Below are 71,686 nucleotides of genomic sequence, written 5' to 3'. Positions count from 1 at the left end.
CATTGCTTCCTGCAAGGTGGAACTGCAGCATGTTTTCCCAGATTCACCGAGGAGATGACTCTCTCATTAGGAAAATGCAGCTTGGTTTCCCTCCTGTCCTCAGAGAAAGGTTTGCTTTAAACTGTCACTCTGAATGACAGCACAGCTGAGAGGTTTGTGAAGAGAAGACTTGGACTAATTCTGCTCCTTTAACAGCTCAGTTTGCCCCTGTATTTTCCTGACAGCCATCTGAAAATCTTTGCTGCACGTGCATTATCCTGCCATCAGCTGCCTAAAACCAGGAGTGTCTCTGGGATGCCAAAGGCACCGGCTCCATCTCCTGGAATCACAGCTTGGGATTGAGTTGGCTCATGAGGAAAGGCTGATATCTCCCACGAATAAGAATCCCACCTCTGTTACTCACCAGCTGGCTGTGGACAGCATCATCTCATATCCCTAACAATTTCATATGTGGGCACCAGCCAAACTAGGAAATGGGTGAGACTCAAAACCTCGTGCAGTGAGGCCTCTCTGGATTGGAAAAGAGAAAGATCTGAGTGGGTCCCAAATATTTTAAGATCTTGAGCAAACCAGAGACGTCCTGGCATGTTGACTGTGCATGGGACATGACCTTGTGTCGTGCCACTCTCCCCTCCTGCACCCTTAAACTTGCAGTACAATACTGGACTTATTCACAGTTTCTCTAACCCTCTTACTATTTATTGCCTGACCCTGTGGAAACTGTTCCAGCATCCCTTCATTCCCATTTCCCTGCCAACTCTGTAGCTACATTCAGGATTTATTTCTTCTTGAAAGTACAGGCTAAGTCCTAGACATAATCACACTCCATCACTGCCCCGTGCCCTCACATTCTGCTACACTCCCTGCAAATTTCTCTATTATCTTAATACTGAATTTTTGTTTAATTACATTAATTCTTCTTTTATAGCTGAAAGCTTCTCTGATAACCAAAGTACAGTCATTGGGGTTGTACATTTAAATGTTTTAATATAGTTCCATGTCTCTTGTATGCCTTCTGGAGAAATAGATGTAGCCCAGCTAATGCTGTCTGGATAATGGGAGTCCAGGAGCCAGGGAGAATGGGCTACTCCAACATGTTTTACACAATCCAGAGCACTGACAAATAGCAATATAAAGCAAAATAGCAATATAAAGCAAAATAAGAAATGCCTCGTGTGACACACAGTAAGTACTGCCTAATGAGAAAATACAGGTCTCCTGAACACCTAAAGCTACATGACCCAGGAGCAGGAGCTCCTGCACAGAAACAACAGCCCTTTAACAAAAAACCCCACGAGTTTCCAAGAAGCCAAAGGTGATGATCCTCTATAATCCTCTTCCACAGCCGTTTCTCCACCTTACACTCCTCCCTCCTTATTCCCTCTGACTGGCAGAAGTCGGCAAAGCTGTGATAACAATAAAACAAGATAACAATAAAACACCATAACAATAAAGCACTCACTGTCTGCTTTGTCTTGGGCCTGAGGTGATGGCAGGGATCTCTGCACCAAACAAAGCCTCACTGCTGATGAAGTCATTTCAAAACCATCTGTCGTAATTCAGTGACTAATGAAGTGAAGGTTTGCTCTCCCCAGCCCCCCTGCAATTTGCCATTTTTTTGGCACATCTATAAAACAACACTGGCCTCTCCTCGCAGTGTCTGTGACAGTCCAAACAGTCCTCAACCCTGGCAAATGTAAAATCCCCAAACTTTGTTTGACCCTCACTGAAAAACATTACAATAGAGCCAGTTTTGCAATACTCTAGCAGCAATTTTTCTCCCAGTGGCTGATATGCTGGCAGTAAAGGACAAGATCACACAGAACACACAGCAAATCCAAATAAATCCAGAGTTCATTGCAGACTGAGGTTCAGATGCAACTTAAAACGAGAAATCCTGTGTTACTTCACCATCCCTTCTTTTATCTTGTACAGCAAATCACCGTCCTTGACTTTGAATTCCTTCCCTCTCCTCTTTTTTTTTTTTTTATGCCTGTTCATTTCTTTTGATGTCTGAAATAAAAACCATTGTGCTGGAAATATTGCAGTTAGTATGTGGGAATCCAAGCAGCACATTGCTCGTGGGATCCCATCTGATTTCAGGTGCAGCCCATTGACCTCATACCCCATACCTTGGCAGCGAGATTTTGTTTAGAAACTGAAGAAAAAAGAAATAATACAGAATCATAGAACGGTTTAGGTTGGAAGAGACCACTAAGATCATCGAGTCCAACAGAAATATGAGAAAAGTTTTTTTAATTAAAAAAGAAATAGCCTGATCTTGGCAGAATTTTCCACTTATATTTGAGGGAGGTTTATAGCTTGCCAGTAGCTCAGCCTTCATCCTTTGCATATTTTTCTTCCCTTATGTCTGTAACTCCCTTCCAAACTGGCAGGTATAATGATGCTGGGACTGCAAACACCCAAGCACACAAGTACACTGCCATCAGGCATGAAGCATTGCACCATGAAAAGGCAGTTTATAGCATACCCGGGGTGGAATGCCATATATTTTCTTTGCTTTCTGCAGCTTTTCTTCGAGAAGCCTTTGTGCAGCGAGCTGCTGACTCAGCATCGGCTCCCGGGGGAGCCACGAGAGGGTGATGGTGTAAAACTGCAGCGCCAGACCCAGCGCTGGAACTGAGCCTTAGCTCAGCAAAGTCACTCTTGTGCTGTGGCAGAAAGCACAGCAGGCAGGCCTTTGGATTGCTGAGGTTTGCTGAGGGGGGCCAGCAAAACGCCGGTAATTTTGGGAGACGGCAGGAATAGAGCAGGGCTGTCTGTCTGAGCCCACCCAGGCAGGGATGACCTGACTCCTGGAACGCTTCCTGGAGTTATTTATGACACCCTCTGTGGCCACAGCAGCCCTCCTGCTCCAGCTGCAGTTGCCAAATTTCCTTTCTTTGGCATTTACTATGGAGAAAATTCTCCTTTCTGCCAGGTGAAACGCACTCACTGCACTGAGGGTATTTGGTAGCAAATTGAGTCAGGCTGTATTTAATGTTACTTGGGTGTGGTGCAGTTTGTCCATCTGCTCCCAAGTGCTGCATCCCTTAATGGGTGCTGACATACTCATTTAACAGCTTCCATTATTCCCTTCTCTCTCCTAGGGCATTCTGCTCACTGATTTGAGCATATGAGCGTGTTTTCAGATGAAAAATATTTCAATGCTTCCAAACACACGGGCATTTTCCAGCAGTTTTTCTCCAGCCTGTGTCATCTGCTTTGAACATGATTTTTGTGGTGCTTTGCACCTCTCCTTTGAGTCCTTTGTCACAGGTTTAGTGTCACCAGGGCAGGACTGACCTGGTTTAGATTAAAGCTGTAGTTTTTCTGTAGCCTCTACCACTGAAATTTCCATCTGTATAATTTTCTGCGGTGTTTTGCCTGTAATCCACATTGTCTCTGCAGCAATAGAGTTGTGTCATCATGTGCTTTCAGTGGCTGCCAATTCCCTTTCTTCTCCTGCATAGCTCAGAGGAAGGCAGGGTAACCTGGCAGGCCCTGATCTGCCCGTCTGCTTTGCTTTCCCTTTCCTCTCTGCGTGTTCCTGCCTGGGTTTGTGTCCAGCAGGACTCTAGATTTTTTAGACTCCAGTTCTGCAAACCATTCCTGGCCAAAAGACTGCAAGAATTCCACCCTTCAAATCACCACAGCATAGTGTAACATTTTCTTTTTCTTTTTTTTTCCCCCTGAAAACTGTGCCATAAGGACTTCCCTGGATGCCAGTACCGCTTACAACTCTATCAGCCAAAGCAAACCCCATCATTGTTTTTCTTCCCACTCTTACACACTTCTTACACTGATTTCTGAATAAGAGCAGAAGTTGCCTCCAGAGCAGAACAACTTATTATAGTAGCATTTGTCAATCAGTTCCTGTCTGATTGTCCAGAACTCAGAGTGGAAGATAAAGTGGTGCCAGACCACACAGTTCATCTCTGAGCTGGAGGTACCAGCCCTGGAGCCTGGCTCCATTCCCAGACACATGCCAGCCATAGCCAGATCCTGCTCAGAAGGGCTGGCCAGCTCCAGTTTCTCTCACTTTGGCTGTTGTTCAGCAGAAGGTTCATAATAAAGCTCAGTGACAGATGCAATAAACCCTTCTCTCATCTACCTCCCATTGCTACCAGCGCAGCATTATGGTTTTTGTCAGAGATTTCTTGACCCTTTCATCTCTTTTGGTGCTTAATGCAGCTTCCAGCGAAGCACTGCCATCAAATCCTACCCTAATCCTACCCTAATCCTATTTTTTGCCATCGAGGCAAAAAATAAAAAAGTTTAAATTGGGAATTGGGTTCATCTGAGTGCTCCTTCTCTCTTCATGTCTTTTCAGGTAGATATAAAAACGACAGATGACTTTTTTTTTTTTAATTTACACATAATGGCAATTATTTAGCACTCCTCCACATTACTCCAAAGTCGAGGCAAGCAAGTTAATGAACTGTACGTGGCACCTTTGCACTTGCAATGTGCTCTGTGTACGAACAGTCTGACAGCTGACAGAAGCTTTAACAACCCAATGCTCTCCCAGAAGTGTCTCTAAGAGGCATTTCCAGTAGCACAGCTCCAGATAAGCCTTAACCAAAGCCTAAAACTGCTGTTTAAATGCAATTTAAACTCCACCTGCTGGCTGAGCTCCTTAATGGCATCATGTCTGCACACACAGATGGTAAAGGGGCTTAAGGACGCTCCCCTTCCAGTGGTAAGGGGTTTAAGAAAGATCTATGATTCATCCCATTAAGAAAAATACCAGACAAGAGTTTCTAAAGTGATTAATGATCTCTGTAGCTCTGTTTAATTGAAACATGTCTAAGAGATCTGATTTGCAAAATCACTAATCACATTTGAGCGCTGGCCACAACAGCCCAGAAATATTCTGAAAAGCAAATGGGTCTAAGGAGAAGCAAAAAAAACGTTAAAAAAGTTTAAAGAAAGGGAATATATTTCATGAAGAAGGCTTGAAATAGGGGTTTGAGCGACCAGATGTTGTATTTTGTTTCCCAAATCCAGTTTCCAGAGATATATTTCAAGTAATTGCAGAGGAGTGGACTTTAATAACTGTACATACACACACAGAACACAATGCACACATGTGACAATGAGGGTGATGGGATTGGGGCAGAGCTGACATTTACTTCTCTTGAGATTCCTTTTCACAAAACCATACATTGAAAGAAAACTAGGATTTTGTGGTTTGGTTTTTTTTTTTTTTTTTTTTAATTTTAGTACCTGAAAAGCAACTTCAGTGGAAAAACAATCTATAGAGCAGTTTAAGAATATGAGGTGCATTCAGGAGAAATCTTGGGCTATAGTAAATGCTTCCATGTGTGATAAGGGTAATTTAGCATAAAACTACACATCTTTTATTTTCTCAAAACTGGCCAGACTTTAGAAAAACGTTATGATATTAATGAGACAGAAACCTCTGAGAATTAAGTGCATGGCATACAGGGAAATCAAAAATTAATTTAAGAGGGCATATTCCCAAGCTATGAGGGTTATTGACAACAATCTGTACATTCAGGAAGTCATCAAACACTATTTTCTTTTCAAAAGAGTACATAGAAAGACGTAGGTTTTCATTTTGCTTCATATTCATATTTCATATTCATTTATTACCCAATATACAGTTATTGTGACCATATTTCTATTACACGAAGTCTTTGGAAAGTATTCACCACAACTGATACCCAGAGAATGCTTTACTTTCCGTGGCTCAATTTGTGGGGCAGGTCAACTGACACTTGAGACTAATTCTGCTTGCCTGGTTAATCCACAAGCTTCAGAATAACCCTCTAAGCACTTCCAAACAAATATCCTGGCCCATTTCTCACTGATATTCACCCCAGTGCTTTCAATAAGCCATTTTTTTATGGACAAAAACGTCATCAGAGGAATTAGTAAGAGCAGTGCAGTCCAGGTGATTCCCATAGAGGGAGATGTTGCTTTGTTTTTTCCTTATTTTAAAGTTTTCCTGCCCATGTCATGGGAAAAACTTCACGTGCTCCAGTCACTGCACAGGCACTTCCTGACATGTAGATTTTTAAGATGAGCAAATCATGCACCAGAACCTGTCAGCCCTGTCTATTACTGAATTCAGTGTTTCCATTGAATTCCAGAGCACCAGCAGTGACATGGCAGTTGTTGAGCCAGCATTACTGAATTTATAATTTATCACTCTTTTCTTAACCTTTCCAGAGGAGACCATGAGGATGCTCAGGGGGCTGGAGCACCTCTGCTATGGAGACAGGCTGAGAGAGCTGGGGGTGTTCAACCTGGAGAAGAGAAGGCTCCAGGGAGACCTTATTGTGGACTCTCAGTACTTAAAGGGAGCTTATAAAAAGATGGAGAGAAACTTGTTACATGGGCAGATAGCCCAAGGACAAGGGAGAGTGGTTTTAAACTGAAAGAGGGGACATTAAGAATGGATGTTAGGAGGAAATTCTTCCCTATGAGGGTGGGGAGGCTTTGGCACAGGTTGCTTGGAGAAGCTGTGGATGCCCCATCCCTGGAAGTGTTCATCTAGCCTGGATGAGACCTGGGCTAGTGGAAGGTGTTGGAGCAAGATGAGCTTTAAGGTCACTTCCAACCCAAACTATCCCATGATTCCACAGTTCCCAAAGAGGGATGGAGATGGAAACTGTTCTTACAAAGCAATTGGGCAGCTACTGCATTCCCAGAACTCCTCGGGTGCTTCAGCACACCCCAGGCTGACCACGTCAGCTGGCACCACTTGTGACATGAACACACTTCTGTGTCCATCACAAACATGCAGCACCATCACTTCCTCATTCTATCCTCTCTCCACACACCTCCAAACGAACAGAAGGAATGCTGGGCTGCCTCTGATAGGAATAAATTTATGAAGCTCAGGTTGCACTGAGGACATGACCCTCCAGGAAGCTTTTGTTTGCTATGACAGCCCATGATCTTCATATCTGCCAGAGAAGTTTTGTTTAATTTGAAGAGAAGGGTTTGTCTCATGAGATGGATGTGAAGGCCTCGGATTTTATTGCTGCCTGGTATTGTGGTGGACTCTAATTCTCTTGACTCCTTCATGAACCATAATCTATATAATGTCTGCTGTCCAGCACAGAAGCTTTTTTAATTAATATTCCCCAGAGAGGTGATCTGATTTTGCTTTTGCAGGCAAAGAAATGGGTCTGCTTTAAAAATAACCTCTTATATGAAATGATGCATCATAGCACTCCCATGCAGAACAGCAGTTAGGAAAGTATTCCATAGCAACGGCCACATCTTAATAGAAGATCATCTCCTGGACATCTCCCTCTGCATTTCTGCAATTACCAACTATGTCTCCTACCATCTGCAATTACATAAAATCCCTCTGGCAACTACAGCTATTGCTTACATGGAAAATTAATGTTGGGGAGCAACGGGATTTAATAACTAAATATAAGAAATGTAAGTTATTACTACATGACTATCTGCCAAGCTTTACTCCAGCTACCAGGAGCCATTGAACTGATCAGCACGGGATGTAATTTTGAGTTCCTGGACTTAATAACATAAATCATAGCTCTTGGATTTAATATTTTCTTTGCACTATAATGTAGAACTTTCCCCAGCCACTTTGACATTAAAAATGCAGCAATGCAAGAGGCCATTTGGAATATCAGAAAGGAATGGCCTGATTTGCTTAATGGACAACCTGGAAGCAGGTTGTGCTGGGAGCAGCTGTGGCCACACAGGTCTGCCTGTTCCCTGGTGCTCCAGGGTGTGTCCAGGACTATTTTATATCACGTTTCTTCCGTATTGCTGGGAAACAAGCAGTTATGTTTCCTGATGTCACTGTGTCATACTGCTGCTGGGCTACTGGTTTTATAAATCAAAACAGCACTTAGATTTTATTTAGAAGAAGCAAGTTTTGAAATGCATTGTATTGGAGGTTAATATTATCCCTTATCTACAGATTAATAATGATTTTGCAGACTTTGGCTTTTTTTTTTTTGTCACAGCATCCATTATGAATGTATAAACGATGTCACAACTTGGTTAAAAAGGTGCAGTTATCACAGTGGCTCTTGTTTTCCAGTTTTAAAATAAAAAGGTTTCATTTTTTTAAAAAAAAAGTGACACTTTATTTAAAATATTTTCAAAGCAATTGAACATTTTCTGATAGGGGGTATAAGTACTGATAAAAATTTCCATAGTTGGCATTTCTCTAGAAGAAAGCAGTGACTAAAATGGCACACATGTTTGAAAAAGCTGGTTGGCAGAAATATAATTTAGGGGAAGAAAACAAGAGGTCGCCTGACTAGAAAGATTTGGAACAAAGTAAATTCTTAGTAGTAAATTATCTCTGTCTACCAGTTTGGGAACTGAATCTCAGACATCCACTTCTTATGCCCTGGAAGAATTAATCTCACCCATAACATATTAGCACCAGCTGGCACCTCTGCTACAGAACAACATGCCTGGCAAAGAATATGGAGTCACCAGTGCCTTGGGAATGTCAAGGCAGGAAGAAATGTTCAAAAGAGGGGGAATATCCCAGTTGTCATGACTTGGATGTCAAAGCAAAGAGTGACTGTTTGAAAATGGAATTAATCCTGTTCACCTGTGGGAGATAAAGGCTGAGTGTAAAACAGCAGCTCGGTTCAACCAAGTCAGGTTTTGAATTGTGCTGAAACCAAACTGCAGGTCTCTGGTGGTCGAGATAAGGAGATAAAGGGGGATCAGTAAGATCAATGCATAAAACAGGTATCAAACACACCATGGTTCCAGGTTCCAGCAGCAGCTTGTGGTCAATCTCAGAAGTTCCTGATCTTGATGGGCTAATTTTGAATTACAGGGAAGCTGAGTGTCTTTGTGGTGGCTGGAAACCAGAGCAAGTGAAAGCACAGACCTGGCCCAAACCCCCCTCAGTGCTGCAGTGAGTCATCTCTCAGATGGGAATGGTGACATGGATTACAGCAATGCCTGAGGGCCAGGTCAGCCCTCTGGAATCACAGCTAATACTCTGCTGGGACTACTCAGCTAATACTCTACCAGGGTTGTGGTTGCATTAAAAGTGAGATGAGCTCTGAGTGCATTTGGTAGGAGGTCACTGCCCATCTGAGGGGGAAGGCAAGAATGCCAACAGCATGACCCACAGCACAGGTATGTGTGTGTGACTGTACCCTGAGGGCAGGGAGTTCAGAAGCATGGATTGGTCATATAGTCTGCAAAGAGAGAGGAGGCCGAGCAGCTGAAGGAGGCTCAGATAGACCCTTCAGAGAAATAACTCCGTGTCTGAGGAATCTGTGCTTTCTTTTGACCAGGTGAAGGTGGAAGGAAAAGAGCAGGGACCTGCTGGCAGGGCACAAGACGTCCTACAGGGATATTTCAGAAGGCTGCAGTAACCAAGGACATGCATTCTCAGTATCCAATAAACACACAACAACAAATAAACACCAGTGACAAATGGGGTGACGCATTCAGAATTAAGATAGCTGTCCCAAAGTGAAAACACTTATCAAAGTTTAAGAGGATTATCACCAGCCACAACCCTTCCCACACAGCTCTGCCCCCTCCCAGGCAATATTTCCTTCTCCATCATCTCTGCTGCATAAACAAGTTAAGTGTTTATATTCTCAATCACTCAGAAATATCTTCTGCAAATAGTCTCTTGAGGTTGCTAAAATTGATTACAGAGTCAGAGTGTCAAACTGAAGTAAGAGTACAAAAATGTAAGAATATGAACTGTTTACATTAATCACAAAGACAGAGGAGCTCTGAAAAGGTGCTTTTTATTATACTACATATAAATAAATAAATCACAAAGCAGGCAAAGGGAATAAAATCTAAGCCAAGGCTTGTTTCAGTGAGGTAGTTCATGTAGTGCAGTTTCTCAGGCTTTTGTAGCAACTTCTAGACAGTCGTGACACACTGTGTGCTTTAAAAATGGGTGTTCTTTGTAGACCCAGCAGATGTGCAATATGACAAATCTGTGTTTTGGTGGGAGGTGAGCCAGTCAATGTCAACAATAAAAATGATCAACAGCAGTCTCCTGTTCCATGGACAAATTGTTCAGGCCCTTTGCAAATTCAGGCAGCTCCCACTCCAGAAATTCTCACCACTGGTGTTTCGAAGGCTTTCTTCAAAAGCACAAAATATGGAGATTCCCTTCAAACCAGACAAAGTGAGCAATGACAGTAGGAGAGCATAGAAAGTTACCTACACTGCTCTCCCAGATGGCTCCTTCTATCTGCCCTTGGAGAATCATAGAATCACAGAATGTTTTGAGTTGGAAGCGACCTTAAAGATCATCTTGTCCAACCCCCAGCTCCCTACACCTTGTAACCTTCCATCAGCCCCAGGGGCCTTTGTTGCTCATATCAACAGAGATATTGGGGGGGTATTTATATAAAACTTGTGTGTGTGACAGTAAAAGAGAGTGGGAAGAGTCAAGGACTGGAGGACCAGTTCTGTTGAGTGCTCTGCAGAGCACATGGGAAGGGGTTTTGTGTGGGTAGCACCACCAGCAAGGCAAAAGGGAGCAGAGCTCCACTGTGATGTGAAGGCAGAGGAGGAGGTGGGAGGGAGATGATGTGTGTGGGTGAGAACACAAGGAAAGCAGAGCGTGTCAGCTGTGAAAGAGGAACCACGGCAGATGGCCTAGTAAGGACTGTATCCATATCCCTGGGTTAAGGGCAATCAGGGACTATGGGGTACTTACCCAGCAGGGAGTCTTTGTTAAGCAAAACTGCCCCACTGAACGGCATTCAGGGTGTAATTAGCACTCAGGGAGCACAGTCAGGACAAGGCTGCATTTGACCGTGTGCTGCACTGACAGGTAATGAGAGATGTCTTGGGAGACACCGAGTTTGGCTGCGTTAAAACACTGACCAGGTCTGGCCGTTTAGAGAGATGAGAGCACAATTATAATGCCTGAAACACTTTTCGAAGGGATGCTTCTCAGACCAGCCACACATCTTTTACATAGGCTGTCCCCCCACCCCTGTTTTTCATTCTTCCTTTAAACCATCTTCTTCCTGCTATTTTGTATGACAAAGGCATTGTGATGATGTGCTGATACTGAGCAAAATAAGGAGAGCTGGAGGGCAGGGTGGTTGATGAGAAGAGCAGGAGAGAAGCTCCTTGACCTCCAGTAGCTGTTTGTAGCTGCAATGATATTATGTCACTGTCAGCTGTTACAGCTCTACCCGTGAAAGAACAGCAAGGGACGCTGGGGAGGAGGTTATGGGCTGGCATCCGCTTTGGGCACTGAAGAAAGAGGATGCTCCATTCGGGTGGGAGCAGTGGAAGACTCTGGGAACATTGGCAAGCCAGGAACCTTTCAGGACATTCAAAACTCCAGCTGCCCCTACTCCCACCATTGTACAGGCAGTGGCAGTTTGCTGTGAACTGTCTGTCCTGCAGCCAAGATCCGCTGTGGCAGCTCCTCTTTCCCACTGGCAGCCGGCGGGCGAGGCACCTGGAGAAGGCAGAGGGGAGGGTGGTGAGGGACCGAACCCTGGTCGGGGCAGCAGCAACGCGGGGCTCCCACCCCCGCAAGGTGAACTCAAGGACATCCCACGCACAGACCCCTCCAAAGGCTCCATCTGGGGCCTCCGGAAAATGGCACCGAGCCATTTTTGTACAGCACGATGCACAAAGTGCCTGCGCCTCGCGTGACGACCCGGCCGCCTGTTCTCTCCCCTCCACGAACCACACACTTCACGCCGGGAGGAACGCGGCTCGCACCCCTCGCTCCGTCCTCCCGGGCCCTGAAGGCTGAGGGGCGAACGCCTTTGTACACAATGGCCCGGGCGGGAGCAGCTGCGGAGGCCGCGGGCCGAGGGCTCAGCCCCGCGCAGGCACCGGGCCGGCAGCGCGCCGGCGGCCGCCCGAGCGGGGGAGCCCGGGAGCCCCGGAGAGATGGCCGTGAGGGATCGTGAGGGATCACGAGAGATCGCAGGAAGACCGTGAGGACCGCAGGCGGACGACCGTGCATGGGCGCAAGACGTCCCCGCCGCGCAGGGGGGCGGTGGATGTGAGCGCGCGGGCGCGCGCGCATTTGTGGGAGCTCCGCCAGCCCGTCCAGCCGATCCCGGTGGCCCGCGGCGGCGGAGCGGCGGGAGCGGCAGCGGAACGGGAGCAGGAGCGGGGCCGCCGCCGGCCCGCGCGAACATCTTGCGCGCGCCGTATGCCCGCGCGCTCCCGCCGCCGATCGGGGGAGGGGCGGGGGCCGGGGCTCTGTCGCGGCGCGATCACGGCCACGGCGGGTGGGGCGCGGGTGGCCGGTCCCCTCCCCGGGGGAACGCGGGGTCGCTCATGCGCCTTCGTTCGTTGTCTCGGGAATGCCGGAGAGCCACCCGCGCCCAGCGAAAAAATGTGCAGCGGCGGCCGTATATATCCATGGAATCCGCTGGAATAATGACGGTGGGGGGGGGCCCGGCGGGGTGCGGGCGCGGTCCCCCCGTCCCTGCTGCCTCAGCACCGTCGGGCTCCTTCCCGGCGTTCCCGCCGGGCAGCGCGGGGTGATCGAGGGACACTGCGAAAAGCGCCAAGGGAAAAGCAGCAGGACGCGTTGGTTCGTTGTTTTGTTGTGTTTTTTTTTCCCCCGTGCGTTTCACTTCGGGATGAGGAACCCGCGGCGCAAAAGTTACCTGCGGCGTGTGAACGACTTAATGAAAAACAAAAGCCAAATGGCGCTTCTTAAAACCCCACCGGAGAGCGGTAAAAAAAAAAAAAATAAAATAAAAAAAAATAAAATAAATAAACGTTCGGCTGGAAGAAGAATAGGGGCTCGCTATTCTTTTGGAAGTGTCACTTGCCGAGGAGCCCGCAATATGTCTGCCTGCAGGCTCGGAGCAGCCCGTGGTGACCGCCCGGGTGTGGGTGTTCCGAGGGGACCGCCAGCACTGCAGGTGGATGCGGTTCCCGGGGCTCCGCACCGGGCACGGCACAGGAGCGCTGCCATCGGCCCGGGGGGGACAGCGAGGGCGGCAAACTCCTCCTGCGACTTGCACCTTCCCCCAGTCCTTTTGTTTTCCCTGTAATCTTTAAAAAAGTAAGTTGCGGAAGGCCCGTGAAATCGCGTCTGAAGCCGGCAGTGGGAGCCAGCTCGTGTGCGAGCAGGGTGGTGGGAAAACTGGGGATGGAAGGAGGCTTGTTGTTGAAATATATTTGGATGAGGCTCGTTATTTGTCTCTTGACCGTACAAATGAACAACCATTTTTTTCCCCCCCCAGGACCGTGTGTAGCTGTCACTTAGCAACAGGTCTGTAGGGAACTTTGCAGATCCACTGCCTCCCCCATTCTGAAGAGTGGAAGAAATAAATGAGCTAAGGAGCAAGAGTGCAATTAATAAAAACAGTACCTGGGTTCTTGGGTACAGCCCAGAGTTGAAATACTTAAGTGGGAACAAGGCAATTAGAGTTGCTTTGAAAATTAGATTTTATTGCAGTTGGGTATCAGAGATTTTGTATCAAGTGGTTCGTAGAAAACTACCCAATGTGTTTGGGTTTTGGGGGCTTTTTTTTCCCCAAGTGTTATGAAAGGAAGGAATTAGATTGTTGTTTACTCAGTAATGGTTGCAGGTTATTTTGCTGCATTATGATTCATAACCTTTCACACTGAAATCTCCTGGGTCCCTAAAGAGTAACTTTGCTTTGCTGTTTGTACTGCATACCCTTCTGACTGCCAGCAAAGCCAAATGTTGACAGTGTAGAGTAAGCCATAACTGATCTGAAAACTAGTAGCAAGACTAGAATTTGGCCTAATGACAGTAGTACAGGAAGAGTACTTAAGCACTGCTTATTTTGTACATCAACATTAGCAAAAAGAGAAGTCCACTACTGCAAGCTTAGACTTAAAAGAAATTGGTGTGTTTAAATTTGTCCTTAGGAGTTGCCTGGTTCTGCCAATGCACAGCAGTGAGCTTTGATACAAGATATTCTCTTGATAGGAAAGGTGATATATAATCACATTCTGGAAGAATCATCATGAACCTGAGCCCTCAAAGAAATTCAGAAGTATTTTTGTACAACTCTGTCAAGTGGGATCAAGGCCCAGAAAAGGTTATAAAGTAGGGATACAGGAGGAGGAATCTGGAACTGATGCCACAAGAGGAAAAAAGAAAAGAGGCTCCAGGTAGATCTTCCACTGGGAGAGGGAATATTGGCCCAGTGGGCAGTGCTGTGAGCATTAGATTTTGTCCACTCAAGAGGTAAAATTGGAAAAGAATCATGCAGTACTTGTGGAAAGAATGCAGGGCTGGCTTGCTTGCTTGTTGGGGAAAGATGCTGTCAATGCATAAAGAAGCTATAATTCCTTACCCAGACCCATTCTAAAGACAGGATGGGCAGGATTCGTGGTCCTTGCTCCAGGAGTGAGGTGATAATCATGCCATTCATGACCTCAGTGGGTCGAGTTCTTGCACTCCCTTCCCTCAGCAGTGTAGCATTTATCTTAAATTTCATTCTGCATCCAGAATTTGCCCTGGAAACATCCACATGAATTGTTTATTATGTTTTTGTTTTCTTCCAAAAATGTCTAGGGGCAAAGGAGTTTTCAAAATGTTCTTTAAAACAGTTTTTCTGACCACTGAGTTCACAAACCATCCAGTGCTTTAAGGCCATATATCAATTTTTTCTTGCTTCCTGTCAAGTATACAAAAACCTATAATGTACAAATGGGCTTATTTTGGGCAGGTTCTCCCAGCAGTGGTCAGTGAAGACAACTGTATTTACGTTTTCCTGAGTATTGGTGGCAGGATGCCCAGCTGAAACTCTTGTCACGCTCCCAGCACTGTTCAGTGGGGAGGTTTGCACATTAAGGGGTGTTTGTTTTGGTGTTTCAGACCCACTGGGGGAGGGAGGGACTTGTGCCAGTTGAATACAATTGTGCAACAGTGTTTTGTTTAGCACACAGATTTAATGAAAATGTTATTCCTCTTTCTCCCATCCTTTATGTTTTGGGAATTAATAGTCCTCTTAATCTTCAACAGCAAGTGCACCTATTGAGCATTCCTAGATGAGGAGTGTTCTCCCAGCTTGCCAAGTGAAAATAAATGTATGTTTGGTGCTGCCTTTTCAGATGATAAATTAATGTAGTTTTGGAACGGATGTTTCAGTGGTTTCACACCAGTTTCACAACTGGTTTCACTCCTCTGTCCGTTTCAGACCTGCTTTGATGAAGATCTTGAGCTGAAGTTTGGAGCTGAAGTTTGAAATCACATGAGATCAAATGATAACTGAGTGAGAACTCTTCTCAGTGCTCTCATACCTAGAACCCACAGTGCCAGGCTGAACCCCTCTCTGCTAGGCAGGCACTGTTAGAGCCCATTTTATACCCACTCTGGACAGTGCATTTTATAAATATGCCAGACTAGCTTCTGATTAGCCAAGAACAGAGCAAGTTGGTTGTCAAAGCAAATTCAAATGCACCTTTTCAAAAAGAGTTCAACGAGCAGCAATTATTGTAGTACATAAAGAGATTTAAGAGAGAATGGCAGCACTTATATTGTTAATCTTTTGAAACAATGGAAAGAAAATAGCGTTGCAGCTAATCTCTTTTGTGATACAAAAATGAACTTCCCAGCGTAGTCTTTGTGCTGAAAGAAGAGAAAAATAATTACTACGTCTTAGTATTTCTCCTATTGTAGTAATGATCTCCTGGATTCCACTACACTTACTGAGATGATGATGTAGATCTAAATTTAATCATCTCTTTGCTGAGTGCAGTTAATACAGCAGTGCAAGCCCACGAGCAGAACAGTCCCTGCCTGACAGCAGCAGCATTCATAGTAATTTGTTTAGTCATTAAGAACCTGTACCTGAAAACTCTTAATAGCAGGGTGGTTTTATTACTGCTGTTTGATCAAAGTAGCAGATCGACTCAGCTAATAAAGAACTGGTGTTTGGAATTTGGGTATCACTTTGCCAGGATGTGCAGCCTGTACTTGCAGAATTACGTGATGTTAAGCCTTTCAGAAAAACAGATGCCTATGTGCATTTTAGGAGGATGGTATTTAGAAGTGTCGTTTAGCAGAGTATCTTCACGCAGGAAAATATGGCCAACCAGAGTTGCTACAGCCAATTTCAACCAGAAAAATGTTAATTATGGTGATTTCATCACAACACCTTAACGTTTTCTTAGAATATGTATTTCTGGCTTGCAAAGATGTGATAGCAGAGGAGCCTTGTAACTTGAATCTTGTAACCACCAAATCTCGTTTGTGTGCATTTGGACATCTTAGAAAGCAGTGTGAGTCTTGCTACAGTCCTTAAGGGGTTTTCAAAAGGCTGTGAATCAGGTGCTAAATTCTGCACCGAGGACAATCTGTGTCCAAGCACAGCAGAGCCACTGAAGAATATAGTGTTAAATTTGATTTGAAGTGAAAGGTGAACGTAGATATTTGACTGCTCAGTGATATCCCCTGATTATCACAGTGATAATTTTGTGAACTGTCCCATTGAAACAAAACCATTTTATTGTCAAAATCTTCAGAGACTTTGCAACGTATTTGGTAAAGTTTCTCAGTAATTCCATTGCAAAGGCCGGAGAGAAGAAAGAAAGGAAAGTACTGGTCCATTGACTGTCACTGGCTGTGATTCATTTAAAGATATATTTACTTATTATGCCACTCGAATCCCGTGTGAACTGTGGCTCATGTGATAAGGTTCCTTTGGTTGCCTCTGATCTGCGGGCTCCCGGTGACTCAGCAAACAGCTCTGGTTCATTAGTGTTGGCAGCAGTCCAGAGTTCCTGGTGTTACAAAGATAAACCATTTTGGAGCATGGAAGGCACAGGGCTTTCTTTGGGTTTTGATCTGTTGCCGTGCTCTTTACTTTTCACTTCAGTCCATTTTCTTGTGGCCTTTGCAAGTGAAATCTCTTTCCCTTCTCTTTTTCTGTGGAGAAGGAGAACGTTCTGAGCTCCTTTGGGCCATCCCTCAGCTCAAAGGCAGGACAAACAGGTTCTGCAAAGGAATGATGCTGAGTACACAACGAAGCTCTGAAAAAGGTTTGCCATGCCAGGCTCTCACTTTCACCTCCCAAATTACATGGTTGGCAACAGCAAAAGTGGTGCTTGAAACCCAGTTAAGTTTCCCACCCTCCACCCCCAACATCTGAACATTCTGTGATTCACCAGGTGTGGGAATGGGATCCTTGAGATGGGAAGCTCTGAAACTTATCATCACATTTCACTGTTAATACTAAAAGTTCCAGAAGTTCTTGGTTTTTTCAATATGCATCCCCCCTCACCACCACCTTTCTGATTCAGACAAAGTTTTTTTCCTTACAAATAAACTTACAGACAGAAAGGTTCTTAATGTTCTGTATGAAGGGACCAGGTTAAGTGTCAAGATAGGTCCAGGGTTATCCTAAATATTAATGTAAGGAATGTCACCAAGTGTATAAAATACAGGGAGAGAATAACCTGTAGAATTAGCAGAGGTGATAAACTAAGGTTATAAAATTTGTATATGGGTCAGTGTTATTCTGTATTGGTACCTACTTTAGTAATGTTTTGATCTAAATGTTACAGCAGCTGATGACTGACATTCTCCCAAAAACATCAGGAAGTAAAGATTTCCATATTCTTTCCCAGCTATTCTGACTATCCCATAAACTCATAAGCTGAATGGTTAATAGAAGTTTACTGCTTAAGGCTTGCAGGTTTTCTCTGGGAAAAGCGTGTTTTTCACCCATCAGTAACAAACCAAAGGTGCTGTGGGACAGCACAGGTATTTCTCACACCCTTTTCCCTGGTGTTCGAGTCAATGAACTGCTCAACATTTGTGAGATTGAACATCTGTAGTGCTGTTGACGAAAATGGATTATGAAATATGAAAATAATCTCTGGCAGAAGGTCCATAGCCAACTCAAAGCCCCACCCAGCCTTCCTGCTAACAAAGCCAGTGGTAACTAGATGAGGAAATGCAATTAAACGGATGGGTTTTTAAATCACTGGTGAGCTCCAGTTAGACAGTTTCTCAAGGCAAGAAAATTGGCTTTTGTCCTCTTCTTCACAGAATAATGATGGTTGCAGAGCTGAGCCCATAGCAGATGAAAGGAGAAGGAGCCCTTTTGATGGCTTCTCCTTTCCCTACATTCCTGGCTGGGTTTTGACATAAATTTCCTAAATATAGTTTGAATTCCATCTGAGCTGCAGAGAGGGGGTTATTTTGTTTACCTTTAACAAGCAGTAAGCCCGTTGCATTTAATTTACCTGATGTGTTGTGCAGGTATGGAATCTGATGGGTGGAATATGGAAGTGGAAAGGAAAAGAAATGTTTGATACTTCTGCTTCTTTAGTTCTCCTGAGTGGTCTTCATTTGGCAGTTAGGAGTCTGAATCTCAGTGACTCACTGAGATTTAGAGGACTGCAGGATGTGTCAGCACAGAACAGAAATTGCAAAACTTAAAAGTGGGGTTGGTGAACCTGTTCTGCTGAATACTGAGCTCCCTCAGTTGTGGATTCAGACATGTAGCAAATACAGTCAGGTTCATAAGGGCAAGGAGAGAATTCAGGATAAACAAGAGAAGATGGAAAGGGAAGCAGAGCAGTGGTGTGATGGGAAGGCAGGCTTAAAGGGGCTTCACTGTGGAGTGTATGAACACACCAGTGAATTTGCATGTGTATGAGGCAGCATTTGTGCAGCCAGGGAAGAGCTGGGATGCGCAGAGGTCTGGGTATCACTGATGCATTCCACTGGTTTCCCTAGAGTTTGGGAGGGAGGGGGAGATGGGCACTGTCTCCTTGCCCCTGAGGGAATTTCAGAACCCAGTGAATTGCCTAAGCCTGCACAGATACCTTGAGAGCCTGTGAACCCTCCACCCCTTTGGGTTTGTCAGCTTCTATTTACAGCCTGAGCAGAAATCAGAGAGAGAACAGAATATGTTTGACAGCTGTATCAGCAGTAGGTTTCCTCCCTGAGATAAACTGAGATACAGTTGTCAGATGTCTGCTGGGTGTTCAGACCCCTGTGCTCTGAGGGAAAGGTGGCAGATGGAAGTTCAGCACATTCCTGGAGGGCATGTTGAAACAACACAGTCTCCAGTGTGGAGATTGTTGGGCTTCAGTAGATTCAGATCTCAAGGGGGTCATTTCAGCTCTTTCTAAAAATAGGACATTTAGTGTACAGTAGATGTATTTTGCCATCCATAAGCTTTTGTTCTGTCAATTCACACTTCTTGAAAAATGAGGTTTTTAAAGAGGGTGAGTACACTTTAGGAAAGCTTTAATGGACACGGTTTTTCCTAGTTAGGAATGTAGTTGTTCAGGAGCATAACTGTCCTACCACAGCTGTTCAAATCATCAAAAGTCCCACCAAAGGTCTTTTGTGGAGGGCAGAGGGTTGTGTCAGCCTCCTTGTTGCAGAAGGCATCCTCTGCTCAATGCAAGATTGCAATAGCAGGTAAACATTCTGTGGAAAAATATTTTAGGTTCTTGTTGTGTATACTCTAAAAAGGCAACTTGTCTGTATGTTTAGGCACTCTGATGCATTGCCTACCCCAAAATACTGATTTGTGTTGAAATTCAGTATAAGATATTATAGCATCAGTCCTTATTAATAACCTTTTATCTTTTGTTTGGTTGTTTTTCTTCCTAATCTGTAGAGTGCTGTTTCAGACCTGAGACAGACAAGATGTCCAGCAGGGGTGGAAAGAAGAAGTCAACCAAGACTTCCCGCTCGGCCAAGGCTGGAGTCATATTCCCTGTTGGAAGAATGCTCCGTTACATTAAGAAGGGCCACCCAAAGTACAGGATTGGTGTTGGTGCTCCCGTGTACATGGCTGCTGTACTGGAATATCTCACTGGTAGGTGTTGCTGAACGATGGGGAAGTTAAAACTTAAACTGAATTTGCACAGAAAAAAGCCCAGAAAAAGATCCTCTGATTGATAAATGACTAAAAAAAAGTGAAGTGTGTGCTGTGCTGATCACACATCTCAGCCAAAATCGAGGTACCCCCACGCTGCCTCAGAGCCCTGGTGGGTTTTGTTCATTCCAGTGCTGGGTTTGCTTTCACCTGTTGTAAAAACTGTCCTTCCACACAGGCAGGCAGGGTTCCCACTGACACCAGTGTGTGTGGACTGGGCCTGCTTTGATGTTGTGCCTGATGACTGTTTGGATTACAATTGCCCGCTAATTGCCTGTTAAACATATAAATTAATTTGAAATAGAGAGCTTCTCAGTGTTTACACAGGGCTGAGATTGCTTACAGCCTTGTTTATACATTTTGTTCAATTTACAGATTTCTTTTGAGACTTCATGTGCTGTTTGCAGTTCATTTGGTTGAGTTTGTGTATAAATACACACTGTTCATCTGCCCTGGATCTACGTGGCTTATTTGCTTCCATTTGTAGTCCTTGTTCTGTTCCTCTCGTTGCATCAGAATGAGAACACCTTAAGCAATTATCTCATCCTCACAGTCCCTTGGAGGACCAAAGTATTTTTTCCTCCATTTAGAAAGAAGCTTCAAAGGAAGAAAATGCTTTGCCCAAAGACATACAAGTAAAGATCTTTACATAGCAGTTCTCCTCTCAGATGAGACCTAAGACATTGCAGGTTTACCCCACAAACAGCATTAGAAAAGCAGTCCTCTGATGGAAAACCCCAGCTGTAACAGCATCAACATATGGGCTTTTTGCAATAATGGTTTGCTTAAAATAAAAATTAAAAAGAGGTAAGAGTAAACCATCAGCTCAGTCACCTTTGTGTGGGCAGGTTGACTTTACCTGTGGTGTAGGGGTGTAGCAAAAAGCACAAGTGCCAGGTGGATTGCTGTTTGGAGACAGAGTCTATTAGCACGACTAAGGGAAAGCTTGAATTGGATCTTTTTTCTCACAGCAGTGTTCCTTTTTTCAGTGCATCTGCTTCTGTCAGTGTTGTGGTTGCTGCAGGTTCAAGGGTTTGAAGGGGCAGGAGTCTTTAAGCTCTGAGGGTGTGCTGAGCCTCTGAGGAAGAGATACAGTTCTTTCTTTGACTTAAGCACAAAGTTACTAAGGTGTGATTTAACTTTCCTGGCAGGGTTTAAAACTGTATCAACCTGACACTTGTGACTGTTTTAGATACACTTGATAGTGAATATTGACATGGAAGAACAGAAAGAGGCTGATTTTTTTTTCTATGAAGTTTTTTCTTCCTCTAAAGATGATTGGTAACATTAATAAATAATTAATAAACTGCTTGTTTTCATCAAATATCCTTTTTTCCCCCCCTTCAGTTGTTCACATTCAGTTTTCTTTATTTGGGCCTTTTCTTTAAAAGAATGCTTTTAAACTTCATAGATGGCCTTAAAAAAATTCACATTTCCTTCAGCTGGGTTCCTGCTTACAGCAATAACAACTCAAATAAAATGTTTCTTAGGGTGAAGGGTGCTTTGAATGCTACCCTTTTAAAGGAGCAGAGCAATACAGGTGAGTTTAAGGCACTGCTAATGAGCAGCACATGTTGCTGGTTAACTCTTTGATTTAAAGTGTTTACTGAGGCAAGGATGGTTTAGGCAGCTGAGAATAGGCTGTGGAGATAAAGGTGTTTCTTTAACTGCTGTGGATCCTGGGAAACTGTCTGAGGACATTCATACCACAAAAAAAAAAAAAACCAAGAAAAGTTACACGCGTTGCTTTAGGAAAAGTAAAAAAGGGAGAGGAGAGCTAAAGGTAAAAGTACTTTCTTGTTTTCTCCCTTTAAATATTTGCAAGTAGTTTTGTTATGGGGTTTTTGTCTCCAATGAAGGCTGGGTAGATAATCCTAATATCCTCAGGGGTTTATTTCATTTTTGTACATAGATGCACCTCAAAAGCACAGATACACTTTTCTTTCCAGAGTTAATAATAGTTTTAGCATAGAATGGTTTGGGCTGGAAGGGACCTTAAAGCTCATCTCGTTCCAAACCCCTGCCATGGGCAGGGACACCTTCCACCAGCCCAGGTTGCTCCAAGCCCCATCCAACCTGGCCTTGGACACTTCCAGGGATGGGGCAGCCACAGCTTCTCTGGGCAACCTGTGCCAGGGCCTCCCCACCCTCCCAGGGAAGGATTTCTTCCTGATATCTGATCTAAATTTATCCTGTTTCAATTTGAAGCCATTCCCCCTTGTCCCATCACTACTAGTCCTTGTAAAAGGTCCCTCTCCAGCTTTCTTGCAGTCCTCTGACTGTTTCAGTCTGGTGGGGCTTTTTTGCCCTTCTCTTTCTGTAAGTTTTTCCCAATCTATTTGGTATAATCTTTTAGTCTTTAATGCTCTGTAGGTTTTCTGAAGTTGAGGTCATTCATCTTTTCCAGCATCATTCAGACACACTGCCTTGAAATGGGATGCTTGGAGATTTTTGGTTTGTGTTCCTTTTACCTCTTGGCAGTTATTACTTCACAAACCCAGAGAAATCCTGACTTTTCTCCAGGAGAGTTTTTTTTTTTAAAGATGATCATGTCAGCACATGGTCTGAGACTAAATCAAAGCATTTCAACCATTTCAAAGTAAAAGCAGGATCGTGACATAATAGGAAGGAGCCCACGTGAAGTGGCCTGCTAATAAATTGGCTAAATGAAAAAAAGCAATCTTGGCATCCAGGAAAGAGAGGAGAAATGTAAAATATCAAAAGCAGTTGTAGGAAAGTGAAACTTTAGGAGGGGAAATGACAGAGATGTGACCTAATAGAGAGGAACTCACTAAGGTTTGAAACCTTGTTCATCAGTGCAGAGTATTGGACTCAACTTTAATCCTTTTGAAGGTGAGCTGATAAATTCTGCTGGCCTTTGCTAAAGTTTAACTTTGATGTAAATCTGAAATTAGCCCATAATGTGCTCAGATCTGGGATTTTTTGTTCAGTTTGAGATTTGAACTTTTGAAATGCTTCCAGCTGTTTAGGCTTGGAGTTCTGTTCTGGATTCATCTGGAGTTATGACTTTATCCACTTTGTACTTTGAAAGGAATTCAGTTTTATCATGTATATACACTACTCATCAGAAAGTAAAGGTGCACATTCTGTCATTTCTTGTGTCCTTAGATTTCAATGTACTTGACACAGAAACAGGTTGCCCAGTGAGTATTCTCCTTCTCTTACTTCTTCACCAGAGGTTACCTAGAAATAATATTACAAAGTAATTGTCTCATCAGCACACCCAGTGTTAAGCCAACTTCCTTATAGTTGCCTGTTTTTTCTCTAAGGAAATAATGTGTCATGTCCACTTTAATAGGGTGCAAGTGTGTGTTTTGTGGGGAACTGTGCAGAAAGTCTTACTGATATCAAAGCAAGTGGATACAGTTCCTTTCTTTACTGTGCAGGAATAATGTGGATGCTGAAGAACTATAATACATGGTTCTTGTTTCTTTTCCTTCTTTGCAGCAGCAGTTCATGCAGTGCTGCCTGTCTTGTAGGGAATAATCAGATTATTTGATTAACTTCTTATGCTGCAGAACTAATTTCAGGCATTATCAGCATTATCAACAGTTTTATGTTGGCAGGTTCAGGGTTGGTAATTCCTTTTGTCTCCTTTCCTTATTGCATCACTTGGTTCACAATAGTTCCTTGCCTGTTTATCTTCCTTAATGTGGACTTCAGAAAACTGCAATCCACTCCTTAATTTCTCTGCAAAGTAGTGAATCAGTATCAATTTATGTCAAAAAAGAACACTGGGTCAGGCAAGGGAATGGCCACAGACTTCATCTGGGGCACTGCAGCCACTCACATGAACTTGGATGGTTTGTATTTGTCAGAACTGATCCAGCCACACATCTAATCAGGTCTGGTCCTTTCAGATGTAGAGCTTGTCCAAATTACAGTACAGCCCAAACTTTCTTATGAGCTGAAAAAGATACTCCTTTGCCCTTGAAAAATAGAAGTCTCTTGAGCATATTTAAAGGCAGCAAGAACCAGGCCTGCAAGTGATTTCTGCTCCCCCTGTCCCCCATCATCTGTTCTACACTGTAAATAATTTTCATTTGCCAAAATGTCATAGCAAATAAGAAGAAGGAGAAGTTTATAAAACAGCAGGAGCACAGGAATACAGAAGAAATGAGACCCTGATTTATATTTGCTCTGTACAAAGTGAAGGAAGGAGAAAATGTTAAATGTCTGTTTTCTCCATTAGTTTTTTTTCCTCAACTGTGAGGTGGGTTTTTTTTGTTGCTATTCCCCTCTGGTGTCCTACTCCCTGTCCAAAATCTTTACAGGGTCACAGGGGAAGACAATGATCTGCCCTCTTTGTCAGATGTACTGCTGAACTCCTGCCTGGGAGCAGAGGGAGCTCAGGGGTCCACAGGAAAAAAGCTTTAGGTTAAAATTGAGTTCCAGGCATTCTGAGACTGTTCTAAATAACAGTCCTTAGGGAGTAATGAAATTTAAGAAGATAATTAATTGACAGTATCTTTTTGATGCTGTTGAAATGTATACTCACTACCAAGATGCATCTCTTCTATTTAAACAGGCAGCTTTGGAAACACTAATCCCTTTTGTGGTGTTGTGCCACAAACTGTGTCCTAAGGAGGTTTAAAATAAATTAGGAGTGGGACAGGTAGGACCTATGCCTTACCTGAGCAAGCACAAAGCTGACTCTTCATATCCAGTGTGGGTTTAATATGGATTAATGCTGGACCTAAAATACAGCAGAGTTGTTTATGGCAGTACCCTCACAAGCAGAATATTTTGAATATATCAGCATAGCAAAGCTCCTTTGTAACGTTCCTTTTACGTAAGTTTTGTGTCGTGCTCTTAAGTGAAGAGAGGTTGTCACAATTTAAAATTGCTCTACTTGTAAGAACTGTCTCTTTAGGTATAAAACTTTTTACATTTTTACCAACTGAATGACCAACTTTCTGATTATAAATGCATGAATCAGTGCGTTTCAAATGTACAGAAATGAAGAATTTCTTTCACTGATAAGCCCTTCCTTGGCTCCAGCCCTGTAAGCACTTACACATGTCCCTCTTATCATATAGTGCCATAAACTTCAGTGGATCCCCAAGTTACAAAAGCAACCCCACTCCAAAATTACTGACCCAATCAGGGTCCTGCTGTATTTTCAATTAGGGTCTCACGAGGTATTTTTTACATCATGGTCAGCAAATTATTTCATCCCTTGAAAATGTTACATTTTAGGGATATTTTAATGCACTTAGGTCTAGAATGAAATATTTTTTATTCTAGAATTAAATACTTTTTATTCTAGTTAGTAATTTCATCTGTTTATTGGGCTAAGTTGCAAGAGAGTAATGACTTCTATTGTCTATTGCTGCTCAATTTACTGTTGGTGTCAGCGTTTGTTTTGAAGAGTGGAGTGTAAATGAAGTGTAAAACAAACATGGCTGATTTTGCTACACGTTTTTTTCTACCCTTATCTTGAATTCCTTGTTGAGAAGAAGAAAAGAATCTATAAAGCTTAAGTCTTTTCTTCTTTGGCCCTTTATTCTTGGAATGCCAGCACAAATGGCTGGAAAGCAGGAAGACATCCTAACTCTCTAGAGCAGCACAGTGTGTTTAGCTCAGAAGTTCTCAACTTTTAGAAGTTGTTACATCAATATTGTGAGCATAATTTCCTCCCCCCCCCTTTTTTTTTCCATGAGGAAGGATTATTTAGAATGCCTGAGTTCAGATAACGTTCTGTCTTTGGTCTTCAGTCTTTTTTTCCACAGTACATTTATCCCCGAGTTACGTTTAGAAATGAAATTCCACGTGGATTCTTCGGTGCAGTCAGATGAAATGCTCCATCCTCAATATAAAACTTCGTTGGGGAAAAATAAATTTAGGGGATATACAGTGAAATGCAAGCTTTCTAAAACAAACAGGAAGTGCTTTTCTCCCGAACTGCAGAAATGTCTGTGGTGTAGCGAGCGTTGTGTTCTCAGGATGTTATGGGTATTAAAAATGGATTCTGAACCACTCTGAATGGGGCCAGAAAACAATTAGACACATCCATGGAAATAAAATCCATTGGGGAACTAAACAAAAAGATGCATTTCTAAGATGGGAAACCAGTGTCCCCAAGTGCCACATGCTCCACTTGATCAAGTAATGTCTGGCAGCAGTTACATTAATCACGTTTGAGCATTTCTAAAGCATTTGTAAGCTGTTATGAGTAACAGCAAAGGTGTCCTGCCAGGTAGAGGAGGCTCCACTGGAAAAGAATAAAGGTTGATTTGAATTAGATCAGGATTGTTGAAGTCAGTGGAGAAGAACTAGGCTATCTCTGTAAATTGCTATTCGGGGTGTGACTGCTGTAATAAATAACATTTGAGCTGAAATTCAGGTTTCCCTGAAAACTGAACTCTCATACCTTTTACAGATCGATAGTACACCCAGAAACTAAAAAAAAAAATAAAAAAATAGGAAGTTAAATAACAGAAGATCTCATACCAAAAAAGAAAAAAAAAGGATGGTAATAAAGTGTAATAGAGAGCTGAAAAGTGGCTTTTGTGGCCTGAACTTGTGTTTTATGTAAACATCAGTCTGTCATCTGCCTCACAGAAATGCAAAACTTAGAATAACTTGGCAAAGTTAACAGTTTCTCCTTTAAGGGGCCTAGTTTTGATACAGCTCAGACACTCAAGACTGAAAGGTTTGGGTTTTTTATCACATCCTAAGAGAATGATTGCCCTGCTGGGAGTTGAGGTTTCATCCAGGCTTGTTCAAAGCAGTAAAATTGCTTGAATTGATTTTCACTGCATCAGATTTCCATGACTTTGAACCAAGGCTGAGAACTGTTTTATTGGGATGCATAAGAGGGAAAGTGTTGTTAAATGACTCTACCTTCCCTCTTACAACTGCAGATTCCAGGGGGATTGGGTGGAATACACGGAGAGAAGAATGCAGGAAACTCTTACCACTCTTGGTTGATTGGGGTTGATTGGGTTAAAACCTTCTGGAATCACGTAAAATGGTTCTCAGGTCAATAAAATGCTGATGGGAAGATGATTAATTTAAAGTACAATAAGCAGACTCCTTGTCATGTAGTTGGCTTTGTGGCAAATACATATTTTTTTCAGTGGAATTGTGTCAACGTTCATTTCTCTTTGATTTCTGGATACCAATCTTCTTGGGAGGAGAGGCTTCACCATTCTTTTAAAAACCTCTGACTTGTTCCTGTTGGAATTTGAGTCTTCAGGACTTGGCCTTTTGTCAACACATCACCTGTTAGTTGTTAAGAGTTTAATTTTCAAAGCTATGATTTCATCTCCCTGAAGAGAAGGTGGACAGGGGGATTTGATGCAACAGCAGTGGTTTAGCTTGAGATGTAAACCAAAAAAAGAGAGAAAACCAACCTTTTTGGGGATGAACTCAGACCAGTTAAATTGACTATTAACATTTAGAAAGTATTACAGCCTGGAATGCATGATAAACTAAAGGCCTGAAAGGAGTTTTAGTCAGTGATGACCAGTAATATTTTGTTTGGAAATGGGGATAAATGAACTAGAGCACTCTCCAGGAGTGGGAGAAGAATGTATTTGCTTTCGTTTCCAGCCAGGTCTGCAGTTCCTGCTGTGCCTGCTTTGTTTCCATCTTCATAGTAACTCATTTCATTTTAACCTTGTGGTGTTGGTTCCAAAATTTGCAAGTGCTGTGAAATAGGTGTTGAGGGCAGAGAGGAGCCCCCCTGGGAAACGGGGAAATGCCAGTAGGGAATTAAAAACTCAGGAGATGTCCAGGACATGACCAGAGTCTCTGAAAGGAAAGGATGAGGAACTCACCCTGAAAACTTGCTTCAGGATGAGGTTTCTGTGGACGCTTCTGACACTTCTTGGTTGTGTTTGAGGAGGAAATGCCTTGAGAACAGCTTTTCCTGTGGTCTTATCTCAGGTTTAAATGCAAAGATGTACAACCGGTTTTCTTTTCTCCTTTAAAAATATTTAACTGAACTTTTTAAAAACCTCAGCTGAAGGAAAGCAGTTTTGGTTCAAGTGCTGAGAACAGGCTTGAACCAGTTTTCACTACCCATATCCTGGTTCTAAATGTTACAAAGGAGTTTTTCAATTGAAAACTACCTTTGAGTTAAAATTTAAGAGGAAATGTCTTAACTTTTAAGGCTTTCACTTCCCACTTTAACCTTCTACTTTAATAATGACTGAAAAGAAGAAAAATATTAATCATAACCTTCTGCTTTAGTAATGACTGAAAAGAAGAAAAGTATTCATGACAACCTTCTTTAATAATGACTGAAAAGAAGAAAAATATTAATCATAATTATACTTTTTAAATCGAAATGATATGTTGGTGATAGATTTCTGAGGCTTCCATCCCTTTTTTTTGCTACTTAACAGCTGTCCATACATGAATATATCACATGCTGAGATGGCATTCCTACTTAATTGGGGTTTTTTTCCTAATTATATATTCTCACAGCTTTTTCACTGGATTGTTTTATATCTGCACTTAAAGCAATACATTTTTTGTTTGAAAGTATCCAAAAGCATGGAAAAAGTCATTTGTGCAAATAAAGAGTATCTCTTCATATTAAGCTAAGATTTCAGTATGTAGTAGTTGCAAAAATATACCTTCAAAAGCATAGAATAATGAAAAACTTGTATATTTTCTTCATGTTTTAAAAAATAGAGCTTTTCATTTTCTATTGCCTGAGTGGTGGTGATGTAATTATTCTCCTGGGGGGAAATGCCTTCAGTGAATATAAGAAACGAATGGAATAGACATTATGCAACTTCCATCCTTTCTGTGAGGCCTCATTTTTGTAAAATGTTTTGGTCTTCTGGCTGGATAAATACAAGCTGAGTGAAACCTGATGTCATGGAAGCTCTTAACACTTTCTTTTGCCTCAAAATTTCTAAACAGAGTCTTCTCTCTTGGCCCTGCTCAGTTGCAGGAGTTGATTTTTCAATGTCTGTTTTTTCCCACTGTGGGAAGATTACCTTTAATGAGACAGAACTCTTCAGTGACTCAAACCTTTGAGCCTCCTGCTTCCAAAGGTGGGTCTGACCTAAGAATTCAGAGCCGGTCTCAATTTTAAATACCTTTTCCCACCTACTACTCTTTCCAGCTAAAGCCAGAGTGATTCTTCTGGAAATTCGAGTCAGCTCCCTTATAGAAAGGACTAGATTTTCATCTCATTTAAAATCAGTTTAAAACATGGGTGAAACACTGTTTAAGTCTTTAGAATTAAAGTAGCATAAAACAGATGTGAAAGTGAAGCTGGCTGCAAGCAGACTCAAGGCAAGTACTCCAAATGCCATCCACAGCCACAAAGTCTTCATTTCCAGAATTTGTGAGTGCTCTGATCTGTTGGGTTTGGATTAGGTTTGGTCAGTGCTAAATCAAAAAACTATTGCCTGTATTGGCTTCAGCTCAAATTCCTCCTGATCTTCTGTTTTTAATCAGGAGAGTGCCCCTCTGACCAGCCTTGTGTGCAGGGCTGAGTTTGGCTGTTCTGTGCTGTGGGTCTCTCTGTGTGCACAAGCAATACTTGGTTATTATTGGAGAGCTGAGAAGGCCAGAAGAGAAATTCCACCCTCCATGGCCTCCTCCTCGTCTCTCCCCCTCCCCAAGCTCCTCTTTTGTGGTCCTCAAGGCCAGTGCAAAGCGTTCTGTTCCCGAGGAGGAAGTGGGGCACCTCAACTTCCCTAAAGGACCATTAGAAAACTGTAATTTCAAAATGAGTTTCCTGTCCAAGGAAGAGGGCTTAGCACTTACCAGAACAGTTCTCCACTGTACAAGGCAGACATTTGAGTTTTATGAGGAACAAATAAAACATTCCTCTGTGCTTTACAGGCATAGCACTTTTCTTAGAGCCTTTAGTTCCAAAATGACCTGTCTGCATAGTTGTGCCGCTCAGTCACAGGGAATAACACGGCCTGACTGTTCCAGGGCCTGCTGCAGTAAACTGGGGGAGCAGAGGCAAAGCGAGAAACACAGCCTGCTGTTTGCAGCAAAGCCTGGCTTTTCAGCTGGGACTAATGTCTGAGTACAAACAATTCCATTCCTGATCTTCAGAGGAGGAGATGCTGGTGTTCCTCAGCCTCGCCGAGCTCCGTGGGGATGTCTGGGGTGTCCACAGGGATGTGAACCAGGTCTTTGTCGTGACAGGCAGCTAAACCTCATGTGTCTGAGCTGGGCCTTTTGGGGAAGTATATGGAAAGGATTATGCCAGCTTAATTCCCTTCTTTGGAGGTGTGGAAAGCATAGGCAGGTTGACCTTACCCTGCTAATCCTGCTTTAAAAATAAATTAAAGCAATTGTTGTCAGCGTGAAATGTTGAGTTAGTTTTGCGGCCTTAGACTGAAATATTCTGTCTCACCCTGTAATAAAGTTAATTGAGTGCTTTGAAGAACACAAAAATAGTGAAAACCTACCAAAATCCTCACTGAGATTTAACTGTAAAACATCCAGGAGCAGCTGTAAGCTTTCCAGTAAGCATCATAATTTACTTGTTATCAGAATGAAAAATAATTGGAGAATCATGTTAAATTCAGTCTAATGAGAAGCCATAGTCTGTGCTGTACAGTATTGTTTAAGATGTACTGTTGTGTCTTATGTGGTCATGTGGACTTTGATTTTAGTCTTTTTCATTTCCAGATTAATGTCTTAATTCAGTTCTGTTTGCCTCCCTATTATGGAAGAGCTCTCGTACAATAGTCAGTTATTAAATGTGAAATGCATCTCATACCTTATTGTGATGTTCCATTTTAATATTGGTGTGTAATAGATGTAAAAAAAGACATTTTCATTTTCTTTTTTTTTTTTCTCCAAACATTACCAGGTTTGCAAAAGGAATTATTCAGAAAGTAATGGTGAAACACAGATTGTAGAGAGGGAGATGAAAGGTGACAGCAACAGCACATAATTGCAAAGTCAGATAAACATGTTATGTCATTTTTTAATTGTTCCCCAGACTCTGTTGTAATTAATTACATCCTTGCCCAGGGCTTGTTGAGCTGAAGACAGATAAGTTTGCAGATAACACTCCAGCTTTTCACATCATAGATCCTTGCAGGGGAGCAAGGTAATCTTTCCTAATTGCAGTAAAAGCCATCCCATACGTAGCTGTTAAACGTTATTTTGTCAGGACTGGAAATGTCTTCTAAGGAGGTAATTTATTAGGAAAAAATAAACTTCATTCATCAATTACTTTTTTGGATTAGACACTTCTTGTCAGGCGGAGAAAGAAGATCTTTCAGTGTTTGTAGAAGCAGTTTGTATTTTTAGTGTCCTAACTTAGTGTGTGCTTAAATGCTTCCATAATGTTAAAAATGAGACACTGAGAAGAGCATCTTTTCCAGTCATAAAAAACTAGAAGTGATACAAGCCAGACTCACGTTTGACTGATTTGAGAAAAGAAAAAGCTATAGAATTTGTACATCTAGTACTGTCACCTGATAGGAGAGGGATCCTAAGAGATGAGCAGACAGTAGCCTTGAGAAGAACACTGAAAGGTGAAGAATCTGAAGGAACTGCTTCAAAAAAACAAAAAAAAGAATTGTGGTTTAAAGCACAGGACTTCAAGGGTGCATTTGTGCTTCAGTGATTAGGCATGTAAAAAGAAGATGGTAATTTTAGAGTTAGATGTCTGTTGAGGGTATCTACAGCACTTAGGAGGAACATGATGCAGTTCCCATATCTTTTTGCTAAATAACACATTGATTTTTCTTGATGATCACATTGTAATTAAAAGGGGTTTACTTTTTCCCCAGCGGAAATTCTGGAATTGGCTGGAAATGCAGCAAGGGACAACAAGAAGGGTCGAGTCACTCCTAGACACATCCTGTTGGCTGTAGCAAATGATGAAGAATTAAATCAGGTAAGAAAAACCTGCCCTGTGAGGGCCAAGATTTCCTTTAGGGGCTTTTTAAATTGTCTTTCCATCCAGCTGAATTGTAACTCAAGACCTCTGCTTACTGAGCAGCACAGCAGGAAACAGCTCCATCACTCCCTGACATGCTGCCTGTGTAACTACAGCACTCAGCTTAATTCTATATTTCAGCACCCTTAAAATGTGGGAGAATGCAATGGAGATGTAACCTGACCTTTGCTCACAGCCTTTACATCCTCTCCCGTTGGGGTGGGACGTTGTCTTAAACTCTACAGAGACACAGAGAAAATCTTTCAGATACTTTTTGTTTGTTTGTTTTTGTTTTCCCCTACCTGTTCCCACTGAAGTCTGTTATTGTGACCACAGAAGAGCTCTGAACTCTTGCAAGTCTGTGTCCTTTGCAGACTTCAAGGTACCACAAAAAATTGGGGTATTATTATTACAGTGCTGTGGCATCAGCCAGGGGCAGTGGTACTGTACCAGGGGCAGATTACTGTACCTTTTTGTGAGGTGCTGTAAAATCACATCTCAAAAGAGACTTTTTCCAAACTTATGTATTATGATGGAGCAGGAAAAAAACCTGTTTTAAAAATGCACTTTCAAGAGAATTCAGCACTTGGGGACATACATTGGGTTGTGGCACCCATTGCAGTGTCACCCCCTGGACTTTGGGGTCCCATTTCTCTCTCCCAGGCTGCCTCATGTGTGTGGCTGGGACTGTCCTGTTTTCTCCTGGTTGGGTAACAGCCTTCATGGCACAGCTTCAGAGGAACAGATCTTGTGTGAGCCCTGGAGATGCTGACAGTGCCAAGCATATGTTGCAAGAAGAATACACATTCCTTTTCTAGTTAAAATCTCCTACATGGTCAGCTTCCTTTCATACATTTCATGCCTCTCTTCTTCAAGGGTAAATGTGTTGAGAAACTCAGGGCAACGTACAGAGCTTGCAGTAAATTGCCATTTTCTATTTATTGGTGAATAAAGGCTGGAATTTGTCTTCTACAACTTTATTTTTTATTAGCTATTGAAAGGGGTCACCATAGCCAGTGGTGGAGTGTTACCCAATATTCACCCAGAGCTGTTGGCAAAGAAGAGAGGATCAAAAGGAAAACTGGAAGCCATCATCACTCCACCTCCAGCAAAGAAGGCAAAGTCTCCCTCACAGAAAAAAACCGTATCAAAGAAAACAGGCGGCAAGAAAGGAGCGAGGAAATCCAAGGTAGAGTAATGTGTTTATTTTAAACCCAACGAGCTTGCAAACAGTAGCTGCAGGGAGCTCCACTCAGGGGCAGCTTTCTGTGCCTGTGTTGTTAACAACAGTGATTTCAGTCACAACAACCAAAGGAAGGGGGAGTCTGAAAACCCTCAGAGGTCACTCGAGTCTGCAGGACAGGGGGGTGAGCCATAAATACTCTGTAAGGAACATTCTTAGGTGGGCACAGGCTGGAGGCACCAGGAGATAGAAAAGGAAAGTGTTTGGGGGCTGTGCTGGTCACACCTTACAGGTTTCAGTTTGTAGGAGTAGGGAATCTTTGCACATGTGTAGCCAAGGATGGCTTTTTCTTTTGCAAAACAACTGCTGTCAAGCAATAAGTTATGAAAGTAGGAAGAAGAGGACAGGAATTTCTCATGAAGTGGACAAGGAATGTCAAAATTGCCTCTGGGTGAAACAAAGCTTCTTTATTCATTGTGTGTCTCTGTTACTGTTTACTTGGTCACTCTGCTGATTTTTTTTTTGGTTTTTTGAGCTGTTGAATTGTTTTCTCCCCCAGAACACCTAGTAGTTGACATTTCAAGTGCAGTGCTTCCAATAACCATGCACTAATAATTTCCCTAAATCTGGAATTTTTTTCCCCCCTGCTTGATTACAAAAGCAGGAAGTCTGTTGTGGGGTTCTGTTTTTCTTCCACACAATAAACTGTATTGTCTGCTTACTATATTGGTATTTGGCTAACAGCAAACTCTTGGGGAATTGAAATAGGACCCATGAAATTCTAATTTGCAAAACATTTGTGTAAAGGAAAGCATGGTTACAGCTTCTAAAAGCACCAATATATGACCTTGCATCAAAGTCATTTCAGTTGTTCACCCTCGGATTTAGTTTATATAACTACAAACTAAACTTTGCAAAGGGATAATAGGGAGACAGTGGCTTGCTTAATACTTCAGGTGTGCTTTTTAGCTTCAACATAGATATTGCCGAGGCACCAAATATTTATATGAAACCCTAAGCAGTAATTTTATTGAAAATATGAAATTATTTTTGGCACCAGTTGAGTTTATGACCACAGCAGTCAGTTCACTGTCTTCATGAAATGCCTTTTTCAAAATGTTCCTAATTCCCTTTTTTGTTCATTCCTGAGAGCTGTTATTCCCCTGCAGTGAATGCAGAGTTGAAAAAGGCAATGGTGGTTGAGGGGAACTCCTTCTCCCCCAACAGTTTTACTGGAGATAAAAGTGGGTGGTGATATTAAATAAGACAGAAAATTTTTCAGCCCATTTCCTGCTACCAGGCAGGTAGAAAGTAGGTGTATTCTTCTGGCTCTGTCTCTGAGGACACATTACAAAGGAGCATTTCTAAAAATAAGATTGTGAAACCTGAGAGCACCTCCCTTCACAAAGAAAATTTGTTCTCCGACAAGTCACTTTTTACCTTAAAATGAACGTCTGCCCACACGTGCAGATACATTATCTTTGTCCACACAAGCCATCAGAAAGCTGTTAATATTTTGGGGCTGTTTATGTGTTTTCCTGCAGCATTTAAGACAATTCCCATCTCAAGTGTGCCCTGTCATGGGCAGGAAAAGGCACCTGTGGATCTGCAGGTGCCGAGGTCGTTATTCCTGTTGATCCCTTCACTGTTATCAGTCACTTTGGTTGGACTGGAGGATAAAATCCAACCCCAGTGTTTGCACAGGCATTTTATTGCCTGCTAAGCATTTAGTGCATGTCATGTATCTTTCTGTCGTTAAACTGTTTTTCTCAGAGCCTTGAGTTAACTAATTAACTGTATTTTTGGAAGAAGAAGCAGGGAGAAGTGAGCAAATCAGCCAGTGCTGACAGTACAACAGAGGGAACTCCTGCAGATGGTTTCACAGTCCTGTCCACCAAAAGCCTGTTTCTTGGCCAGAAGGTATGATCCTGCATTTTTACAAATGAATACCTATTTTTCCATGCTGCTTAGGGAATACCCCCCCTCCTGCCACCCCCCTTTCCATAAAACATCCAGGTACAATGGACATTTCCCCACTGAGCACTTGAGGGAGTGTATGGTATTAGCTTTTCGAATTTCAAACAACAAACTTCTAGAACATTTTAAAAATACATAAAAAATTTTTTCATGTGGCTATGTAATTAAATACTTAATTAGAAGGAAAGCCTGTGTGCTTGTAATCTATCTCACCTTATTGATAAACAGCATAATTGTTACAGCTCAGCATCTGCCAAAGAGGAGATTATTATAAGATTAATATGTATTTTTTCCAATGGGCAGCCCACTTCATTGCTGATGTAAATGATTAAGAGGTTTTTATCAAAACCTATTTTAGACATTTGTTCATCCTAGTGGTTTTATGTTATGTTCTGTTTTGTGGTTTACAGACTGTGTAATAATGAATGATGCTTTTTTGAAAAGCTAGAAGTCAACAATCCTTTTTTTTTCCCTGTGAATATGCTCTGGGACGTGGGATGGTTTAAAACAAATACATATCTGCTTAAAGAGAGGATCCATTTAAAGAGACAATTCATTAAATCAATTTGGTTTTTTATCCTGAATCCTGCCTTTAGTTCATGATACAAAATTTTTTGTTAAGTAAAGCTGCATCTTTCTTCTGTCATTCAGTAATCAGATCATTGTGTTGTAAGCCATAAAAGATGAGCCATTGTCCATTGTGGAATGTAACTCCTCTGACTCATTTTTATTTCATACTGAGGTTGTTCTCCATTTACCCTGCCACAGTTTGTTTGCCAAGTTTAACATGCATGAGAGTAACATTTTTTTTGCAAGACTTCTGATTTTCCACATTTAGTTTTACAACTGGATCTAAATTGCTGGGTTGGTAGGGGTTTTTTATTTTACTCCTAGTAGGGGGGTAGTTCTTTAAAAACATTTTGATGACTAATTTAGAACCTAAAATTTATAGTCCACGTTAGTGTTTCAAGAAAGCAACATCAGACTTCTGGAGCTGATTTTGAGCTCCTTTTAGTTACCAGAGGGAACCTGGGATAAGACCTGCTGTTGTGTTCAGCAAAGTGACCCAGCAAATCAGTGAGGCTTCGCTGCTGGGCTCAGTGGAAGAGAATCCTGAACTCCAGCAGTGCTTTAAGCTGTCCTGAGCAAAGCCAGTGTCTGTTTTAGAGCTTCCCAGGGAGTGCCTTGTACTGGGAAATGGACTTCCTGGCTGTCTCATTCCCTTGGGAGTACATTCCCTGGTGTGACATGTCCATCCCTGCACTGGGTGGTTGTCACTTAGCCCTGCATGTGAGAGAGACCAGCTGGCAGCCTTTTGTTGTAACACATCATGGAAAGAAAAATGAAAGGAAAATGAAAACCTGTTTGTCTCCTGTGAGGGAACACTCTAAATCAAAGGGATCATGTTCTGAGTGTTAGAGAAGGCATTTGAAGAATTGCTGCTGTGATCAATCAAGCAGGATCTTTCAAACCTCCTGTGACATCCTTGAACACCTCTCCAACATCTCGGTGGTTTGCAAAACCATTATCTGCTAGATCAGAAGATCATTTGCTAGATGGCAGAGGGGGAAGAAAATAATCTTGGCTTTGGTATCACACCATTCCTAAGTGTTTAATGGGAAAAATCTTAGTCTTGGCTCCATGTTTTCAGAAGGGAAGGGATTTATTTGCAAGAGCAACTCTTCATCCTTCTAATATCCCCAGATTTACATAGCTAAAAAAACAAATGAGAATGTTGCAAACCTGGGTATTGTTCATTTTTTAAAATTCCTGTTATTGCATTAAATCTTTAGGTAACTGCTGACACTCAGATAGAAATTCTTAGAGGTCAGGAAATGGCCAAGAACCCTTCAGTTGTACCTGTACAAGTGTCTTAGTGCTACATTAATTAAATATTAAAATCTAGTTAATATATAAATGACTGCACATGCTACAAGTGCCATGCCAATGGAAATGTGGTATTGTGCACAATAAGTAGTTTGTTTTTCCTGAGAGGATTGGAGGCAGAGTTGTGAGACCTCAAGCCTAAGCATTAGGGTTTGGACTTTGCAAGAGACCTCAGCTTGTGGTCCTCAACAGGCATCTTCAGTTTTCAGTATGAAACTCATACCAGAAAAACTTCCAAGACTTTTAAGGTAATTTTATCTGAAATAAAAAATGCAAAGCTTGGCTCAGAAAATACCCACAGATGTGCTAAATGCCACCTGCATTTTATCCAACTAACATTTAATTGAAATGTTACCTAAAGTTCTGTCCATTCTTTGTTGCACATGTATATGCAAATTGTGCCTATTTATATTTGTAAAGTAGCCCTTTAGGGGATCACTTCTCCTGCCTAATACATGCTTCATGTTATTTGGTAGTGAAATTAAGCAATTACTCATTGGAGGATTTAATTCTGATTAATTTTTGAGTTGTATTCTGGCACTTGGATGTCTAACAGTGCATTGAGCACTAAATGCAGAATTTAGTAAAATAATACTTAGCTGCCAACTCATGCTATCAGTGATGGGCAGCTTTTTAAGCATCTTGTTGTTGCTGTTAAACTGAAAGTTTAATTACCAGCTGTTTATGATGTAAATCCCATATATGGGTGGGCTCAGGGTTAGATTTAAGGTACAAAACCAAAATGTTCTACAGCTAATAGACCTGGGGCAAAAACCTGTAGAACTCAGAATTAGGGGTGAAAGAGGAACATCTATAGAATGAACAAAATATGCTTAGGAGCAGACTAAAATCTCCACAAAACAGTCTTTTGGTGTGTGCATGTGTTTTGTTGTTGTTTTGGGTTTTTTAATTTTAAAATTCATAAAGTTTCTTTAACATTTTTGGTTTGATTTGATTTGACTTTTTTTTTTTTAAACAGCAGTTGCTTGTAGTCAAACTCAAGACTCAAACTCAAGTATGAATAACTTGCCACGTGTGAAGTCTTAAAGGATTCCAAGCTATTTGGAAAGGAAACTTTCTTAGATTTTATTACAAATTCCCAAACAGACCCGTACTTAAAACACTGAATTACACTCATTTTTAGTCAAAATCACCCTATTTTGAGGGAACATTGTTTACTCAAGCAACATATGCAAATGATATGACATTGCAGGCTTTTAAAAAGAGAAAGAAGGTCAATTCATGGAATCACATGAGTGAAATGGAAATATTTTTTTCATAAAACCTAAATACGTGGATGGTGGCCTCCTTAAATCACCCATTCACTTGTATGGGTTTCATGGATTGGCTCATATTCCCTGTTAATAAATTAACATACACAAAGAGATGGTTTGAAGAGTTAAGTTTACAGAACGTGGATTACAAACCAAGAGAAAAAATTGAGTTATTGATGAGATAAAGTGCCATACCTGAAGGTGTACGTTATGTTTCATAGGTTGAGGGCTTTGGATTAGAAGGAAAGCCTGGCTTAACTGCAGCTGGTTTCAAGACTTGCATTAACAAATGAGAACTTTCTCTTCCATAGTTGCTTTCTGTATCACCTAATCAGCCCCTGAAACAATCATTTTAAATACCTGTAGAGACAAGCATAGACCATGCTGTAATTAATATGTTTCCTCAGATGAAAGAGTCTGGAAACTTTTTAAACTTTTAAAGTATTTTAAGTTTCAAATAGTCAACTTAGTACATGTGAAATCAGACTTCCCAACAGGAGCTACAAAGCAGCATCACAACCTGCTCTAACCCTGCAATTCTGACCTTTGCCAAGTTTGGCATTCCCAGCAGGTTGCCCAAATTATGGAGTTGTTTCTGTAGTGTGGGTCACATCCTATGGTGAGACACCCAAACTATCAGCAGCAGGCAATCTGTACTATCACTTTTCACCCCTGAGCACTACTGAAAAAACATCCTTACTGGAATGGCATGACAGGATCCTTTTGTCACCGTGGCTGGTCTGAGTTTTTCCACTGACTTCTAATTTCATAGAATAGTTTGTAAGTCTTGCTCAAAATATATTACCAGAAGTTAAAGTCTGCACTTCCTCATATTAGTTCCATTAATTCTTTTTGTTCTTTTAAGAACATGTAGTGCAGATGTGAATTAATCTCTAGATCTCTGTGCCACCTCCCTCAGTTTACTGTGTGCCGGTGAGAAATCCTCCTGATTTTGTAACAAGAAAGAAATAGGAATCCATGGGTGCAGTGAGAGGATTTAATGGGCATTAATGGGTGGAGTTAAAATCTCTGTTTTCCTAAGGGACAGAAGCAAATAAAATAAAACCTAGAAGCAATAAGCACATAATATTATGTGCCTGCTTATGGTACCTCACTGGGCACTTAACAAAGGCTGCAGAACTGTAATGAGAACTGAAATGCTGCAATACAGAATGTGCTGACCACTGATAAGGAAAGAAAAAGAATCCCATCCCTTGTTGGGATGGAGGAATCACTGGAGACAAGTGTGTGCTTCCTCAGAGATAGGCTCGTGTGTGCTGGCTTAAGGAAGGAGGAGCAGCAGCTTTGATCCCAGTTCAGTCTGAATGGTCTCAGCACGTTCCTGTAATTAACGCTTAAGGAATGCTTAGGGTGTCCTTCATCTCTACTTGGAGGAGAAACAAAAGCCTTCCTTTAATGCCAGAATTAGAATCACGGAATGGTTTGGGTTGGAAGGAACCTTAAAGAACATCTCGTTCCAACCCTCCCCTGCCATGGGCAGGGACACCTTCTACTAGCCCAGGTTGCTGCAAGCCCTGTCCAATCTGGCCTTGGACACTTCCAGGGATCCAGGGGCAGCCACAGCTTCTGGGCCAGGGCCTCCCCACCCTCCCAGGGAAGAATTACTTCCCAATATAAAATCTTAACCTTCCCTCCTTCAGCATGAGGCCATTCCCCCTTGTCCTGTCACTCCCTGCCCTCGTGGAAAGTGCCTTTCCAGCCTTGTTGTAAACCCTCTTTAGGTCATAGATAATAATAATAACAATCCCAAACAGTGATCAGCACAGAACCACAACAGAGCTCATTAGCAGGTACATTGCTGTCCTCCCTGTGTGAACAGCGTTTGAGTCTTGCGTTTGAGTTTTTTGGGGACAATAACCCTCCTTTACGACCTGCCTTTTATTTTGCATATTTGTTTGCAGTGATGCTATCTCCATCTGTGTTGCAAAGCTCACTTTTCTGCAGCTTCTCTGTGATTTCCCAGCTGTCCTGTTATTTCCCACCTCATGCTTTTCTTTTCAGCTGAACCTTATTCACAGTGAAATCAGTAATTTAGCCGGCTTCGAGGTGGAGGCCATTATCAATCCTACCAATGCTGACATTGACCTTAAAGATGACCTAGGTAAATGGGGCATGGGTTGACACAACTAACGGTCACATGGAAATTATGGAACCCAGAATTTACCCTCTAGGCCTTCAAAACCTTTAGGAAGAGCAGAAATTCAAATCTTGCTTTGTTGAAGAAATATATTCAAAATACTCTTCACCGAATTCGAACACTTGCAGCTCTTGCTTGTCTTCAAGCTGATTTCAGTTCAAACCAAAAATTTAAATTCTTTTCCATAATGATCATATGTGACTGTTAGCTATTTTGGGGGGTTTCTTATTTGGATACTTTGAGGACTAAAATACTCTTTTGTCAGGTTGTTTTCAAAATAAGCAGTTTCTCCATTCTACCTGCAATCTCAGGGTTTTTTTCTCATACTTAGAGTAGGCTTAAAATTTTTAAAAGGAATTATTAAATAATTAACTGTCCCCAAATCTTTCCTGCCTCGATTTCATATTTAATTTAATCAAATCGTGTTTCCATTATGCTTCAGTTACTCCCTGTCACTCAGGTTCAGCTGAAAACAAATACTGATATACCAGCAGTGAACTGCTGTAGATGGTGAATTGCTTTTAAAGCTTCTGTCTTGTTCCAGATTGAAAAGAAATCAAAAAATTCCTTCTTCAGCAAAAGAAAAGTTACCTTTCAAGCATTATGTACTGCATTCCCTTCTCATTTGAATACTGAATATTCTTGTTTGATTATGCTGTTGTCTTCTTTTTTAAACTTCCTTAATGGAATACAACCTGTAATTCTACTACTGCTGCATTTGCTGTGGGAATGTACAGAAGTAACTTAACAAGAAAAAAGGTTTTTAAACCAGCCTTTCTCAGAAATATGTATATCTTTACAAGTGTCTCAGGCATTCCAACACATAATTAGAAAGTATGCCTTACCTTTAAACTATAACAACAATCCCTTGTATTTTTTAAAGCAAATTCAGTACAACCCTTGCTGCAAATACAAGGTTTCCTCTGTTTGAAGGAGACTGGCATTTTTAGAATGTGAAGATTAGTACCTGTCAGCTTATTGATGCTGACAAAATGGAGAAACTAATTATTTTGTTTGGCTTGATGATCCTGAATTTCTTTTTTTAAACAGATTCCGTATTTTAATGTCATGCTCTGTGGGGAACTGGTTGTTCTAGGTTTCTGCAAAGTGCAATGGGGCATTAGCTGATTTTAAAACTTTGGAAAATGATCTCATGTGATTGCTCTGACTTGTCATTTTAACATTTATTTGATCATGTCATACTCAATATTCCTCCTCCTGTTCCCTACACCCCTTTCTCTACACACACCTGCACACACAACTCAGCATTTTGGCGCAAGGTTTGGAGATGTGAAGGTAGGAAAATATGGACGTTGGTACATGTGTAAATGTAGAGCCTGTGCTGGGTCTCTGTCCAACGTGGTTGATATCCATCTGTTTACCTGTTGTAGTTGCAAGTTGTACAGGCTGACATTGCCACGATCGACAGTGATGCTGTCGTTCACCCGACAAACTCTGACTTCTACACCGGTGGTGAAGTAGGTAATGGCAAGTTCAGCGCTGCCGAGTTTGTATGTGTGTGCATGGTCGATCAGCAGCCACAAGCTTGGTGTAGCTATGCAGATCTGCATTCATTTCTCACTTCCAGCAGTCCTGACTGATCAGAGAAAGAAAGCAGGGATTGCAAACCCAGTAGGCATTTCTGGTTTTTATCACCGAATCGGGGCAACGCCAGAACGCGCCGCCAAAATTGGAAGTGCGGGAACGGTTCGTTCCATGCGGGCACGTGAGCAGGGCACAGGAATCACCACAGGGTTGGCCTGACATGTTCAATGCCTGGGCTGAACGTGGTTTGGTCTTTAGATACCAGTTGCAGTGCACCCTCTCCATGCCAGATGTTCACATCTGGATTCACACGCTGGATCTAGCCGATGACCGATGACCTTCCCAGCCCTGCTCAATGGTCCAGGAGCCCGCAGTGGTGTGACACGTTTTTCAGGTGGTCAGTCATCTAAGCCACACTGCTGAGAGAAGGCACAATAGAAAACAGGACAGACCTCTTAATTCAGCCATCATAACTGTCCCCTGAGTAACTGCTCTAAGTGGTACCCTCTCTGCTTACCAGGATTTCGTAAAAGGGTAGCAGTGCTTTCACTGAACTGCCTTGGTAACTTGAGAAGGCAAGTGACAGTTTGGGCTGGATGCAGAAGTTGTTAAAATCGAGTGAGCTGATCCCAGCCTCTGTTCTGCATCTCATCTTAACCTCCCCATCACCATGTGAACGGGCTCCCTGCACACCCAAGGCCCTGGTTCTTGGGGGGACACGTGTCCTGCTGCAGTGCTGGCACGTCCTACACCCCCTGCTTTTCCTGAAGGAGCTGCTTCCTGAGTAACACACAGAGAAAAGTAGCTCTGGATGGCCCGTTGAGCAGGAGCACTGTGGCTTAGCTGGCTAAATAATATGTAGAGACATTAAAATAAAAGTGTTAAATAGCCTGTAACTGAAGAATATGCTTGCAAAGTCTGTCAGACCCATTTAGCCAATGTGCCTGTCTCCTCCCCTGTGACAGGGAAGTGCTTTGCTACCCTGCAAAGAAAATTGTCTCTCGAAGCTGGACTGCTCATTCCTTAGTGTAGGTTCCTGTTGCCTCTGACTGCTGTAAGAAAGAATAGAAGTGCACAAATGCTTAGCTTCCAATGATTAACTTTTACCCATCTAAATTTATTTTTTTTTATTATTTTTGTTGGTTTTTTTCCCTAACAATTTAAATGTACTGGGGGCTTATCCTGAGAATTTTAGAGCCTAAATTTCTGCTAACGCTGTTTTCCACACTGATACCAATGCCTGCTTGGAAAGCATGAGATAATGATCTTGTTCTCATGGGAGTGACACATATTTATGCCTGTGAGCAAATAAGCTACTAACCTTGAAGCTGTGAAGCAAGACTTCCATCAAGAAACTTGCTAATGTAGTGGAAAATGGTTAAATACAGTCTGTCCTTTCCCAGATTAAGCTAATTTACAACATAGATCTCAAGTATGATTTCAATATAAACCCTCGCTATTAATCAGAAGAAGAGCATAATTGAGGAGTAAATGCAGAATATCTCACTGATTCATACTTTTGCTCTTCTTTGTACCAGATCTCCAAGAAGAGAGCTCAGTGAAATAAACTGACATGGTTGTTCATTGCTTTTAATTATAAATTAATTCCCAATAGAAGGGAAAAAGCTGATCCTTCTGGATTGAATTAAACCAAACTAGGCTAAATTCCATTAAATGTACAACAGCTTTGCAATGGCAAAGAAATGACCTACTTAATAGATCTTTGCTGTTCCTAGGTTCTGCACAAGGCTTAATTATGTTTCCCCTTGAAACAAGAGAAATTAAGGATTATGAATGTCATGGGGTTTAGGACTGATCAGAGTTCATGGACTCAGGGGGAATATAACTGGAATATATATAAAAATATCAATGGGAATGGTATGGAAATACATACAGCAAGAATGGAACTAGAATGGAAGACTGTTTTGTTGCCTCCCCATCCCTTCTCCAGCAGAGGGATTTTACAAGGCCCTAGGCTCAGTCACATGTCCTGGATGGGCTCAGCAAAGGGCATGGGGGGGTCTGTCTCTGCCTTTGAGGTTCTAGGGGGCTTCCAACCCCTCAGTACTGCTGTGGATCTCCTTTCCCAGCCCTCTCCTAAGACCCCTTGCTGCTACAAGTAAAGCCATTACTGTGTCCTCTAAGAGATTTTAAGATGGTCCTTCCACTCACGTGCAGTGGGATTGGTGACTTTAAGTCTCAGAAAATTCCTAGCGAGGAGTTGGGCTGAATAAGTCAAAGTACTTTGGCTGAAGTATTTCTATAAAAGAGCTTAAATGAGCACAAAGAGCAAATTACACTCTGACCTACACAGTCTGACCTTGAAATCCAGCTTTTGGCAAACCCTGTGTTGAACTGATGACAAAAAAGCCAAAGAAAAGGCATAAGTTTTGTAATTGTCCTCAGCTTTTGTGCCCCAAAAGCAATAAACTCCAACTGGAAAAATAGAGGCAGGGTCACTGAGTCAGTTTTTGAATGGAAAACAAACGCATTGTTTTCAACTTTTCATCTTCAGTTTAGAAGAAATTTAGCAGAACAAAAAGCATCTTAGTTCTTAGAGCCATAACCCAATTTAGTAACCTGAACCTTGGAGGAGAGGCTCTGCTTCCTTGAGCATACAGTATGTGCACTTCCATCAGAAAATGCATTTTTTTCTTTCTTCATCAGTGAAAGTAAGGGGTGTCACCAAATAAATGTCTAGATCTTTAGAGGTCCTAGTTCGGAATTTTTGGAAATCAGTTTTCAAAGCAATATCTCAAATCAGAGCCTTTATGATATCACTGCTTGTACTTATCTACCTTTATCATTAATATGCACAGTGCAAAATTATGTGGGATGCTTATGTAGTTAGGAAAATGCTTTCTTGGGCTGTTTTTGTTTGAGTTTTTTTTTTAATATTAATATTTAAAACTAGAGCTGCAAAATAAGATCTAAACCATTTAGTGATGGACTGCCTTTGTAAAGAGCGTACCTTTGGGTTACCCTGAAACACTGCACAGCTCTTCTCCTCCCAGAATGGCTTTGTCCAGCTCCTTAGCTGTAGTTAGAGAAGTTCATTGGAGGAATATGTTCCTTAGAGATTCTCCTTATTTCTGAGGCTCTTCCTCTTGGTTAAAGGTGGCTCAACAAGCTGGGCAGTTACCAAGTAAAGCAGCCCGCTGCACTCACGAGACTGTTTCATTCCTGGGGCCACCTGTTGGGGTCAGGGACCAAGATCAGGTGAGTCTCAAATTCTTATTGTGGCAAATGGCTCTTTAAAACAATTTGTAAGAGAAGAGGGGAAATGAATCCTAGGTGAAGGAGTTATGAACCTTCAACCACTCTTGAGCTAGCACATTCTTCTGGAACGTTGCGCACTGAGAGATGCTCGTGATAAGGAAGGAGGTAGGGATGTCATGTCCGATGTTTTGACAGTAAAATCAAGTCTGAGAATGTTTGCAAGGGATACCAGGGTGAGGTTTTTGGGTTGTTAGGGTTGTCTTTTTGGTTTTTTCTTTCTGTTGTTGTTGTCGTTGTTGTTTTTCATGATTAGCTAATTCTCAAGTCCCAAAAGGTTTAGATCTTACTTTGCAGTCCCCAAAAAAAAAACAACATTTGGGCAGAAAACTCTAGAGTGATGTAATAAAAATTAATGATGAGTCACATGTCTGTGGAAAGCTGAGATGAGAGGAGTAAACTATCAATTCTCTGTCCAGGGAGCACTTTGGAAAAGAAAGGCGGGAAGGAATTTGTGGAAGCTGTCATTGAGCTCCGCAAAAAGAACGGGCCCTTGGACATTGCTGGAGGTGAGGCTGCGATCCGGGAACCCAAACCTGACCCCAAACCCATCCCAAACCTGAACCCAAACCCATCCCAAACCTGAACCTAAACCCAACCCAAACCTGAACCCAAACCCAACCCAAACCTGACCCCAAACCCAACCCAAACCTGACCCCAAACCCAACCCAAACCTGAACCCAAACCCATCCCAAACCTGAACCCAAGCCCAACCCAAACCTGAACCCAAACCCATCCCAAACCCAAACCTAGACCTGAACCCAAACCTGAACCCAAACCTATCCCAAACCCAAACCTTCACCATGTTGGCTCACACAGCCAAGCTCCTTCTACACCAGCCCTGGAGCTCCTGCTGTCTGAGGCAGCTTTTATGGGTTCCATGGTATTTGTATTCTCCATATACACACGTGGCATCATAAATAACCTTTACCAGGGCATGTGGGCAGTGGGGCAGTGATGTAATGCTGCAAGTAAAAGCTGTTCACAGGGACGTGCACACACAATGAATGTTGCTCATTAAGGGCACAGTTTAGAAAAGCAATTAATGAGATGCTTATTTTTGAGCCCAACTCTGTTAAACATCTGCTTTGCTGAAATGCTGCTGACTTTGACTGAACTTAAGCACATGCTTAAAGTTCAGCATCTGCTTGGGTGCTTGGCTCCATCAGTGCCAAAACCATCACTGTAAAAGCTTACGACTTTTTGATGCCTAGTTATCAAAATTTATGTAATATCGGAGCAAAATCTACTATAGGAGTAATAAAGTTTGATAATGGCAATATATAATTTTACACCATCTGTGAAATTGCTGATCCATGTTGTTCATATAGAAGGCTGATTCTGCCATCTGTGTTTATGCTATAAAAACAAATACAGTGTGTGCAGTTTTGTAAACGAATCCTAACTACAGCCGAAGGGGAGATGTAAGAATTCAGCTCTGACAGGAAAAATTACAACTGTTTACTTCTGCTGCTTAATACTTTGGGGGTTTTTCCCTTAACTTTTTAAAAATTTTAATAAGTTTTTCTTGGAATTTTTGTTCTGCCAAAATATGTAGAATCAATTACTCAGTTTTGGGTTGTTGTTTTTTTTATTTTTTAAAAAACTTCTCTACAATATTCCTCGCTGGCCCAGACCAAACTGCTCCAAATGGGTGGCAAGTTGGAAAGCAAAGTTTGTTTTTCTCGGGCATCAGTGCATCCCTGAGATCTGGGGGCTGCTTTTCCAGTCTTACCCCATGGAGCTCTGTGTTGCACTGGGAGAAACTGGCTGTGAGGGATTTGTTGGAGGGCTCTAGAGCAGAATTGATGCACATCAGTTTCTCAATCCCATGGTTATCCAGTTTTCAGATTTCTCAATTATAGGGGTTTTCCTTTAATCTGCCAATAACCAGGATCCCTACCTGGTAACTAGCACAGAATGTGTCCATGGTTCACTTTCTGTTTCCTACTTCTCCTTCCAGAGCATTTGCATTTGAAGTAAGGGACAGCTGCTCCTGGTAATGAACAGTTGTCCTCATCAGAATCCTAATGACTTAATTAATGACTACCCTAGAAAACAATCCCTGAGAAATATTAAAGCTGGTGATGTGTATCAATACAGCATTCTATTCTTTTGGGATGAAGATGATAGCCACATTTCACATCTGACTAGAGATATGTCAGCTGCTTTTAATAGATTTTTCTTGGATTTATGATGTATTCTGAATCTGCCAACACTTTAGTTGCACATTATGACAAATTAACATTGCCTAACACTGAGGCTATTCAACATGTTGGGACTCTGCAAACCCATAAGAACATAAATGCTTGTGCTTCCATTGTCCTTCAGAATGTTCTGGTTAACCCCTGGTCAGGATGCCATATGACAAAGTCTATTTTCTCTTTCCTGCAGCAACCATGGGATAGTATCCATATGTGGTGATCATGTGCCAAGAGTTATTTCTACTATACTTAAATAACAAAATGCCTCATAAACATTCCAGAATGGAGTGGAGGCTTTCAGACCTTTGCAAAGCTGATTTTTTAATTTTTTTTAAGACTTATTGGTATTTTTATTTTAGTTTTTTGAAGACATAAGCTGCCATTTTCTACCTACCCTTTTGTGGGGTATTTTAGGGGCTGACTCTTTGTGAAGGTTCCCTGTGTGAGATGGGAGCTGGATGTTTTTCTGCCCTCAGCTTGCCATTAGGGTGGTTTTCTCCTTCCTCCTCCCCACCTCTTTTTGTTTTTTGACAAACCAAAGCTACAACTTTTTGTTTGCAACCAACCACAGCCCTGTGAGTTGGGAAATGGCAGAGATCCTCCTCCCCTGGTTTCTGGCAGCCTGTTGTTGCTCTGTAGTGGGAAGTGGTGAACCCAGAGCACGTTGTCCTGCAGGGAAGGCAGAGAATCCCTGGCTGTCAGCAGTTTGCAGGAAGGTTCTGCTCCATCTTCTTGGACCTTGCACGTCCATGGTGCTAAGATACAATTAGCATGGTAAAAATTCTTCATTTCATGGCACACAGAAGGCCTGGCCTGTTGGTACATAAACAGTGTGAATCAAACATTGCAAATCTGTAAGTGTGTCCCCCTCCAACAGTCTGTCAAGAATGTGATGAAAGAGAGAAACCACAAAACTAAACCCAGCTGTGTTCAAATGGTCTTAGATGACCCCTAGACAAAAAAAAAGTTCAGATAAGGCCAGGCCCAAAGTCTTGAAATCACACAAAATGTCTTCATTACAGTTGCTCAGAAACAAAGGTGGAAATAAAGCCAAAATCTTTATTTCCAGCCTTCCTTAGGGGTTTGCAGAGCACTGGTAGCTCTGTTCTGCTCCAGTTTGGGCTGTGGTGTGATCAGAAGTGAGCTGAACAATCTGTGCATTTACCAGGAGTAGCTGAAGGTGACCCAAGTCATAACTCCACGTGCCTGTCCACCATCCTGATATTTCCTGGGGTAAACCAAACCAAAGCAAGTTCATCCCTTGACCAGGTTAACATTCTGCCCTTTTCCTTAGACAGTCCCCAGTATAAATGTGTTTCCTTTGATGGCAGCCATGAATTCTTGATCTCTCTAAAATAAGCTCTATCATAGCTGTGATTCATAAATTATCACAGCAAAGTGCAGCTGGAAATGGAAAATACAAAGTCTCTGTCCTCATGTTGTATTTTAAGGCTGTGTGATTTGTAATCCAAACCATTCACAGGGGCTGAGGGAATGTCTGTTGATTGTTTGCTATTTTAATCACACGTGCACTCCTTTAATGCTGAGGAGAGGGAAGAGCAATTTTCACGTTTCACTTTCTGTTCTCCCCAGCTGTTGTCAGTGCTGGCCATGGACTGCCTGCAAAATTTGTGATCCACTGTAACAGCCCCGGTTGGGGCTCAGACAAATGTGAGGAGCTGCTGGAAAAGACAGTGAAGAACTGCCTGGCCCTGGCTGATGAAAAGAAGCTGAAATCTATTGCTTTCCCTTCCATTGGCAGTGGCAGGTAAGGCTCTTGGGGCCAAAGAGGTCACATTTCCTAAGTGCCATCCCATGGTCCAGTCTCCCTTCTCATGTATAAAACCCATTGCTACAATGCTGACTCTTTTCTTTAAATCAGTTCCCTAAAAGAAGTGTTTCTTCTCTTGTGGGGCCTGCAGTGTTCACCTGAGTGATTCTACCCTGCAGAATCTTAAAGCATGCAAATAGGATAAGGAGCATAAAACAAACTTTCAGGAGAATATTAAAAGACTCTCTTCAGACTGTCGATTTCTTCATATAAATTGAAGATTTTGTGGAGGAGAACATGAAGACAAAGGGGTCTATTTTGCCTAGTTTTAGTGCATAATTAAACTTCCTGCACTTTATGGCTTAGGATGGCCAAAGACATGGCTTAGTGTTTGTTTAAGCAGCAAACCTGAAGTGCTTTGATTCTTAGGATTTGCAGAGTCACTTGAAGCTTTCACCCAGAATCCGTAAGCTGAATTCCATGCAGTTTACATCATGGGACTATTTCAGTTAAAATAAAAAAAAGACCTTAAAAACCTTTGCCAAGGTCTTTGAAAGCCAAAGCCTAAAGTTCAAGTCCTCTGGCTTTGTACAGGGTGCTCAGTGCCTTTGAAAGTTGGATTGTGTTCTTAAGGGTCTGAGACTGCACCTTTAATGTGAGGCTCTTGGGTTTGGGGTGCAGGGGAAGGTTTGGAACTCTTGGCCCTCAGTGATGGCTCAGTGTAAAGAGCAAGGGCCCAATCTAGGCTGAATTACACAGTTGTATCTCTAACCCTGGACAACTGCCCCTCTTGAATGTGCCATGAAAGAAGTTGGCTGATGTACAGCAAGAATATTCTTCCCATTGTGCTGTGTTGCAACAGTAGATGAATTCCTGCATATTCTGAGGGCTAGAGCAGAAATCAGTGTTTGAGCTTTTGGGTGAATGACAATGAAGAAATAGAAATTTCATTAGGATAATAGATTTAAGCAGCTTGCATCAGACAAATCTCCAGCTAAGGTTAATTTACATGGGTGTCATTTTAAGGAGATAACTTATGGAGAAATATAGCAGAGGGTTCATAGTAAGCTAGTGAATTAGCTGTCAGGGTCACAGGCTCTTTGGGAGAAACTCCATGGACTGCAGTGGAACTGTGGAATTGGTTATGTAAAAGTGGAACTGTGGAAAGTATCTTCTACAGAGCCCTTTCTTCCCTGGATAGCTCCCAGCAAGGAACCATTCCCAGCCCTTGTTGTGAAGTAGATGATTGGTACTGGAAGATGATGAAACCCTGAATAAAATGAGCAGATTCCCATTCTGTTATGAAATCTGGGTACTGACAGGCAGGATCTGTGGTGAGCTCTAAGCCTGGTTTGTGCACATCATTCTCACTGGAGCCAGTTGAAGTGGTGCTTTTAAAAGATGGAGAGGATTCAAAAGGCCTTGAGTAATAAATGAGGCTATGTATTTTCCCTCCTTTTTCTTAATTAGAGATAGTCAAGCATAAATTAATTTTGGAGGGAGCAGACTATATTCTGACAATACTCTCTACTTGTTTTTATGAAGTCTAAAGCATTAAAAAAAATAAAAGTAAAGCTTTAAAAGATAGCAAATGCCAAAAGACACCACATGTATGCAGCTGTTCTAGTACAGACATCTGTCAAGCAGACATCACCCAATAAACCCACATAAACAGTTTCATTCTCTTTTATAGTTGAGGAATGGGATTACATGAGGGCAGTTCAAATAAATCACAGGGGGAAATAAAACAGCATTCACTGGGCCAGATGCTCAGCTACAGCCAACTTGTGGAAAGCCCAGCTTGGGTGCTGTTCAGAGGTAGCCTGGAGTTCAGTCTGGTTGGGCCATCAGGAGAAAAGGGAAAGGAGAGTTAGGGATTGAACATGAAATCATCCTTGGGGTAGGGATTTCATTCTGAGGCTCTGCCTTTGATCTGAATCGACACTGGTTTGGCTGAAGTCTCAAACTGCCTTTTCACAGGAGTTTAACTCAGACCAGTAGATCGATGCAAGAGGCTTCTGCTGCTTGCAGCCCACACGTGGCCATCAGGCCAGCACCTTTCTGCTGATTTTTCTATCCTGTTTCTTTTGGGAAAGGGGTCCTGAGCAATGTACTGTCATCAGCTTCCCTGGGAATGTGCCTTCCTTTCACCAGGCTGCTCTTCTTTCATGTGCCCTGTTGTGACCACCCTGCCAGAACACTCAGAAGTTTTGTGACTTCAGAGTTCCCCAAGAATGATTCAGGAACAGTGAATACCCTGACCTTGATGCTGCATCACAGTCTCTGCTCAGGAGCAAAACCCCTAAAGATCTCTTCACTGTATGCCAGGATTTCTATGCATTGATAAGTGACCTGCAAGTGCTCAGGTGTGGAGACTGCTGAGTCTGATTCTTTGCCTCTGTGTAAGCTGACAGCAGGAAGCAGCTCCTATGTCAGAACTGCTCTCAGCTGATTAACTTATCACACAGCTGATTCTCCCTGACCAGCTCATTTGCCTTTGGAAGAGTACAAGGTTTTTTTCACTTCTTCAAGAGAAGAAAAAAAATGAGGCATTTTCAGAACAGAGAAAACAGCATGAGCTATTGCATGCCATCATTTTTGAAATACCACAAGCATTATCTTCAGGCAGCCTGTATAATATCACATTACAGGCAGGACTGGCACAGAATTGCTCTCAGAGAGTATTTGCTGGGAAGGCAATGTGCATGAAGTGGGCCATGACACAGGCAGTTGCCCTTCTCATTTTGTGTGTTGTGGCCCAGAATGAGAGGGAGAGTCCAACAGTGCTTCATTATCAGTGTGGTGCTGTGGTGAGCAAGTGCTGAGTGATGCTCACCTGTTAGTGCCATAGGAGAATTTAGCCCAGCTTCTTTGAACTGCTGAGGGAGCTCTGAGGAACTCAGCCATCTGTGTGATCTGTAAATTATTTGCAGTATTAATGGTATACAATTGATAATGAGGAGCATTGACTATCATACATCTGTAAGCACATGTCAAGGAACCAGGTGCTGTTCAATAGGCTCTCTCAAATTCTTTTTGGGTGCTTCTCCTAAGGGTGTCCTTGTCCCCTCACCCTCAGACTGGTTAGTGCACCACATGTCACTGGGGCTGGGCTCACACTTTGTCCAGGGCAAACCCCTGGTGTGGGTGAGCAGCACTCAGGTGTAACACAGCAGCAAAGCTCAGGTTACCAGGTGTAATTTCAGCAGTTTGCCATGACCTGTAAAACTCACAGTTCAGGTCAAGGCTTTGCTCAGACCATCCTACTTGTGCTTGACTTGTTTTAAAGATTAGATGAAACTTTCAGGCAAAGGCTGATAGGTAAAAATGTGAAGAAGCTTGTAAGGAGGGTTGCCAGATTAGGTGCTGAGCTTTGAAATTCAGTCATACAGAGTTTTGGCATCTGAGAAAGCAGCAAGGTTGGTTCTGTGTCTGTGGCTTCTCCAGAGGAAGGAGGTGGGAGCCTCTTCTTTAGGCATGGCTAGAGGAGCAGGAAAGCCTCTGGTTTCACATCTGTGCAGTTGGTACCAAGCAATGTCTGTCAGTGTGATTTTCCTAGGACTGTACTTGTATTGGAGCAGCCTGTAACTAAACAGGATGTGAGGAGTGTTAGAAGTGTTGCTGAAACATCCCTGAAGTCTGTCCTCAGACCCAACACAGCAACTTTGGCTTCCCCAGCCCAGTCCAGCCAGACTGACCCCATCTGGCCAAGGCCCCTGTGACCCAGGAGAGCATTCTCACCATCATCCAGCCTGCTTCCCTTTCCCTCCCACATTTGAAATGATAATGGGGTAGCCAGTGCTGTTTCTCACCCCCAAACTAGCAGAACTCATTCTCTCTTCCTTTTCACCCTGCAGCAAGGCCATACAAGTAACTTTTACAATCTTGTGCTTGATTAACCATTAACAGTGGTAAGAACATTTTGTACTTTGGGTCTTTCCATGTTTCATTTTCTATGTCAAGTTGTCTGTCCCTTTTTATTTATTGGTTGCTTTACTTTCAGGACAGGTTTAACTCTGCAGCTCCAATATCTGCACTGCTTTCCTGAACACATCAGGCTCTTGTTTTACTTGTCTGTTAAATGAGAATAATTGACCCATCAGGTATCATGAGGTTCAACCCATTAATGTGGGTGTATTTTGGGAATGTGTTTCTTCTGTTTGAACATTTTAAGCCTTGCCTAAACAAACAAGTTTGTAGGTTCTAATTCAGCCTGTAAACACTGACTTTGCAGCTTTATTCACCACAAGATCTTAGAGAAAATCCAGAACCTTAAAGGTTAAACCACCAAAGGCTGGTTCAGCAAGTCTTGATTTTCTTTCTTTCTTTTTTTTTTTTTTTTAATCTCTCCTTCTAGAAACGGCTTCCCAAAGCAAACAGCTGCTCAGCTGATCCTGAAAGCCATCTCCAGCTACTTTGTGTCCACAATGTCCTCTTCAATCAAGACCGTGTACTTCGTGCTCTTCGACAGCGAGAGTATAGGGATCTACGTGCAGGAAATGGCCAAACTAGATGCCAACTAAGCCCCAAAAGCTGCAGTACCAGCCCCCTCCTCCACCCCTCCTCCTCCCCAGATCCTTAACTCATTGTGAAGAAGCAGAGCATCCCTTATTTTAAATTTTGCTCATCTAGGGGGAATAAAGGTGGGGTCTTTTTGTTGTTTTGTTTTGGGAATATTTTTTTTTGTTTGTTTGTCTGTTTGTTTTGTTTTTACTTTCTAAACTGTTTTATGTTGGCACTGATAGTTGGCATTACTGCTGTTAATGCACTGTACCCCAGGCATCGTCTGAATTTAGTGTAATCTAGGAGATTTTATAGTTTTATTTTAATGAAGTATGGATCAAGCAGGAAGCTGTTATAGGAGTATGTAGTCTTTTACTTGTGAAAGAAACAGGCCAACCCTATTTTGTAACTGTGTTGTGGTGCTTTATCAATACATCGAGTGGCGTTCCTTTCATTTTTTAAAAGAACAGATGCTATAAACCTAATTTGTGTTTGTTTATTGTCTTAATGATGAATCTGGAAGAGAAAAAAAAATACAGAAACCCTGTTGTCCTTAATTATATTTACAATTTTGAAACTGTGTGAATTGATTTAGTAAAATGTTTGAACTGTTGCTCTTGCTGTACTTGGATTAATTTTTCCCCGAAGACTTCGTTTTCTAAGTAAATTCTGTAAAGTTACCTATGAGAGGGGATGAGAGCAGATCACAAACAATTACCTGGAAATTTGGGGATGCTGAGCCTCTTCCCTGTGCTGGCTGCATTTGTGTGTGCCCAGTGACACTCAAACAGCTGCGTTTTTTCCACAGAGTGTTCCGACTTTCCCAGTTATTGCTTCAGATCCTCTTGTTCAGAATGTGCCCTAATTGCCTGTTCACTCTGGGAGGTTGAAGCCTTTTAGATCAAGCAAGGCCTAGGATTTTTTGAACTGGTTCCAGTCATTTAATATTGGCCTGTTTGAAGCCATTTCGTGTTTCTTCCAAATATTTATGAGCCTTGTTTGTATTGGTGGCCACATCCTTTGCACAGCTGAAATCCATACCAACATAAACCTTTATGGAAGCCACTTGGGTTTGTGCTTTGAGAAAAAAGAGGTTCCACTTTTAAAAGCTGGTGCATGTGGATGCTGCTCTGAGGGAGGCAGCTCTTCCTTTGAAATTTTAGCTGCTTTCTAGGTAGTGGACATACGTTTTCCATCTCTGGTGAAAACTTCATTTGCTGATTAAAGAGTATTTCACACCCACTCTGGGCTGATCCAGAGCAATGAGTGGAGCAAATCTGACTGACTTTTCAGTAAGCTCAGGAATACCAAATATTGAAAATGTGTAGCTTGAACTCCTGCAATGGGGGTTTTGTGTAGAAATCCAAGTACTTGGAGCCTTCAAGTAGAGGAGCAACAGCACCAACAACAGAAGCCAAAATTTAAAATATAAAATTAGAGTGTAATTCTAAATATATACCCAAAGTTAAAAGGAGCAAAGAGTAAATTAATTTTGTGCCTCAGTACATAAAGTATTTGACCAGAATATGGGCTCAAACTTCAAATTTTTTTTCACAGCCAAAATGCATTTGGTGCATTCCCCAAAGACAGCAGCTCAAGGGGCAGTAAATGCAATAAGGTGCAGTACTTCAGCATTTAATTGTGAAGCATCTGTTACTGCAGTTGCACTGATCCTTGGAGTTAAAGAAAACTGAACCTGCACTTTCCCCAGATTTCACTAGATGTCACTAAAAGGATTGGAAAACAGGAAAAATTCCGGGTGAGCAGCTACCTGAGGAAACAGTTGGTGTGAGAAGGGCCCTAATTTTTTTCAGTACAGGGGGATTTTTAACCCAGAAGGAAAGTGCACATCAAACAGTGTACATACTGCAGTTTTCTGATCTCTTTGCACTGTAGAATTTACTATCCTGTATAAATTCTCACTTTTTTTAAAGTCTCAAAATATTAGTGTCAACAGGAGAAGTGTTTTTCCACAGGTATTTTCTAGGTAGTTAAAAGTACAGCCTCCAATGGCATTAGGCAGATCTCTTACACTGTAACACCGTGCTGGGAGGGCCAACTTTTGTCTTTCAGCTAGAAAATCCCAAAGCAAACTATTGTAATTCAAATCACATGGACTTGCTTCTTCTGGCCTCAGGTCTCATCTGCTTGTTCAGCTGCTGCTCCATAAATAGCTCAGCTGGTTTCCTTGGGATCCCCTGTGATGGGCCATTTTATTTGCTGGGATTCTGGTCCTTTTGTGAGAAAATACAACCCCAAAATGTTGTTTGCAGTGTCAGAACTGGTCTCACGAGGGGCATCACCATCTTCTCCTTCTGTACAAACACCAGAGCATCCTCTTCCTCCTCACTCATCCCAGAGCCCTGTGTGTGTTCAAAGCATGCTGTGATGCTGCTGCTCTCCCACCAGCCAGAGATCCCAGAAAAAATTTGAGCTCAGGTAGCCCAAGTAGATTATGGCATCTAGTCAAGAACCTAAAAAGTAACATATCAGGTTACACAACATAACATGAAAAACAAGAGGAGAAATTCCTGCTAATTTGTGCTGTGGGACAACATTACTTTGGGAATCTCCCTGGCATTTTACTTGTTAGAGCCAAACATGCAAGCTTTACTTGTGAAAAAAAAAATACTGATCCCACTTTGGGAAGGCCACAGATGGAAAAATCTGGGTGAGGTGCCTTTACAGCTGCTTCTCTTACTGCTAAGTCCATTCTGGATCTTACCTGAACACAACAGATAAAAACAGATGTTGTCCCCTTAACTTTTTTTGGTGCTTTCAGAGTTTAAAAGCATTTTGTGGCCAGTAGCATTTTCAATTCACTGTTTCAAATCCTGCTCTGCATTACTTTCCAGCCTCTGACCCCACTGACTTTTTCCACAACAGAAAATTCAATGCAATACCAGCCTTAAGATGCACCAAATCACAGAACTTCACAAGTTCCCTCTGATTTTACAGCCCTTCATCCTCCTGGAGCTTTCCCCACTGTAAGCTGTCAGCCTGTGTGGTTTGCTGAGCTGGGATAATTAATTATCCCACCAGATCCATGGCCAGGCTGGGTTGTAGCTGCAATCAGCTGTGACAGAAGTGCTTCAATGTCCCAGAGTGAAAGCAAGCAGAAATGCAAGTTTGGGAGTCATCCCCCTCTACAGAGTTCCTCCCATGCTCTTCTGCCTCTGAATCTTTGTTTCCCTGAAGTCCCTTTTTTTGATTATTATGAAAAATGGGAGCAATGAACAACATTTGTGCAACCTTGACTGTTCTAAAACCATTTGGGAAGGGCAGATCATTGGCTACCCATAGTGGATGTGTCTTCTGGGGTGGTTGATGTGCTGCTGGACAGGTGAGACTTCCACTCTCATGTTACATCCCACTGACATCCATCCTCTGTACACTTCACATTTAATTTAAGATCCAGCTGCAAATCCTGCTGCACTTCCTTCAGCTCCTTTCTGGATATGAACTGGAAGTTTAGATGTGGCAGTTTGGTAAATGCAGAGGTTGGGACAGCAGCAAAAGTCAGGTGGCTGAGCAAGGACCACCCTGACAGGAGGTACAGACACATGGCAGACACCTTCCCTTTTTTGGTCCCTGTTGCCTCCCACTTTCAGACAAGTGGGCAAGGAATAGGTGGGATTGTGTTGCTTCCTCACGTTTGGCCCTGAGATCACAGGTCTGACACTCCATTTTATCACCAGCATTTAAACTTATAGCACAGTTGAGAACTAATAGCTGTTCTAATTGTTTCATAAGTTATGGATGTATTTTTAAAATAATATCATTTTAGATTAATAACTCAAACCATCTGAAAACTGACCACTCCTGTTGCTCCCAGGGTACTAAATATGGTCCCTCCCCACCGGGGTGTTTCTGTGCTGATCACACAGCACAGAAGGTATTCAGTTTATCCCAGAGCCTCACTGTCTCCTCCACATCCCTGCCCTGAGGGCAGTGTCCATCTTCACACCTCAGCTACACCCAAACTCATCCCCTGGGTAAAGCCAGCCCTGCTGGGAACAGCTCCCATTTTCTGGCCATTATTACACACCAGTATTCTGCAGCACCTTACAAAGAGCTCTGACATCTGCTGAGGGGGCTGAGCTTCCTCACAGTGCTCCATCCAGCTGGTTATTTCCAGGTTATTTTGGATTTCTGTTTAACACATGTACATTTCCAAAGAAACACCTGTAAGTGGGATTATGACCTCAGACATCAGCTACGAGACACACAGGATGTTACCTTCTGAGCCCACATTCCGTTGCTCCAGCACTGTTTTTTCCCAGGTATTGATCATGGTCTCACAGATTAATTAGCACTCTGATCATCTATTCCATGATTTCTCTCCTCTGCTGCCCATTCTTGCCTGAACTCCCTTCTTAACCATAAAATTGCAGAAACATGTGCAGCAGGTAACAGATGCAGCACTGGGACAACACCAGAACATCTGTTCTCCAGAGATTTGCCACAAAAAAATGCTTCCATGTACAGGATTTCATCCCAATTGTGCAATGTCACTCCCGGGCTCATTAGGAGCAGCATCAACATAATCATGAGGATAATATGAAAATATAAAAAGTTAGGTGTTGATAGCTAGATAGGGGAGGTTGTAATCTTCCAGCCACTAAATGTTCTACAGAAGAGTCACTGAAATGGCTCTGGTTTTGTACAGGTGTGATGAAAAATGAAATTAGAGCGATTAAGTGTGGGCAAAGCACTTTCAGAAATGCTTTTTTCATTAAGAGGGGGAATTGGGAACCTTTCTATTTGTAAACTCTCCAAAAAATCAGAGTAGAATCATAGAATGGTTTGGGTTGGAAGGGATCTTAAAAGCTGACCTCATTCCAACCCCTGCCACAGGCAGGGACACCTTCCACTAGACCAGATTGCTCAGAGCCCAGTCCAACCTGACCTTAAATATCTCCAGAAATGAGTAGTCCTGAGGGCTTAGGAATTCAGAGAAAGCACCCCAAGAGGGAAAATAACACAAGACATCAGAACCACAGTCAGGCTGAAACAACCAAAGAGGCAAAAGTTTACAGAAAAATAAGGCTCTGGTTTTGCAGCATTCATTAGCACCAAGTTTTTGTGAGCTCCCTTCCCCTTGATCCCGACTGGAATTGGGTTTTCTAGCCTGAGAGACAGCACTGACAGGAGCTGCAGGTGCAGATACTGGAAGATGAGGACTGTAGCCTGTGATAACTAGTCCCATACTCTGCTCGGCGCTGCTTTTACAGAGGACAGTAATGCCTGAAGTTGTAACAGCAACTCGAAGGGAGCAGCATAATTGATAGGCCTGAAGAGTGCAGGTAAGTAGGAGGATTGTATTTATATCCCTGGCACGAAACCCAAAGGGAACCAGGCTATTGCACACTGGCTGAAGTGCTTGAAAATTGCCACCGATTCCTTTTCGTGTCGAGTTCTTCAGAGATTTACTTTGTTCCTCCATAGAATCCCACTTAATGCCTCCACAACTCATGTTTAACCATTATCACTAGCAACCTGCTCATAAATGCTCCTTCCTTGTTAGGTTCCACCACCAGGAATCAAGGGGAGATGATGCTGCTGTTTCCTAATACGAAGGAAGGAGCGACAACATTTCACAGCGCAGCCCGGAAAATCCCAACTCTTCCTCACTTTTTCACCGGCCTGGTTAACGGAAGAAATCTGATATTTTTGTACCTTGAAATGACTAACCTTCTCAGGCTTAGGAGAATAAATTAAACTTGAGCCAAAGTATGCCTCAGCTGCAGCAATGGGCAGATTGATTTGCTTTCCATCTGGGAGATTAAATTCCACTGCCAAAAAAATGGCACCGGCATAATTAGCTGTCAGTCATGCTGCAAAGAGACAGACTATGTGGGATAATTGAAAGCCCTGCAGCTTCTCATTACATACTACAGTAGCCCTATTTGCAAATTTCCACCTTGAGGAGGTTCTCCCAACATGGTCAGGATTGTACTCGTTCCTCCTGGCACATTCTTCCGAAGTGAAACAGGAGGATTGTGCAGGGATGGATTAATTTTAAGTAACTCGCTTAACCTAAGTTGGTTATAATATATTTGTCAACAGCCCCTGACAGCTCCACTAGGCTTTAATTGCAAACAAATCCAAACAGCTCCAAGGAAGTGGCACATCTTCCACTCTGGTTATGCCCAGGAGACACCTTTACAGGCATAAAAATCACCTCCCTCCTTTTCCCTTTCTTTTTTCTCCATGCGCTGTCCCTCCCTCAGGAATCCCCTTATTCAGCAAATTGTAATTCATAATGAACCCATCAGGATGCGACGTTACAAACATGTACCTTTCAAAAAATAATGAACTCTCTTTTTTTCCTCCCCCATTTCCCGAGGCTTGAGCAGCTTCAGCCACTGCTGAGTGTACAGAGAAGTTTAGAATCCTAGAATAGAATCACAGAATGGTTTGGGTTAGAAGGGACCTGAAAAACCACCTCATTCCAACCCCCTGCCATGGGCAGGGACACCTTTCCCTGGACCAGATTGCTCAGAGCCCAGTTCAACCTGGCCTTGAGAAACAAGGAGCTCTGATGATCAGCCCAAGCCTTACTGAAGGCTCTGGGGTAATCCTGGTGATGAGGCAAAAGGCAAAAAGGGTCCTAAGAATAAAATATGTTCCAGCTTTCATCCTAAAACCATAGGGAATAGAATAATAATATAATAAACCAGATTTTTCTTCTGAGTATAATGGAAGCCAGCACTGCCTGCACTCTTCTTTCAGGGTGAGATGTCATTTCATTTCTGTCACTCCTCCCCAGTAAACCAAACAAAATCGGGTCCATCACACTCACCAACTGCCCAGTTTTAAACCACCACAGTTACCACCAGCTCCAGCTGAATGCCCTGGCCACCCTCCCCTGCCCGGGGAGGAGGCAGCTGTGCCCCTGCCTCACAGCTGGGCACTGCCTGATCCCATCTAAACAACGTGGGGTTTGTACCAATGGCCCCGAGGTGGGAGGGATGGGGGAGGTTTTGTGGGCTTTGCCTTCTTTTGGCAGCTTCAAAGTTCTCCAACCCAGAAAAGTTACTGGTTCCCACAGAAGAGGGAGCCAGTGTCACACCTCCCACATGGCTCCGAAACCTCCGAGCTAATAAAGCCCGGACTAATGCACTAATAACTCTTCTTAAACCAGAGCTTTCATTATAAAGTGTAATTTATGTTCACCTTTAAGAGCACCACAAGCCTGAGCCCTCTTACAGGCACAGATTTGCCTCTTGCCTCCCTGCAGCACTTCCTCAACACCGGGAGTGTTTCCAGACCTGATGGGACTCACTGGTGTGAACTGGGAGCCAAACTGGGAACAGAGCAGGTGGTTCACAGAATGGGTAAAGCCCAAGTAATGAGCTTGGGGCTGTGATGTGGGAGAAGCCTGGCTTGGCACGACAGAGCAAGACAGAAACTGCAGAAAACAGGGTGAAACTATTTCTGATTATTCAGGCTCCATCAGAAATATAACCACACCAATCTACTCCTGGGTCTAGAGGGAGCAAGTCAGGATTTAGCACACAGACAGGTCTCACACTGGCTTATCCTCATGCATGTCAGGAATGGGAAAATTGCCCCTCTTGTCTGTGCACAATGCCCCTTTATGATTTATTAGACAGTCCTCCTTTTTTGCCTCAATTACTCACTTCAAAAGAGGGTGGAAGTGGGACATTCCTTGCCCTAATACTAAATGCATGTAGTCAATAAAAAAGAAAAAACACTGAAAAATGTTTAAAGGGAGGGTGCTTAAGTTATTGCAGCCCTTGGGAGCATTAATGTATGTGCCAACAAGTTACTGTATGTGGCTTTAACATGCTTATTTATTCTGCTGTGCAATAAAACCCTGTCTTAAATAGTGCCAAAACCTGTTTGCCATGGCAACCCCTCATCACACATGTGTTCCAGTAGTACTTACAAGCACCTTCTTAAAGAGAAATACACAGCAGGATGAATGGCTTGTGACCTTCAGGGCATTTTACAAAGTTTTAAGCACCCAAGTAAATATTACTCGGGATTGAAATATTTCTTCCAGGTACATTTTTTTTTTCCTTTTTTGAGCAAGTTAAAGCAGCGAAGCAAAGCTTGTTCCTTGCTCACTTCTCTCCAAGTGGAGCTCTAATGACCTGGACAAAGCACAGAGCCTGGTTTTTACCTGGCAGGGCTCAGGTGTTGCCAGTTGGCTGGGGAAGCATGGAAGGGATCAGCTGGTCTTCTACAGTTTCAAGTGCACTGCAGCTGTTCTTGGGGCAATTAGTCATCCTTTGTACTGACACAAGAAAATAGATGTTTTCCTCCTCCCATCCACACTAAATATTTGCCCAGTCTAGACACTGGCCTTGAATCCAAGAGTGCAAGTGCCCACAGTGAAGCCACATAACACCAGTGTTCCACTTCCAGTCCCACAAGTGCCCAGGAAAGGGTTCAATCCTGCCCTTTTTCCACTGCTTAATTTACTCCTGGGCCTTAAAACTGGCAAGACAAGCTCATTTCCCACAGCCCCGGGAGACACATCCATGGATCACAGCAGGAAGCTGCATGGAGCAGGTCTGGGTTGTCCTAAACCATCCTCCCTCTGCAGGACTCTGCAGTGTGGGAATCCCTGGAGGAAATCGGGTTCCTTGGACTGCTGACCATGATATCTCAGCTGGAGACAGCACCAGCTCCAGATGCAAATTCCCAGTGGCTCAACAAGCAAAGCCTCAGTGATAGTGGCCACTTTTGATTATCACTAGCTTTTGTCCTGCACAAGCAGTGGAAGGAGCATCCAGGCTCTGCCCAGGGAGTGGGGCTGAACCCAGAAAGGCTTAATTGCCAGGAGTTATCCCATCTGCTCTTCCCTCTTGCTTTCCTTCTCAGCTGCTTCCTTTTGTGGGGTTCACACTCCTTCCCTTCCCTTTTCATTTCAAAGAACGTTATTTAATATTTCCCAGCCTCCTCACTGGTCTGTACAGCTTGAAAAATGTAAGATGGTAAGTCCAGCCATTAACCTAACCCTGCCAACCCACCACTAAATATCATTACCTTTTGCACAAAAATTTTCAGTCTAATCTTTATACAGAAAGGTATCCATGAACATTATCAGCTTCTGCTGGGCCAGGCACTTTCCCTACAGCTGGCAAACCTTCCCCACTCCATTCCCACTGAAATCCCTGTCCCAGGCCCTGCTGCAGACTGTGGTGGGAGAGGGCTGGTCCCAGCAAGGCACAGGGAATGTTACCAGAAGTGACTGTAGAGACATTCCTTCTTGTAGCCAGCTCCAGGGAAACGATCTCTCCAGCCCCCAGGAAAGAAATCCTAGAAAGCAGCAGCAAACAGTTGTTTTAAAAATAAATAAATGTATATAAAGCAAGAAAAGAAAACAGTGTTTTCTTAATGCTCCATTATTAACGGTGCTCAGGAAGGGATTTTCTGCTTTGCTGGAGCATGCAACAGGCTTAAATAAGAATCCCTATCAGAATATAACTTGGTAATTAAGCAGATAACATTTTGTTCTTGTAATCACAACATAAGAACTCCCAAACTGCACTGGGGACACGTTTCTGTAAATAGCAGGGATGTCTCTCAGCTTGCACTGCCACAAGGACCACAAGTGTGTCACCCTGACAAACCACATACCTGTTAAGACTCCAGGCATTTAATAGTGTTGTCCTGTTGGTTTTAGGGAGGCTTTTGGCCCCTGGCAGGATTCCTGAAGCAGTAGTACCAGGCAGAACACTGATTTCCCAGCCCCATACTATTAATTAACCATTTCAGCACCAGCTCAGGTGCATCCTTTGGTGCTCAGTGAAGCCTGTAGAGAGCCAGCAATCCTGAGGATTCTTTTCAAACACTTCAGTCTTACTCTTTATCCCCAAAACAACAATACCCCTGCTAGAAAGATATAGAATGATAGAATTATTTGGGTTGGAAAGGACCTTAAAGAAATCCTGTTCCAACCCCCTGCCACAGGCAGGGACACCTCCAGCTATCCCAGATTGCTCCAAGCCCCCTCCAACCTGACCTTGGACACTTCCAGGGATGGGGCAGCCACAGCTTCTCTGGGCAACCTGTGCCAGGGCCTCCCCACCCTCATACTGATGAAATATTCTGGGGTTTTTTCCCTTTATTTTCTCAGGGACTAACGCAGAAAATAAACTCATCACTTACACGCCCATAACTGTGACAGGGCATAACTCAAGAATTCCTAATGCACAGAAATAAAGCCTAACAGCTCTGTACAGTAAGTGATTCCTTCTGGCAGACTGTGACCAACTTCTGTGCTATCACAGCAACTGTGTTTTACTGCCCTGGATGTGGCATCAATCCCTTCCACAGTAAGTGTTTAAACAGATACACCCCTTGCTCTACAGCTGATTTTGGATCCACTCCATGCAAATTCAAATTTGTGCTGAAATGTCTCATTATGAACACTTCTGTCATGACTTACAGCTTCCTAAATCCCAACAGGAAAACATCTTGATGTTATACTGGTGTCATCAGCTCAGACAAACACATAAAGTTCCATTTATTGAGCATTTGCAAAATTCAGAAAACACGCTAATGTGTGATTCCTCCTAAAAGCAGACACTGAAAACACACACACTGATCTACTTGTGCACGTGTTTACAATTATTTCTGGACATTGCTGTGTCCAAATAGCTGTTAGAAAAATTTCCAGGCTGGTGCATGTACATGTTTAGTTTTACTCCAGTGTCCAGAAATGCATAAGAAATCTCTGCTGCCTGGAGACCTCTGAAAGTGGAGTTCTGAGTGGAATCAAATATCAGGAGTGATACCTATTACAGCATCCCATTAGAACTTGGAGGCATCACAATATTTTGTGTCATTACATAGTGCTGGAGGCATGAGAATTCTCCAGGCTGATCAGCATCCTAAAATTTCTCACACTAAAGCACCTAATCCGTGGGAAGGGCCTGGTGGGGGCTCAGCTGATCATTCATTTGTCTCATTGAAACACTATGACTCCGTTTTAAGAGCCTTTTTTATAGACTCGTATAAAGGAGAGAGTGAACTTTTTAACATGTTTGCACTTCACTAAGTCAATACACATAAAAAGAAGTACAACTGGGGTTCCTACACGGATGTATGGCCCAGGAGTGCTAAGCTGGTAAAGAGATACAGCTACCAGCTAGGCAAGAGATTAACTTTATGTATTTCCTTCCCTTCATTTTGCTGACTTCTTCCTAGAGATGCAAGGGACATCCAGGAATGTGACAGCAGGATGAGTCAGATCCCAGACTCCCCAGACACTTATTTCACTCCATAAATTCATATGTGATTTTTTCCCTCCCTGAATTATTCTCTTGGAATAGTCCCTGTTACTCTGTGGGTTGTTTTGCTGTCCTTTGAATGCCAGTCCAAACCCAAGAGCAGGGTTTCCAGGGCACTGTCACTGCTGTCTCTACAGGATTTTGTGTGCAATTGAAACAAGTAACCTCCATCCCAACAAGTTTTCTGGGAGCACTTTGCTCGGTTACCTGGTGGTCAAAGAGCAGGGGTGAGGATTAAGGTTATATTTCTCCTACAAGAAGGTCTGCTGCTCTTGTCCATCCTGCTGCCTACTTATTTAATGAGTTTAAAAAGCACAGTGGAGTGTTTGACCACCCCAATTTACCATGTGCACTAGAGCACCTTCTCCCCAGCATCCCTGGTTCTTGTCTAGATCATTCCCCAGTACAAAAACCTGAATCATTTTAGAGAGAATAAAATCAGATTCTCTGCTTTGGTTATGTGGGAGGCATTTGCTCCCCTCTCTGATGCCTCTGAGATGGTAAGAAAAACTTAGAGGAAGCAAAACAAAGAATCTCAGCAGCTGCAAGATGCAGAAAATGAAAGGGACATGTTTTTAAATAGAAGCCATCAGTACCAATACACTTGTCAACTATGTTTTGCCCCTCAAAAATGTGATTTTTTTTTTATTCAGCTCTATAAAAGTTAAATCTGAAACTTTAAAAACCATTTTTTCTGCTTAAAGTGAAATGTAAAATGGCAGAACTTTACTGAAAGCTAATGTTGAAGCAAGAGTATTGCCAGGAGAATCACAGAGATGAATACAGTTATTAATGTCATTGGTGTAGATCAAGCTCAGTTTGGCCTTGACAAGGAACTGACTTTCTCCAGGACTGGTTGGACCAGCTCAAGACAAGGTAATTTTGAACTTCAGAAGGGAAACAGCAGAGGAGGAACAGACAGAGAAATAAAAGAATTTATGAGCAGCAAGGAGGAAGAGAAAAATGTAGGAAAGTAGGATAAAGGGAAAAAAACCACCTAGGATTACAGAGATTCAGAAAGGCCAGTCATATTCAGAAAAGAACCCTCCATCAGCAACACAATCAAAGGAGAAGTTGTGAGTTCTCTTGGATGGTGTTTCAGCTACAGCCTTCCCAAGCTGGAGGGTTTTTTCATTTTCTTGAAAAGTATAGACATTAACCCAAACCCTCAAAAGGGTGGGGAAAGCCACAGAATTCCCAACCATTGCCAAACATCATCTTTTCCTAAAAATACTGTTCTAGGCTGTTATTTATTTGACCAAAAAGCTGAGAACATTTAAACCAGAGGGAACCACAGACCAGAGACAATGCCTATTAGAAACAGCCTCAAATTATAGACAGAGTTTGACACTGTGTTCCTCGAGTTATATAACAATAATTCTTCTTGGAAGAGAATCTTCCTGGAAACGAGGGCAGAAATTTCTGCTGTCCTCTCCTTTCTGACACTGGAAAGAGAAATACCCTGGAAACTCCTGGTTTATTACCATGAAATGAAAGTTTAAGAGAGGGGGTTTGTCAAGGAGAGCAGATCTGGAGCTGCTGGATCAAGATAAACATGTACACAGAGAAAAAAAATGTTCATTGGGGAGCCTAAAATCTGAGGGAACTCAACTGCATTGCCCTGTTCCACAGGTTTTATGCAAGTAACTTATTGGCACAGACATAACTGTGTTAAGAGCATAACTGCAGATTGAAACATCCAGGAGAATTAGTTATTTGCACTTTGATAAATCTGGAGTGCCAGGATGGCAACATTTCCATTTATAAAATAGGGATCCAAACCAACTGGGATCCATTGCTGTGCTCCACCAACCAACAGATTCCCAGTCAGAGGCCAGTTTGCTGTGGAGGATTAGAGATGAGCAGGGCTCAGCCCCAGGAACTGGATGACAGGAATAGTGAGAGCAGCAGCAGCAGCACAGCCCCTGGTTCCCACTGTGACATGTCCAAGCCCACAAACATCAGCTGTCACATATAAAATGAGGTTGAGAGCACTGGCATGCAGAGCATGTTCTCCAAGCCTCCACCAAGCTAAAGCCTCGCAGGGAAACCTTGATTTATGTATCTATATAATCCATAATTGGCCTCATGACCCAGAGATTTAAAGCAATCTTGAAATAAATTGCAAGCTTCTTATATAACTGGGGGAGTTGTTTGTTTTTCATTCCCCACTCCCAACAAAAAAATGTTTTGGACTCTTCTGCTTCTACACGATCCACAGACCCTTCCCATCAGCAGGCTAATTACCTTTTGATCCCAAGAGGATGTGAAGAACAGAAGGACATCCTTTGGGTGCACAGATGCAGGACAGCAAGCCATGTGAAAGCTGAGTAATTATTTCTACTGTTCCCTTGACTGCCAAAGTACTTTGAGAGACCTGGGGGAGCTCCAGTTATGATGGGCAGTTTGACAGCAATCTGAAATATGCCCTATCCAAAATACAGTCTGACACAACAAGCAGCCCAGGCAGCAAACGTGATGTTTGCCCTTGTGTTATGGTCCTGTGAACGTGTGGAGCAGCATCAAAGGAGATTTTGAAATGCTTTTGGGTTTATTACCTCACTCAGTGCCTTGTTAACGAGGTCTAATTTTAATCAGCCAACTGTCCTAATTCAGCAGAATTGTCTTCCTGGGGATGGTGGGAACACCATCACTGGCACATCCCATCCATTCAGGGAGCAGCATTCCTGGAGTGCTTGGCATTCTGAAAGGCTTTGTTTCAGAAGCCACGGGCAGTTCATTTTATCCAGCCCTGGTGAGTCTTGAGATCCACTTCACCCCATTTCTCACAACGGGACTGTTGGAGGTACAAGTTTTGAGCAAGACCACCACGACTCTGCTCCCATCCCACAGAAAGATGGGAAGAGAAAGGCATCCTCAAGACAGCTCTTGGGGTAAAACATTCAGACCTTTCAGGATTGGGACAGTTGATCAGAGACCTCTAATTTCCATTAGCTCTAAGCAGCAAAGTTTTCAAGCAGCTCCTCTTTTTTTTTTACCCCTTTATTAAGACAACCTGCTTCTTTTTAATTAAGAAGCCAGTGCCCTCCTGAGAGATAAACAAAAAGGAGGGAGACCCACAGCCAAGGGAACAGGATCCACTCTCTGATATGCAGTTTGTGCATGGTTAATGGATGTTGGGCATTAATATTTCTTACCCTTTTGTCTGTGTTCACTGTAATAGAAACCCCTGTCTAGACTGAGTGGCTACTACAAGTAATCCCAGTAATATCCAATAAAATCACTCTGAAATGTGATAGCTATAGTTATCAAGGAGCACCAGGATTAAGTTGATTGATTGAACAATGGACTTCTGGTTTTTAACATGATCTATATGTGTCCCAAAAAAATTCAAAAATATACATAGGGTTGTAAAACCTTCAATGCTGGGCAACTTATCATGGTCTGTAAGTGCACTGACACACCCTGAAAGGAGAGAGATTAGTGCTGCTCCAAAATTAAAGGATAAATGGCAATGGTCATAAAAAAATACTTTCACTTAACCAGCTTCTGCAAGGACAGGACACATCAACCTCTCCCTGACAACCAAGGAACAAACACATAGATACTTCAATCAGTCTCTCCTTAAAAGTCCTCTGCTGAGAACACATCACAAATGAAGATTTTTGCAGTAAATCCAACCATGAGAACCACCTGCTCTTCCTAGAGGAGCCTCTGAAGTGCCTCAATAGATGCACATTCCTTTGAACAAGGAGAATTAGGTTTTTCCAGGAGGGATGAGATCACTTGGAATGCATCTGCTGGATTTAAAAGAGGGGAAAAACCTCTGGGCCCAGGTGTGGAGCATCACCCACTGTGTTCTGCCCCAGATCTGCCTGTGGGTACCCAATACCTTTACTCTGAGCCCAGATAATCCATGGGGGGCATGGCTGATCTCTCTGAAGGTGGAATCACATCAGTGGAGAATTAATTAGTCAGAGATACAAGACCTGGAACCAAAACTCCTGCACTCATTTCCATCTCTGCCACAGCCTTCCTTATAAGTTTGGTCAAAACTCTGAGTTCTTTATGCAGGCTGATATGAGTCTGGAAATGAGAAAAATGTTTCTGTCTGGTATAAAAGAGAGAACATGCAATAACTGAGTGCTTAGGCCAAGGTGAATCACTTCTCAAACTAGAAAAGTATCAAACTTTTCTAAAGTTACTCAATAAATCAGTTTAATCCAAGTAATCTCCACCTAATGAATTGAATTTTATTTCTAAAGTTAATACCTGATTCCCACCAAATGGAAAGGGAACTATCTTGACTTTGCAGCAGTACCCAGAGATAAAAAAGGCAACAAGAAAATAAATGTATGGTTACCAAGAGTTTTAGTACAGGCACATTCTCTTCAGGAAGGGGCTTTGAAGGACCTGGCAGGGAGATGGGCTTTGTTTGCTCACCCATTTTTTACCAATAAGCAACATGACTGCAAAGTAATGGAAAACTACTGACCTTAACAAATCCTTCTGATGTTCAGGTCATTCCCACCCCACTTGTACAGTGACACAAAACACAACCACTGTCTCCCACTTCAGCAGGGAGGCAACTTTCCTTCCCAGACACCTCTGCCTTCCCTTTTATAATGCACCTGTGGCTCATTTTTCCTTTGGTTCCTGCATTAAAATGGCAGAACAGGTGGTTCAGGTTTGTTTGAAAAAAAAATTAAAAGAGTTGTCCCTATAAGGCCAGTTATTAAGCATCTCAATTACTCACCTGGGACTGCTCTGCTGCTTGTTCTCTTTGTTCTGCAAGTAATCCAGTTTGAGCAGGGCAGAGGAGAAAAGGGAATTCCAACCAGAAGTCCTTCATTTACTATTATTTTCATTTTTCTGGTAGAAACATTTTTATTTCTGGAAACTGGGGTTGTACCCACTGCCCAGCTTTTCTCAAATGCTGACCAAATCCAACATTTAAAATGACCAAAAGGTGAATATTTTCAATCACTTCCACTCCACCAGCCCCTGTGGAGCTCTGACAATTCCTCAGGTGAGGATATGGTCCATGTCTAGCAAAATGTGGTTAAAGAGCTCCTCTTTGCTGACCTGGCATTGAACCCTGGGCTGAGCCATTCTCAGTGTAGGAAAATATTTATTTTATACAGCCCTGCAGAATTCATCCCAGTCCTGGCACTCAGATTAAGACCAAATGTGTCGAGTTTTCTTTAGGTGAAGTTATGAGATCTTTATTTGGGATTTTATCTGACTTCTTTTGTAGAGGTTGGTGATGCTGAAAGGGCACAAAATAAAAGAACTACAACAACAACAGTGCTCGTAGTGGTGTGTTGGGGACTTCATAAAGGACAGCCCTACCCTGTGTCAAACAGTGTTCTCAAAGGATTATGTAACACAAGTCTCCCTGAATCCTCTGAAATTCCCTTTACAAGGAAAGGCAGGAGGCTCTCCTGGCTGGCTGAGCAAAGCCAAGCCTTCTAATCTCAGCTTCCATCAGCTCCCTGCACATCCCAGGAACTGGGGACACCTCCAGACCCAGCTCAGCATCACCAGCCATGCCAGGAGGAGGGAGATGGAAGAGGGAACCTCTCCCCAGCCAAAACTGGAAAGGTGTGGAGGTGGAGGGAGTTCAGAGTGGCCACGTGTCTCCAGGCACAGCCCAAATGTGATCCTGGGAATCCTGCAGTGAGAGGAGGGACCATCTGACCTGCACTGAGACCTAACCCTGAGAGGTCCAGGAAGACACCAACATACATTTCTGATTTCCACTGCATTAATACCTCTTTCAACAGCAGGGAGAGCACTGAAATCTCCTGGGGTTCGACACTGATGGAACCATTAAAGAGTTTTCTCACCAAAATTTCTGAGTAATCCAGGTTCTCATGGTAACAGCAAAAGCCCTGTTAAAATATAGTTGCAAATATCCTGTTTCTTTTTATTGCTGAGCTGATATATCAGACCTGGGATATGAGATATGTGATATTTCCATTACAACCATAATGTCTCCTTGGGACCTACATGGTGTCACTGTGTATTACCAGACATCAAGAGTGATCCTGAATACAAGGATTTTATTTACTAAAATACCACGTATACCAGTTTCTGATCCATCTGCTGTAATACAAAGAAAATTAAAACTAACAAAAAATAAAAGCTAATTCCAATATTTGGAGCCCAAATGTAAATTTCAAACTTAGAAAACGTAGCAGGGAAAAACAGAGGAGGGGGGGGAAAGTGTGAAATCTTTTATCTGGACACAATCACAAGAGAAATGCCAAATACCACGAGGGTTTATTGGTGTCTCTGGGCTTGTTTCTGTGACTGTGTGAAAGGGACCTTTATAAAGGAGGCATTATTTGAAGACACCCCCCAGTTCTCACAGGATTTTCCAAAAGCATAACTGATGTATCACTGATACAGAAACTGAGATCTGCCCTGGGATTATCTGCCCCATCTATTTGAAAGCAGCCTGAGAGGCAGGGAAGGGTGGTGAGATGCAGATGTTATCAATTAGCCAAAGGAGTTAACAAAACAGCTTCAAACTGCAACAGTTGTTCCAGCTGAGGAGTCTGAGGTTGGAAGGGGGGATTGAGCTGCTGCTGTGTGCTCACTCCTTTTGTGTGTGATAGGAAACCAGTCAGACCACAGCTGTGAAATCCCAGCTTTGGGAACCAGATCCTCACTGTCAAATCCAAGGGGCAGGAGGCAAGGCTTGTGTTGCAAAGGATTCACAGTCCTGAGGCAAAACTCACAGCTCAAGCACACCAGGGCTGTAAAATGGTTATTGGTGAACACAAAGTGAGGGACAGAGAAAAGGAAACTCCCTTCTGTCATGGCAAAACCAGCAGTGACACGAAGATTATGTGAATTGCTGTCTGAAGGAATTCCTCCAAGTTGTGGCACGTAGGAAATGTGTGGGAAAGGATGACCAAGTCCAGAAATAGAG

At 42.6% G+C, this 71,686-nt stretch overlaps 1 protein-coding gene across 8 annotated transcripts; it reads left to right on the top strand.

Annotated features, from left to right (window-relative positions):
- The first annotated feature begins 19,580 nt into the window (after positions 1-19,580).
- Positions 19,581-54,128, top strand: LOC103755611 (core histone macro-H2A.1). 8 transcript variants are annotated; one of them, XR_003916142.1, is made up of 10 exons: positions 19,581-19,775; positions 31,589-31,695; positions 32,729-32,926; positions 34,730-34,840; positions 40,081-40,180; positions 41,608-41,698; positions 44,879-44,980; positions 45,457-45,546; positions 48,835-49,009; positions 53,370-54,128. XR_003916142.1 is itself a non-coding variant. In XM_029962957.1 (8 exons), exons 1-8 carry the CDS (start codon positions 19,604-19,606, stop codon positions 53,533-53,535), a joined length of 1,107 nt encoding a protein of 368 aa, XP_029818817.1. In that variant the 5' UTR covers positions 19,581-19,603; the 3' UTR covers positions 53,536-54,128. The 8 variants fall into 8 exon arrangements, 4 of the variants coding, with proteins under 4 accessions (XP_029818817.1, XP_029818815.1, XP_029818816.1 ...); XR_003916141.1 differs by lacking the exon at positions 40,081-40,180; XM_029962957.1 differs by lacking the exons at positions 40,081-40,180; positions 44,879-44,980 and having other exon boundaries at positions 34,733-34,840.
- Positions 54,129-71,686: the final 17,558 nt, after the last annotated feature.

This window comes from Manacus vitellinus, unplaced genomic scaffold (assembly GCF_001715985.3).
Source record: "Manacus vitellinus isolate BGI_N305 unplaced genomic scaffold, ASM171598v3 scaffold_51_pilon, whole genome shotgun sequence".
Classification (NCBI taxonomy): Eukaryota; Metazoa; Chordata; class Aves; order Passeriformes; family Pipridae; genus Manacus; species Manacus vitellinus.
This window is presented reverse-complemented; position numbering and strand designations above follow the sequence as displayed.

Bases quoted from the DNA above. Each gene is read 5' to 3' on its own strand.
- LOC103755611 (XM_029962954.1), top strand. From the start codon at position 19,604: ATGTCCAGCAGGGGTGGAAAGAAGAAGTCAACCAAGACTTCCCGCTCG. The intron at 45,547-48,834 runs GTGAGGCTGCGA...TGTTCTCCCCAG, and splicing joins GCCCTTGGACATTGCTGGAG to CTGTTGTCAGTGCTGGCCAT. The intron at 49,010-53,369 runs GTAAGGCTCTTG...CTCTCCTTCTAG, and splicing joins CCTTCCATTGGCAGTGGCAG to AAACGGCTTCCCAAAGCAAA.